A 51,042-nucleotide genomic window follows, 5' to 3' on the forward strand; every position below is an offset into this window, starting at 1 on the left:
AATGATTTTGCCTTGAGTCACAACAGAATGCTTTTATCTTTTGCCCCAAAACATGCAAGGATATTTTCCTCAGATTCCACACACACAGTTTTTAAAAAGCCTAATAAGCTGTGGCAATCTTCCAAACTGGGGAAAAGTGGGTGAACGTGGGTCTAGGATTTCAGTGGTGGAGCTGATGGTGGAAAATAGGGAAGAAGCAGGTGGGCAGCAGCCCTAGATACCACTGAAATGAGTATGCATGCCACTGTACTGCATATGTACGTTTTAACTGTTGAGACGTAGAACCTAACTCAGCGTGCGCGCTCGTCAGCCTCCCGGCAGTCACCGTGAGAAATAGAGGACTGCCACTTTCTAACCACACCGGAGCTAGACACTCTTCTTCCCGCATTTCGGAAGACGAGAGCCCGCCCCGCCCTTAAGAGGCCGCAGTCTCCCGCAGGCCGAGCCGGCCCGAGCCACCCATGCCGCTGGCGACCTGCTCCGCTCCGGCGGCGCCATCCCCGCGGCCCCGCTGACCCGGAAGCGCTCTGCCCGCCTGGCGCGGCGCGGCGCGGCACGGTTGCGGAAGATGGCCGAGTCGCCGGAGGAGGTGGCGGTGTTGGTGCAGCGGGTGGTGAAGGACATCCGCAACGCCTTCAAACGGAACCCCCACATGTGAGCGGGGCGGGCGGGGCAGAGGGGCTTGGGGCCGCGCGTCTGGGCCAAGGTCAGCGAGCGCGGGGAGCTCGCAGCCCCGCGGTGCCCGGCGTGTCGCTGTGCGGGAGCGGAGCCGCTCCCGCTGGCTCAGGTGCCGCGGCGGCGAAGTCCAGCGATGTGCTAGTGTAAGCACCACCTGCTAAGCGAGCTCCGCGCGAATCCGGGCTTAGGCGCTGCATCGTGCGGCCGACGTGTGGTGATGCGGGAACGGAGCCCGCGCGTGTTCGTAGCGCGGTGTGAGACCAGCACTGGGCCGGTCCTTCACGTTGGAAGGCGACAAACGCGATGGCTGTGTAGTACACGCACGGTTACTGCTGTCTTCCGAGAGCCAGGTTTGTCGGTGCACTTCAGAAGGTCCACGTTTCGTTTCCAGCCCTGTCCCTTGTCCTGTTTGCTTACGCACCGCTCCCGTTTCTGTTTTCTGTCCTTTGTTGTTTTAAGATGTTTAGGGAAGCAACTTGGTATCGATCCGGACTCCATATTAGTTGCAACTGGGGCAGCGGATAATGGGTAAGAACTTTGAAACATAAGTGCAGTGCTTCTGTGTCAGGTAGAAGAGCTGCGGTCTCCAAGGCAGTGGCCTATTAATCTGTTACAGAAAACAGCATGTTAAGCAGTTATTCAGGAAAACTGTATGTACCGTTTAATTTGTCATTTTCCTTGAAGGAGAGGATTAGAACAAGCGCCCTCATGTTTCCTTAAATCTAGCTAACTGCTTGGGTAGGTGGCCAGGTTTTAAAATGCAGCGTATGCGTGCTTTCTAAAAAAGAACAGCGTTTTGCCACTAAGTTTCAATTTTAGGCTCTGAGGCATAATGTGCTGTAGACAGACAGTATTTGTGAATGAATCTGCTGAGTCCTTTTGGTTCCTACTCGTCCTCCAAAACTGTTCCCCGATAGCAAACTTGGAGCCTGTGTTTTTGAAGAATGTGTGGCTGGTGTAGTTTTCTTTCATTCAGTCTGGGCGATGAAAGTAGATTGCAAGTCAGGTGCCCTGAAACTGTTGCACTATATCATGCTTAGTATGAGAAACCATGACCTGCTGGCTTAGCTCCTGAGGTAGACAAGATGGGAATTCTGCCTGCTGCATTTCTGAACACCATGGCTAGGATAGGCTGTAGGCCACTGGCTACCATGCCTGTCTGCATCTGGAGCAGCAGGCTGCAGCCCTTACAGCCCGGTGTTCTGGTCGATCTGAGGTATCTAGTCTTTTTGTTGTTGACCAAGACAGCTGTGGTCAGTTGCAGTCCCTGACAAATGCTGTCCTCTTCAATTGTGTGGCCTACTTGTGTATCCAGTTTTGAATTCTTTTATATGACGTTTGACTTCACTGAAAATACGGGGTTTACCCAGTGCTGAATGTTCATTTAAAAATCTCATATGTCTGTTCTCTCTTCTAATGGCTCTTCTGCATTTGTTGTCCCACATCTTTGACTCTTCGTTCACTTGCTCCTATTGCATCTGTTAGAGTGGATGCTTTGTTCTGGCAAGTTTCCAGCTTTTTAGGGTTTAAAAGGGATACTGTCTCCAGTCAACACTACAAACCATGTAAAAATACAGTTTTAGGCTAGCTGGGATGTTGGATCATTCTTTCTTGCTTTGGTTTTATTGGGTGGTTTTTTTTGTTTGGTTGTTGTTGTTTTGTTTTTTTTTTAATTCTATTTATTTATTTATTTTCTTCAAATTAGGTTTGGAGCAAGATTGTGCATGTTTTTAAGGCAAGCTCACTTCTAATTAAATGCACAACGCAAATTTAATTTTACCTCATCTGTCGGATTGCTCCATTTTCTTCCACAGGATAACTGTGTCAACTTGCTTGTTTTCAATTTTTCTAAGGCTGTGCAATTTATTGGTACTTTTGCCCAGTCCTGCCAATGCAGATCTGATTAAAGCATTTGCATGAGCTATCTCACTGGCATTGAATGGATTGTAAACGCAGGATACATCAGTGCACGCATTCTTTTTGAACTTTGTTTTTCTTTTGCTTATGAGGTCAATGAGAATAAAAGACTCACTTGTCAAAAAAGTGCATTAATTTAATGGGCATAATTGGAAAGGGTAACCCAGCGTTCGTGAATGAAATCTGAGGATACTTTTTCTGGTGTACCAGCATCACCTTAGGAGGCCACAGTCTCCCTCAGGCCGAGCTGGCCCGAGCCCACGCCGCCCTTCTTCCTTTGCTCACAATTCACAGCGTTCTTAATGTGTTAAAAAACATACTTCATTTTGTTACATAAGTTGCTCTGAAAGTAATGCCTCCTATTTATTTCCATGGAAACTACAACAGATATGAAAAACACAATAACATGATTTAGTAAAGCACATTCTTAGCTACAAAACACTATTTTTAATCATAGTCAACCACCATGAGCTCTGCATTTTCACCAGCAATGAACAAGAGGCTGCATGCTGTTCTCATAAAAATCTGTGCCAGCAGAGGTGATCCACTGCCACCACTATAGAAACAAATTACCCACCGTCTCACTGTGCTCACATCCACTGTTTGGTCCCCATAAATGATCAGCATGCACAGATAAATATCAGTGGGTTCAGTTTTTTCCACATGGTGTAGTTCAGTGACACATCATTTTTTCATATGCACTTTCACGTCAGGTGCCATTGTGTCAGACTGCCTCTCTGCTGCCATCTGTAACACAGCAACAACGTGTAATCATAGAATCATACATTCATAGAATGGTTTGGGTTGGAAGGGACCTTTAAGATCATCTACTTCCAACCCCTCTGCTATGTCTATAGTCAACTCCCTCTAGACCTGATTGCTTAAAGCCCCATCCAACCTGGCCTTGAGTGCATCAACAACCTTACTGGGTAACCTGTTCCAGTGTCTCACCACCCTCATACTGAGAATTTATTCCTAATATGTACTGTAAATCTACCTACCCTCTTCCAGTTTAAAACCATTTCCCTTGTCCTGTCGCTATACACCCTTATAAAAAGTCCCTTCCCAGCTTTCCTGTAGGACCTCTTCAAGTACTGTAAGGCCTCTATAAAGTCCCCTCAAGGCATTCTCTTCTCCTGGCTGAAAAGTCCCAGATCTCTCATCGTGTCCTCGTAGGGGAGTTGCTCCAGCCCTCTTGATTGTCTTCATGTCTCTCCTCTGGACCCGCTGCTGCAATTCCATGTCCTTCTTGTGCTGGGCCTCCAGAACTGGATGCAGGAATGCAGGTAGGGTCTCAAGAGCACAGTAGAGGGGCAGAATCACCTCCCTCAACCTGCTGGTCACGCTTCCCTTAATGTAACCCAGGATATGGTCATCCTTATAGCCTGCAAGTGCACGTTGCTGGCTCGTGCTGAGTCTTTCATCAACTGACACTTCCAAATCCTTCTCCTCAGGGCTGCTCTCAAGCCATTCGCCACCCAAACTGTACCTGTGCTTGGAATTCCTCTGACCCAAGTGCAGGACCCTGCACTTGGCCTTGTTGAACTTAATGAGGTTTGCATGAGCCAACATCTCCAGCCTATCCAGATTCTTCTAGATGGCATCCCTTCCCTCTAGTGTTCCCAAGCGGCACCACTCAGCTTGGTGTCATCTTCAAACTTGCTGAGAGTGCACTCAATCCCACTGTCCATGTTGCTTACAATGATGTTAAATAGCTCCGGTCCCAACATTGATCTCTCATGAATGCCGCTCATCACCAATCTCCACCTGGACGCTGAGCCAATGACCACAACTCTCTGAGTGCCAGTTATTTATATAGCGAGTGATTTGTCCATAAAAACCATTTTTTTCCAATTTGGTGACCAGAATGTTGTGCAGGACAGTGTTAAACACTTCGCACAAGTCCAGGTAGATTATGTCAGTTGCTTTTCCTTTATCCACTGGTGCTGTAATTCCATCATAAAAGGCCTGCAAGTTTGTCAGGGATGACTTACCCCTTGGTGAAGCCATGTTGGTTACTACTAATCACCTCATCTTTATTTTACACATGCCTTTGTAGGGCCTTCAGGAGGATTGGCTTCATGATCACGCCAGGTACGGAGGTGAAACTGACTTGCCTATAGTTTCTTGGATCTTCTATTTTTCCTTTCTTGGGAACAGGGGTTATGTTTCCCCTTTTCCAATCAGTAGGAACTCCACTGCTGTAACCTTTCAAATATGATGGATATTGGCTTGGCAACTTCATTTCCCCTTTTTCCTCTGAATCTCATTGTGTCCCATGACTTGTGCACTTTCAAATTCTTCGATCTTGAACCTGATCTTCATTTACAGCAGGCAGATCTCCTTCAAGTTCTTAACTTTGCTTTCTGCAGCTTGGGAGGTGTGGCTAGGGCCCTTGCCGGTGAAGACTGAGGTAAAGAAGTCACTGAAGCCACAGCTTTCTCCATATCCCTCAAGAGCAGGTCTCCAGTTTCCTTCTGGAGAGGGCCCACATCTTCTCTAGACTTCCTTTTAACAGTGATGTACTTGCAGACATTCTTGTTCCCTTTTATGCCCCTGGCGAATTTTAATTCTATCTGGGTTTTAGTTTTCCTCCCCAGGTCTCTGGCTGCTTCTGAAGAGTTAACTGGGAGGATTAACTTCTTTGTAGTCCTCCCACTTAACTTGTTCATGCTTCCACTCCCTATAGACTTTCTTTTTGTGCTTGGGTAAGTCCAGGAGCTCCTTGTTGATCCACAGTGGCCTCCTGGCATGAAATATTGGTGGGGAGATTCAGCCTTAACTGCCGTACTACCACATCTGCCTCTGAAGTCATGGAACAACATAATAAAATAGAAAGCATTACTTCCTGAGTAGCTCTTCTAGATCTGAAGCTCAGTCAAGATTTCTTTTGGTGTGATCGCAAATTTCTCCTCTGGGAACCCAAACTATAACACACTTCAGTAAGTCATTCCTTTAGCTAAATATGAAGTTTGTTTTTCCAATATTTTTCCCTTTAAATTGTTAAATTTAAATTTTAAACTTGTTTAAAATAACTTGTTCATCATTGATACTTATGGATTAGCCATCTGTAGTAAATATAATTTGATTGCAGTGAGAAGGGTAATCAGTGCAGAACTTTGAAGTGAAGATTAATGTGAGAACAAGCAAAAGGAAACTCGTAGATAATGTTAGTCAAATATTTATAGCTTCTTTAGAAACAAACGTTGACTAGAAATACTTTGGATATCAGCGGTATCTTACTATTCTTCGATTGATTATATATTCTTCAATTGATTACATATTCATTGATTAAAGATTTTGGTTGCACCAATAAGTTAATGGCTAATTAACTACTAATTAATGGTATTGATTTATTATTGAAAGAGAATCATATGTATATGGTGCACACATGACAATGCAAGAAAATTTTTCATTTTTTGTATTTGAAGTCCCTTTTCTTCACTTCTCAAAGGTTCTAAGTCAATTAGTCATGTAGTCATTTCATTAGATTTGGTTTAAACTAAAAAATACACAAATCCCAATTGTCCGTGCTGTGAAATGATATCCAGTATTAAAAGCTTTTTATAATTGCATAAATACATTGAAGTTATAATGTTCTGGGCTACTTTGTTCCAGACTTTGTTTTAACTGTAGTTGAACAGTATCCTTTGATTGTGCATCATTCTAATTTCCAAACCGTTAATACCCTTTGTCTAATTCTTTGTGGGAGAGGTTGGGTTATTTGAAACACAATATTCTAAAAGAAAACAGAAGTAGATTCTGCAACTGCCTGTCAGTGTTGCAACTGCATGTCAGTGTTGCTCTCAGCCAGGGCTGAGATTTTGACTGTACACAGAATGTGTATGGTGAAGCTGTATGCTCCATAGGGTCTTATTCTTACACAGCTTCTTTAATCTCAGAACAAGATGAAGAAGCTTTGGTGATAACCTAGATGATGTCATCTGCTAAGTTCTGGCAGCTTCTGTGTTGTATTTCATGACTGAATTACTGTGATAGGTTGATCTGTCAGTCGGGAGATAATTCATGCAGTTTTTGATTCTTGTTTTTTTCTACAATAGTGGAATCTAGGGAGTGAAATTAAATATTAGTATAACAGTAGGTAGTGCTTCTGCAAATGGGAGATACTGAAGAAAAGCAGCTTTGAGTTGCCATTACCTTCGGTACTGTGAGCAACCTGTACCTAAATGTGTGCACCCTACATCCTGCAATTGGCTTGCACAGCCCTGTTCTGGATTTCTGGGCTGTGGAGAGTTACATGACACACAACAGCCGTTAAGTGCCAGATCCTTCCTTTGGGTCATATCAAGCTACTGCAGTGATACAGGTTTGAGGAAGAGTGGCTGGAAAGTTGCCTGGCAGGAAAGGGCCTCAAAGTGCTGGTTAACAGACAGCAGTATGCCCAGATAGCCAGGAAGGCCAGTGACAGCCTGGCCTGTATCAGAAATAGTGTGGCCAGCAGGAGCAGCGAAGTGATGACTGTTCCCTTGTATGTGGCTCTGGTGAGACTACATTTCAAACGTATGCTCAGTTTGCAGCCTCTCACTAAAAGAAGAATTGTGCTCAAAGTTGCTCAGGTGTGTGCAGAGAAGAGCAAAAAAGCTGGTGTAGAGGCTGAGAGAAAAGTTACAAAGGGCGAGGCTGTTTAATCTGAAGAAGTGGCTGACTGGAGAGCTCATTTCTGCAGCTACGGGAAAAGAGACTGCAGGAAAGGAGGGTGTAGATTTATTTTCTTCAGTGACAAGTAATAGATAGATACAGAGAAACTGGTTCAAGTTGCACCAGGGGAGGTTTAGATTGGATGTTTGGAAGAATTTCTTGACAGAGGGGATGGTCAAGCATTGGGTTGGGTTGCCCAGTGACATGGTGGAGTTCCCATCTTCTAGAGGTACTTTAGATACATGTGGACATGGCACTGAGGGCCAGCAGGACATGGGACTCAGTCAAGTGGGTGGTTGGACTTGACAGTCTTTTTTAACCTAGATGACTATATGACCAGAGGCTGTTAGCACAAGATTTAGGGTACTAAAGTAATTTAATTTTATAAGGACTAATAGAGTGATTGGTGGTGCCTGCATATGAGTCCTGCTGTGGAAACTTTTGGGATGTGATGATGCAGAGAACACTTTTCCTGCTTGAGAGTGTTTTCAAGCAGGATCTACTGGGCTGACAATGAAAGACCTACCCCATTACTTGCTCCTTCTGTGGACGCAAGAGGCCTTCAGAGCAATGGTGGTTTTCATGAATTGTTTAGAACATAAGATAGGCACCCTTCTCTTCTAGTGTTTTGAATCATAAATGCTGTTCCTTCGCAGATACTAAATGCCACGTAAGGTTTATGAGCCACCCAAGACATCAGAATGTGTATCAAAACCAAAGTGTTGTAGAGAGTGTTTCTACCACATGACAAGTGCTGATTTGCATCTTGGGGAAGATGAGCGCATTTACCAAATAAACCTTTTTGTGCTGTAGTTTATTTTCATGATTCTCATTAGTGGTATAGCTCTCTGCCTCTTATGGCTTGCTGAGCAAGTCCTAGGGTTGGGGTGTTTGACTTGTCTGCTCTGTGCAAACCCTATCTATCCGTCATCATGGTGTGTTTAGGGCTGCATTGTGAAATTTCGCTCTCCCAAGTCAAGTTTCTTTTATTTGGTAAGAAATGAAGGTGTGGGTGTAGGATTTTTTTATTTGCTTTCCCTTGCTGTTTACCTTTGCTGTATTGTCTGTAAGCATCAGCTGGTAAATTTTTGTGGTAAATCACAGAATTAATTAGCAAAGCTGTATGCTCATTGCCTCTGAGGCCCTATGTGTCGCAGCATGCAAGGGGAAACAAAAGTTTGGACATGGACTAGGTTTAGCATTTGTGAAGGAAATGAAGACATCAGGGAGCACAAACTTCAGGCTGTAGGGCACCATGTTGAAAGCATCAGAGCATCAGTCTGGACTGTCACTATAAGTCTAACCTGAATGTCTCTGTACAAGTTTATTTTATTATTTTATTAATATTACCATTTTTTGAGTGGAGCAGCTGGGGTGGAAATCACCTACTGCTTGTGGTTTGGTGGGTAGTAAAATTGAGAGTTTCCCTCTTTTTTTCTTTTTTCTCAGATTAGAGATGAAGAGAGATGGGTAAAGGACCTGGGTGTGTGTTTAGAGACTGAGCCAAGTAATTTGCAAGTATCTTAGCTTAGGTTATTTGTGCTTCTCTGCAGTCTGACATATTAAATCAGTTTTCTGAATAAGCAGATATACTCGTTCTTAAACAAACACATGGTATCATTTTCAATTGCTTTAGTAATAACCTACTGAAGACACTGAACTGAATCAGTACACTCAGAATATCCAGTAGCAAAATTAATGTGTGGTAATTGGGTTGAGATTATGAGGTTGACACTTGGAAGGTATCTATAGATCTTGTATTGAAAAAAACAAGATTTGTTATCGTTCTGATTTTTTTTCCATTTAACAGTATCTGATGGTGAAGTCATCCATGGTAGAAAATATAGAATTGAACTGCTTTTTGTCCAAGTGAGCATGAATATTGACAATCTGTGTTTGTTTCTAAGAAGATGTCAAAGCCACTCTTTCACCATTCATATATGCTAAAAGATAAGGAAAAAAATAATATGGCCCCTTGAAACTAAAAAGTTGAGACACTTCTGCTTTGTTAGCTGGTATGATTTTTTTGTGGCTATCTTTTATTTCTAGATGCTTCATTAAAGGTGTACTATAATAAATACATAAAAAGGACCTTCCCTGTTCAAGATTTTTGGGGAAAGATAATAAAACTTTTCTGAGTAAGTTGAGAAAAGTGCATTTCTTTCTGTTATTTTTTTAAGAGATGAAATTGGATTAATACCCTGTCCTGAAGCAAGATACAACCGGAGCCCAATAGTCCTGGTAGAAAACAAACTTGGTGTGGAGAGCTGGTGTGTCAAGTTTCTTTTGCCATATGTCCACAACAAACTCCTACTCTACAGACAGAGAAAGCAATGGCTGAACAAAGATGGTAAGTTACCCATTTGGAAAACAGTAACTGATTCTTAGCACACGTTCTGTATTTACCTTTTTTTTTTTTTTTTTTTTTTTGACATTATTTGGCCTTTCTTAAACACAGTTTAACCTATCCTGAAAGAATTTAGTGAAACGCAAGGCAAAGCTGGCTTTGTGTTGAGCATTGCATGGGATAGTTGTATTGTTTCTTGGTAGGAAATGCAAACAGATCCCTTCTCTTGCCCAGGCTGGAAGAGTTGGAGGGAGATGACTTACTCCTGTGAGTGATTTAGGAAAGTAGTGTTACCATTTGCAGAATAAATTATGTCCTGTGACAGAAAGGCAGCAGTGGTAATGTGGATCTGAAATAAGAAAGAAGTGCAGTGGTTTGGTTTTTGTTTTTTTTTTTTGGACTTAGGGGCACCAGAAATCATTTTTTGAAACAATTTGTTAATTGTGAAACTGTATTCTATTTTTTATTATTCTGTTGTTTTGTTTTTTTTTTTTACTTGAATGAAAAATACTTCAGTAAGGTCTTTTGAATGCATTTTTTTATTTTAAGAATTATATGCAAGCCTGGTCCTGGAGATACTTGTTTCCAAAGTACCAGTTAAAACTGAGAATGAAAAAGGGCAACTGTAGTTTAATAAACTAATTTTTTTGCTCATGGCTTCAGGTATCTTCTCAATGGCAGTCAGCTTAGAGATTTTTCTTATTGTAGTCTTCTCATTTGGAATCTAATTTGATGACATGCTGACCCTTTTAGGCAGGTTTGTGTGTTCTTTCTTGGTAGCGCTGTCCGTCACATTCCTGTCTTTTCAGCAGGAATGTCAAGGGTGTTACGGCTGTTTGGAAGGTTTTTCTGCTTCCCTCCCAGATGAAGCATTTCAGATCCTTCCTTCTGAAAACACAGGTCATAAAACTGTGTCAGGAAATAACTGGAGTGGTGTGAAGCTCAGATAGCTGCCTATTTGTTGACTAAATCTCACTTGATTTTCTTCCTTTGGAGAGAAACTGTCTTCTCCTTTGTCTCTTTAATTATTGAAAGCCAGTGTAATGTGCTTGAGAAAAGATGACCTACAGTATTTCCAGGTCTATTTTGTTTAACTACTGTAAAACATGATTAGGACCCCACCGTATTAGGAGCATGTTTGGAAGCGCTGTGCAGCTTACAACCTTATTATGCTTTACCATTAAATTGCTGCAGAAACTGAGCAGCAGTGGAGGAGGGAATGAAGAGAGAATTTCCAGATTGACCTACAGAATTGCTTTTAATGTAGTTTAAGCTCTATACATTTTAAATATAATATCCTCAGGTATTTTTCTTTGAATCATTTTTTTTTTTAGATAAAACTTCATACTAAGTGTTTAGTGAGGTGGTTTTCTTCTGAAAGTAATGAAAGTACAGATTTATAGCTGCTGCAAAACTCAACTGCACGTTCTGTTGATACTTGTTAATAAACAGTGATCACAAACACAGTCTCCTGTTACTTTGTATTGTTTGAATTACTAGAAGCCACTTCAGTTCAAACACAAAAGAAGAACAGGGTCCTGATTAAGATGTTGTGATTTAATCTGATATTTCAGCAAGATCTGGAAAAAGTGATTCTTTACAGTCAGCTATTGGCAGTGTATTTGAGCAGATGCTTAATTATTTAATGGTTTCTTTGGGAAGTTTGAATGTTTCTTGGAATCCAGAATCATGACTTTTGCTGTTGTTCTAGTTAAGAATTTTTTCTCCTTTCTTCAGATAATTTATGCGTGCAAACTATCTGTAATATCACAAGATAGTTGTCTGAAATAGCTACAAATGTCTTCTCTTTGTATGCATAATATTGTTCTGCAGAGTCTCAGAAAATCATTACTTACTTGAAACCTGTAGTTCCACATTTAAAACAGCCTTCTGAAAAGTGTGATAACAAATAAAAAAATAAAAATTTGGATACAGTATCTTTGGGGATAAAAAAATAGAAAGAAGAAACCTGGTCATACTTGCCCTCCTCCATCTGAAGAGATTTCTTGTGTTCAAAAAGATACTTACATTGTAAGTTTCTAGGATGCTCTATTTTGCTTAAAATCCAGCAGGAAGTGCTTTTGAAATTTAAATGAAGTACATGTTGAGATTTATTATTGATGAAGAACTCTCTGGCAACTGCTAGCATTATGTGCTGGATCTGTCATACGACTTTCTATGGAAAAAGACTTCGAGCGTCTCTGGCTCGGAAATTCAAGCTTAGTGAAATCTACATCTGCTGTTATGTTATACAAAACAACAAAGAAAACTGAACTAAGGGAGCTAGGTATTTCTTTGAAGTTTTCCTCTTGTCTGCTTTTTTCCTTTGATAATATTCATGGTACAGGATTTTATTTTTTATTTATTCATTGTTTGATAAGCTTCTGCTTAGATTGGGCATGATTCTGTGCTGTTCCAAACCTTTAGCATTACCAGAATAGTCGTCAATGGACAATCATGAGTTTGTAGGACTAACTACATTCTTCTATATGGAGTCCTATAGTTTGTGAAAACTTTCTGAAAAGTGTTTGAAAGGCTGAACTGGGCTGTGATATAAGCTTTTGCTATAATGTATCCTGTCTGCCCTAGATTATGCAGTCATGCTACCTAATGATTACTGACACCGTTATTAAAATCAAACAGTAGGTCTTAATTCAGAACCTCTGTGCTATCTGTCATGGTATTCTTTTGTCACAGCACTTTGTTGTTTCTTTCTTATCCAGCATTTTGCAGTTTACCTTTAATTAATGTAGGAAATGTGAGTATAACAACATGAGTATATTGACTTCTTATAATACCATAACGTAGTCCTCATGGGCAGGAATGTCACAAGAAACACACCATTATTTTGTCAGGCATAAATGAACAACCAAGCGTGCAGTAATATACAAAGGTGTTCTACTTTTTCACACAGTAAAGTACAAACATTACTGTCAGAGAAATTTCTTGGTTAAAAGATAAGTGAAATCAAGCTCCTGTGCTTTCTGAAGTAATATGTACCTTTATTGTTAAATGTCATGGGTAGTTTTTTTAAATACTATTTTGCAGCCTGAGAACCAGGCAGAGATTATTGACTTCCACATGACCATCTGTTTCCCTTTTTCCTTTCTCTGAGAAGTGTGTCATTTGCTGGAAATCACCTGGAGTATAATTTATTTAGTATCTTAAATACAGAGTGATGAGGAAAGAATGTAGCCAAACTTTCTTGGCAGTAAAAGCCTCTATAGTTGTGGCTACAGTGACCGGTTAACTGATCTGAAGCCTTCTCCTGAGAGTAGAGGTTAAGGGAAAACAATGCAGTGGAAGCCCTTAGCATCTCAGGGTTAGGTGGAGCTGCCTTTAGGATCCCCACTGTTAACCCTGGTGGAATGCAAACTGCTTGATAGTTGTGGTTTAAGCCAGCAGGCAGCTGAGCCCCACACAGCTGCTTGCTCCTTCTTCCATGAAAGCAGGGCTCATGGTGCATAACAGCTTTTTGGGAAGACAAACACCATCACTCTGAATGTACCCTCTTACCTCCTTTTTTTTTTTTATCTTTTATTGCTGAGAATGACTTTATATGGTATGCAATATCCATAATACCCAAGCCTGAAGCAAGACTGTCAGTTTAGAATGAACTCAGAACTGTATTCTGTTACATATATGTGCAGATGGATAACTAAGTAATGTTGTGATCCTAAATCTTTTTTCTAGGTTTTCCTAGATATAATTTGCTACTGTATATGGGTTTGTTTGTTTGTTTTGTAACTGCACATTACATGGTATAGAAGTAGCATATATCTGCAGCTCAGGGCTGTACTGAAATAATAAGAGCATACTTCTAATGTTACTATATAATTTCAAAATTGTTGGATTTTCAAAATTTGTTTTGGATTTTCTCTTTAATTACATACAGTATATCTGCAGTTTAAATCGTATGCTCAAGGATTCAATGTAGTCACTGTCCATCTCTGAGGGTATTGTCACGCTCCAATATACAGTACATGTGACTCTATCTAACTCAATAGATGTATGTCTGTATAGATGCATCTATCTATACATGTAGATAGACATGCTTGTAGGGATATCTGGATGGATAATTGGGCGTACAGGCAGTGTCTGAAATTCCAAGCTGCAGACTTCTTACTGAGTTGTTAGCAAGATAGAACTCTTCCAAAATGAGATATAGCAGTGTCCTGTAGAGATACATGTTGCAACCAGGCACTAATAGACTTTAATGAGGGAAGGTACTAAGGGGGTACAGAGAGCTGCTAGGACATGTGAACCATTGCTAATCTTTGTATGTTTTTGTTCACTCATTTTAGAACTAATAGATACCACATGTACGCTGCTACTACTGAATCCAGACTTCACCACCGCTTGGAATGTGAGGTGAGCTGCAGTCAGTAAATGACATCAGAAAGAGCTGGGCCTTAATGTGCTAGTCAGCCATAAGCTCTGCGCTAAGTGCTAACTAATGACACAGCAGCAGCTTCTAAGCTACAGAGCAACGAAGGAATGTCAAACACCTCTTCTATCTTCTGTAGCATATGTACTACAGATAATTTTAAACTGTTTTTTTGTTTGTGTTTTTGTTTGTAGTACAGGCTAAAGCTTACATTACTGCATGTGAATGCATGTTAGGTCCTTACTTTGTTTTGGAGGAAGTGTCACTTTCTTTGCCTCTGTCTGCTGAGGCAGACCATTTATAACCTTCAGGTGGGTGTATTGTTTCAGTATCCAGATAATGCCCACTCTGTTTTCACTGTTCTTATTTTATCCCTCATTGAATGTTCTGTATGAATCTTTTTGAGATAACTGATCAATTTAGTGCTGTTATCAGTACATGAATAGCAACCAGTAGATACAGTGCAAAATGAAGATGAAGAAGCTGTATTTACAGGGTTGTAAACCAGATAATTTTTGTGTAGATCTGTCAGGTGGGGGAGTATTCTGCTTCCAAGGTAAGATGTGAGACAGTCCTAAAGGAGTAGTAGGGGGTTAAAAGTCCTACCGAAACTGCTTAATATCTAGGAGGACTCATGTAAAAAAAGAATTTAAGGCTTTTTGAAGTTAAGGTTCATTATTTCTTTAGGGAAAATGAATGAAATGGGCTAGAAAGATGATGGCTGTGGATAGATGTCAGCCAAGACTGCAAATTCAGTTTTTTCTCTTTCATTGCTGATATAATGCTGAAGGCTTCTGCCAGGTTTTGTACCTTCCAGTGTCTTGCACCTAAGAGAGGCAGGTGAAAGTGGTAGCAAAGGGTTTACTATCTTGAAAACATATACCCCTGAGTAGCTTTCAAGTAATAGAAAGGAATTAGCATGAATGAACACTAGAGCTCCTAGAGTAAAATAATCCTGTGGTACCTAAAACTGAATTCAGTTGTTTTTTGTTTGTATAAACATAAACGCATCCATGCTTAACAGTCTGTGCTTTTTTTTTGTGCCAAACAACTGAAAGAGCTTGCTTATTGCTTGTTCTTTCACATGCAGTTTATGTATGCAGTTTACATTGCAAATTGAATTAAAATGTTGAGAAATATAGATGAAGATTGTCTTTTGTGATTTGGCAGTGTGCAAATGACTACAGAGAATGGCTGTGTCCCCTAGTTCTTGACAAGGCGGATTGGCTGATAATGTGTCTTTGTAGCATTCAGGGTGAAGGTGATGCCATTAAGAAGTTGGGGGACTTATCCCTGTGTTTTACTTAAGCTGAGGAACTGATGTGCTGAACGTAGATGTGCTGATTTAGGCTGCTGCTGGGTGGTGGCTATTTCAGAGAGTGGATAGGTACTTAATGGCACAGCTTACTCTAAAGAGCCACACTTCAGCCTCCCTTAAGTACACTGCAGGTCAAGGTAGCCAAACAGGGATGGTGTGTAGAGACACAGCACAGAGGGGAAGCTATGTTCAGCACGTTATCTATTGGGAAGAAATTTGTTCTGTAAGTTACTCTAAGCTGGGAACTAATTCTGTGCAACTGGCACTCTGCTTGCAGAACATGATGGATCAGTCGTGGGATGATTGTTTTCATCTTGCGTAGAGGATGTTTGTTGTGCCAGATTCATCTTATGTTCTTGGCACTTAAATTCCCTGTTTTATTTGCAAGGGAAAAAATTAGCATAGATTTTTAGCCTAAAAATAAAAAGATTAATAGTTATTTACTGAACAGCCCTTCTAATAGAGTGCTTCCTATAATCTAATAACTGCATCATTTTAGGTTGAGGTAATCCATGATTCCTGTGTTGAATTCTCTGCTGAGAGCGTTGCAGGTAGTGATTGATCCAACAGTATTGAACCTGGATAGTCAGGAAGAGAGTTTGAAAGTAGGAAGAGGAAAGCTCTTCCTTGGAGAGGAGACAGAACTTGGCAGAGCATGAGTGGAGTGGTGATGTGGAAGGCTAATGAGCATTTGAGCTGAACTGACCATCGTAGAAAGTTGTGTGTGGTTAGTGAAGAACAGGAGAATGTAAAACTTGAAATGCGTTACTGTCTAGGAGCCAATAATCTGTCTTCCCTTTGGAGCTATTCTAAATACTGTAATATGCCCACAGAGGTAGGTGCTTATTTATTTTAATTGGAAGGAGCTGGGAAGCTGCAGAAGGGCAGAAGCTAAGCTGGGAGAACTGAGCAAGAGCTAATTGTGTGGAGTAGGAAAGCATGCTAAGAAATAGGAGACATACAACTGTTGTTTCTTGAACTGAGATAGAAATTCATGTTATACAGAATGTGCAACAAGATGTTTGCGGTCACTGGTCATAATTTAAGTTATCACAGAATCACAGAATGGCCTAGGTTGGAAGGGACCTCAAGGATCATGAATCTCCAACCGCCCTGCCACAGGCAGGGCCACCAACCTCACCATTTAATACTAGACCAGGCTGCTCAGGACCCCATTCAATCTAACCTTGAACACCTCCAGGGATGGGGCATCCACAACCTCTCTGGGCAGCCCATTCCAGCACCTCACCACTCTCATAGTAAAGAACTTCTCCTGACATCCAACCTAAATCTTCTTTATGTCAACTTAAAACCATTTCTCCTTGTCCTGCTGTTATCTATCCTTTCAAAGAGTTGACTCCCCTCCTATTTATAGGCTCCCTTTAGGTACTGAAAGGCTGCAATTAGGTCACCCCGCTGCCTTCTTTTCTCCAGCCTGAACATGCCCAGCTCCCTCAGCCTGTCTTTGTAGAGGAGGTACTCCAGACCCATGATCATCTTTGTGGCTCTCCTCTGGAACCTCTCCAATAGCTCTCTTTCTTTCTTGTACTGGGGCTCCAGACCTGGACGCAGTACTCCAGATGGGGCCTCACAAGAGCAGAGTAAAGAGGGACAATTGCCTCCCTGTCCCTGCTGGCCACCCCTCTCCTGATGGAGCCCAGAATACCATTTGCTTTTCAAGCTGCAAGAGCACACTACTCGTTCATGATAAGTTTTTCATCCATCAGGACCCCCAGGTGCTTCTCTGCAGGGCTACTCTCAAGGTCTGCCCCTTCCAGTCTGTATAAATGCCTGGGATTCCTCCAGCTCAAGTGCAAAACCTTGCACTTTGCTGTGTTGAACCTCATTAGGTTCACCTGGGCCCACCTTTCAAGTCTGTTGAGGTCCCTCTGAATGGCATCCCTTCCTTCCACCATGTCAACCGCACCACTCAGCTTGGTGTCATCAGCAAACTTGCTGAAACTCAATTCCGTTGTAGATGTCACTGATAAAGAGGTTAAAGAGCACCAGTCCCAAGACAGACCCCTGCGGGACACCACTCATTACCAGCCTCCACCTGGACATAGAATCACCACCCCTCTCTCTGTGGCCTTTCAGCCAGTTTCTAATCCATCAAGTGGTCCACCCCTCACATCCACATCCCTCCAATTTGGAGATAAGGATGTGGTGGGGGACTACGTCAAAGGTCTTGCTCAAGTCCAGGTGAATGACATCGGTTGCCTTCCCTTTGTCCACCAGTGCCCTTTGTCCAACAGTGCCTGATATCACTCCATCATAGAAGGCCACAAGACTGGTTAAGCATGACCTTCCTTGGTGAAGCCGTGGTGGCTGTTTCTAGCTATCATCTGCTTTTAAAAGTTGAAAAATTTTTTAATCTAAAAATGACCAAAACATGTCTGTAAATGATTGTGAAGCAAATTTTCATAGATATTACTGTTCTTGTTGAATTGATTTCTGACATCTATAATTGATTGAAAGTCAAAAGGCATCAGATAACAAGAGGCTTTGAAAATTCAAATACTTTCTGTGAGTTATCAATGACTTTAAAGGTGTCGGTAAAAGCAAGAAGCATGTGAAAAGCATTTCAGATTATCTTCTACAGGAAATAGCAGGTAAAGTGTTTTTTCATAGCAATTTCCTTTCCATACCACCACTTTCCCCCTTTCCTGAAAAGAAAATGGGTGAAATACCCCTCAGAGTATTGTGCACCTCTCGCTTATCCTGTTGCTATGGATATCATTATGATGGTGCCATGGATGTTCTTATGATGAAAACTATGTTATTTAGAAACAAAAATAAAAATGGTAACATTGCTACTGTTTTATACATACTGAGTTTTTGATTCTAACTACTGAAGGTTCTGAGAAAGGCACTTTTCCCATAATCACACGGTAACTTTGGAATTTGCTGTATCTTCAGAGTGTCTCTAAAGTAGATCAGGGTATAGGATGTGGAGCAGAGTATTCTTGTAATAACCACTGACAGGGTGACTGTTTTCAAATACCCTTGGGAGGGGCAGGAAGATTTCTAAATCCAGAAGAACAAATGAGATGTGAAGCATAGAACTCTGTGTAAAGAAGGAAAAAAAAGGATAAAATACAAACTTTCACTCTGCTGTGTCTGTGTAGGAGGTGCTATGGGAAAGCGTATGTTGAATGGGCATTAAATTATCACAAAATCACAGACTCACAGACCTGTAGGGGTTGGAAGGGACCTCCAGAGATCATGGAGTCCACCCCCCTGCCAAAGCAGCTCCCTAGCCCAGGTTGCACAGGTAGGGTGCAGGTGGGTCTGGAACATCTCCAGAGAAGGAGAGTCCACCACCTCTCTGTGCAGCTGTGCCACTGCTCCGTCACTGCACTGGGAAGAAGTTCCCATGCACATTTGTGCAGAACTTCTAAGTTTAATCTAAAATTAAATTCCTTTTTTAATTGTTAAACAAGAAGGTGTTTTAGGAATGAGTAAATTTTGTGATTTCTGCCTCTCTGGTAACTTTGAAAAATATTCTGCGCACAGAATATTTCTTCCTTCTAAATTTAGGAATCCTTGGTACTAAATCTTGAGCCATACTTAAAAATTGTGTGTGAAAAAGTTAATTGTGTGGGGAGGGAATGTCTGGAGGAGTAAATGAATTTTCAAATATGAGGAGTGTTCTGAAAGCTGTATTTCAGGAAGGATGTTTAAATATGGATGTAATTCTTAGGTGTCTTTGTGTCAATGAAAAGAGAAGGAATTTGTGTTACTAAGATTTTTCTAAAGTGTTCCGGTAAAAACAACGTTATTGTTAGCAGGCATAATATGTAGCGCAAAATCTCTGGCTTTTTTGTTAGTAATGGAAAATGTGATAGAGAGCCACACTCAAAATACTGATAATAAAACCGACTTAGTGATTTTTCATTGTTGTTAGATTTGAGTAACAACAGATTGAATGTATAAGATAAAGTTATGTAATTGGGATTTATTTTGCTGAGCCTAGTTCAGTAGCAGTGCCTGCATACAGCTGGGTGCAACAGATTAATCCACCAAATTCTATTATATTGAAAAATGTGGGATTTGTGGTTTGTTTTCAGATTATATCCTTTATTCATACAAATTTATTTTATCTTTTGTAGGAAAGAGTTAATACTTTCTGGCACTTTAAGTCCACTTAAAGATTTGCACCTTGGAAAACTGGCGTTAACCAAGTTTCCAAAGAGTCCAGAAACATGGATTCATAGGTTTGTTTCCCTTGCCTTACTTTGCTTCCCCAAAGTTAAACATTCTTCCTAGTGTTTTTTGGTTTTATGTTTTTTGTATTTTTCCCTGTGTTTGAATTAAGGAGAATGCTAGATAGAAGAGGACACCTAGAAATACAGCAGGTTGGTTGAGCCAGTCACTAATAAATTCAGTCCTTTGGCTTTTGAAGATGCCTTTCTGTGTTCTTCACTTAGAATTAAAATTATATGCACCTCTTTGTGAAATCTTTTTTTTTTTTTTCAATAAACTTTGCACGTGGGATAAATTTTCCTAAGGATTTATCATATCTTGCACCACTTAAAGTTCTCATCCTGAGATTTCTGATTTCATCAGTAGCAAGTATTAGAGCAGTGTGCTCTCTGCTCTTCTCCCCCCACCCCCCAACTTACTGCTGTATTATTTGTTTATAGACATTTCAGAAAGACAAGAATCTGTAGAAGGTAATTTTTATAACCTGAATTGACGTTTATTTCTTTTCCATTTCTTTGCTTATCTTTTTGGTTTGGTAATATTTTTTATCATTTCTAACTTGCTCAGCTATTAAATTACCAATACTAAATATTAAGACAATACTTAAAAAAAAACAAACTCCAAAATTACTCAAACACACACAGCTAACTATCTTAGTCATGACTTGAGTGCATGTAAACAGGCCTGTACCACAGCTGAGTGAAGCATAGATATATTGTTCAATTTTGTGACAAAATTTCGTAGTATGTGCATGACTATTCATACTATGTTTTTATTTTATTATTCATCATTTTACAGACAACCTTCAAAATATTTGAATGGAGCACATTAGAAGGCAGTTCACAATGTTTGCATCTCACACATCCAGTATTGAGACAACCATAAAGCTGATATCCTGTTAGGGGATACATTTTCTATCATAAGTAAAGTTTCCATCTTGTCAATAACACATGAATTTTTGGACAAAGGAGAATAAACTCTTCTTTTTGAATGAATGGGCTTAATATTCTTGCAGTTTACATAAAATGCAATAAATGAAATACTGCTAGATGTTACCTACCTTAAAGATCATTATTACTTTTGTTTACATTAATTTCCATCTTGGTAGTATTGATTCAGCAACAACATTAGAGTGTAGCAATTAAAAAATGTGTCTAACATATCCAACTTCTTACACATGGCAAATGTACTCACTAAAGACATCAAACTATCTGCCATATGTTATGCCACTTTTTGAGGAGTTTCAGATTGATCTTGTGGATATAAATTTAGTGTACCTGTTAATTGCACAGTTATCACTAAATAGTACTGCATTCATTTTTTTGTAATTCTGGGAACTGGAGTAGTGATAGTAACAGGACATGAGCCAATAAACCAGATTTATTTTGACCAGATTTATTAGAGAATTTATGTAACTTCTGTGAGCTTCCACGATATTCAGCAGGTATCAAACACGTATTTTAAAACTTTTCTGAGGTTGTGCTTATCTTCTTTCCTTCCATGAATAAAAGTCAAGAAAATAGCTCAGATTTCATTTTAACTTTTTTTTTTTAGCCACAGAGACTGTGAAGTCATTTTTCTGAATTCATTATTTTATAGTCTTCATTTTAAGAATCAGAAAAAATAAGGATATTAATATGACTTGTCCTTTGTTTTTCATAAGAGCTCATAAGAAATCTCATTTTTATCAGCCCTCTCAGTATTTTTTGGTAAATCTTCAGCAGAGGTAAGGGACAAATAGCAGAGACTGAGTCTGTAAAGCTCTTATTGTTAAGTTTTGTGGGCCAGCTACTGCTGGCAACTGGATGTTTCCTGTTAATTTTTACCTGAGAAATTTAAAAATATATATATCTGTATCATGCAAAAAATGCATTGTTTTCATAAATTTGCTTTTTTTTCTTCTAGTATGATGTAAGTAGCCATGACTACTAATAGTGTGCAATAAAGAAATACAGCAGAAGTTATTTTTATATGTGATAATAAAGTCATAGTTTTCAGTGTGGGAACAATCCAGATGCTTATTTTTCCAATTTATTCAGCCTCTAGTAACAGCATAGTTCAGATAAAGGAAAACTAAGAAAAGCTTGATTTTTTTTAAACACAATTAAAAAACAGTATTTTTCTCTAAAAATTGGTCACTCTGCATTGTTTAACCAGACGATGGGTGCTGCAGCAGCTAATTCAGGAAAACTCCTTGCCCACTCTTGCAAATAAAGGAAATGTGGGAGCAGCACCTGTGGAGAGAATTCACCAACTAGTGCAGGAGGAAATGAACGTCTGCTCTGAAGCTGCTGGGAGATACCCAAGCAACTACAATGCCTGGTCCCATCGCATCTGGGTTTTACAGCATGTGGGAAAGCTGACTGTCAAGGTAAAATACCTTAATGAAAAATGTCTTCCATTTTCCTTGTCTTAAAAAAGAAAAAATAAAGAAGAAAAAAGTACGAAAAAAAAAAGCCAGTCTGATTTGCCAAGCAGATTCTCTGACACAGGTGGATTACTGTTAATCTGTCTTATTAGGTGAGTTCAGGCAGCTAAAGTATGCTTTTTAAAAATGACAAAATATTGTAATGTATATGTGTATATTGGTTTGTTTTTTTTCCTAAGTATAGATAGGTTTTACTCTTCAGGAAGGAAAGAAATCTTTCTTGTCCGTGTACAGTAAAACTCTGTTCATCTAGCAGTACATAGTGGTGGAGAACAGATAAAACTATGTGAGCTAAAACAAAGAAGGAATAAAAAACTGTATTTCATAACAATAATTTTGAATTTACTAATAAAAGGATAAAACATGACAGGCGTTTTGATACTGTAACGTGATATCTTGTTTTCCTACCCTTATTCTGCTTTTCCATCATGTCAGGATATTAAAGTATTAAGACTGCAGGAATTACAGAGAAAGCATAGTCGTGCTGATAAACAGTTTCTTCAACTCCAGCAGCATCTTTGATCAGACTACTGCTGCCAATGCAATTTAGCTCTAGGTGTCTTGGATAGTATGTGAATATTACATATATAATGTTTAATGTATATAAAAGTTACATGAAATGGAATTTTTCATAGCACATGGTAGTATCTAAAACAAGATTGTGAAAAATTGAATAAATTTGCTGAGATGATCTAAATTTATATGGACAGTTTAATATTGTGGTTTCTAAGCTGATGGGTGAATTCATTGTGAATATTAAGTTGATAAAATGACACATCTCTGGCATTTTTATTGGTCCAGACAGTATTTTGTGGTAAATCTTCAGCAGAGGTAAGGGACAAATAGAAGAGACTGAGTCTGTAAAGCTCTTATTGTTAAGTTTTGTGAGCCAGCTACTGCTGGCAACTGGATGTTTCCTGTTAATTGTTACCTGAGAAATTTAAATATCTGTATCATGCTGATAATAAGTAGGAATTATGTTCCAGTCTCGTTGAGTGAGACAACCCAGCATTCAGATTATCTGCTGATACAAAAACATAGTTATGGAAAACTTAGTGTTATGGGATTAGGATAGCTTGGAGGGCAGAATTTAGAGATCTACAAATAAGAAAAAGAGATATTTACATAAATATTTGATAAGTTTATTAAAAATGTGAGGGAGAAGAGGGCAAAAAATTCTGGAACTTTTAATTAAGACTCAGTAGTTTTATGCTCAAGTTGACAGTAGCTGGAAGTTTGTGATAATACCATGATTGTTTTCTGTATTTGCTGTTCCTTAATAATTAAAGTAAACAAATAGTTGTATCTTGGTAGGAATAACTTCTCAAAGTTGGAATTTATCTGGTGGTTTAATTAATTGGCACTTGCCTATGCTTGTCAAGTCAAAAACTTATCTGTGGAGAAATGTCTGGAATTTGTTATATCATTCCCAACTCTGCCTGTCTTGGTGGCTGCCACATATTTCCTGTTGTCTTTATCTTCGTTTCCGTGAAGGAACCAAGTTGCTCTGATGTTGTCCATCTGGCTTCCATATTGATTCTAGAATTCTAAAATATCCGTACTGATTTTAGATTTTTTTTTTCATGACATCACTGATGCACCTATTCAAATGGCTTTGCATTAGTTGTTTTAGATGTCAGAAAATTAGGAAAATAAGGAACACGAAAGATATAATGGGGCTATTATATATATAATTTGGGGATAGAATGTTTACCTAAGTAACTTTAAAGTCAGAGTTAGAAAGTGTTGTGTTTTTTTTTTTTTTTTTTTGCAAGAGAAATGTGCTTTTCTACAACAGGTTTTCTGAATCAGATAAGGAATAATACTGTGAATCATTCTGTTTACTTTGCTTTATGCAGGGAGTAAAAATATCCAATTATGTTCCCCTGTAAGTTTGTAGCTTACAAGCCTGTCACTTAAATGAATCAGATTATCCAGAGATCTAAGTTGGAAATAATGTGCGTAGTACCAGTTCCTGCTGATTAAAGGATGGTCTGATTTTTCTGATGTCACTCTTAAGCCTTATGTTATTTTTAATAGGATCTTAAAATTTTAATGTTCAGAAATCTAAAATAGTAAATTAAATTCTCCTGAGAACAGAGAAATAGCAGAACTGGGAATGAGGTATTTTAGCACCGGTTAAGAATGCTGCATGTGAAATCACAGGCTGTCCCAAGTTGGAAGGGACACACAGGAATCATCACATCCAACTCATGGCTTCACACAGGACCACCCAAAAGTCAAACACTGTGACCAAGAGCGTTGGCCAAATGCTCCTTGAACTCTGGCATCTTGGTATTGTGACCCCTGCCCTGAGCAGCCTGTTCCAGTGCCTCACCACCCTAAAGTGAAAACCTTTCCCTGGCCCCCAGCCTGACCTCCCTTGACAGCTCCATGCTGTTCCCTTGTATCCTATCAGTGCCACAGAGAGCAGAGCTCTCAGCACTGCCCCTCTGCTTCCTGTGAGGAGCTGCAGTGGCCATGAGGCCTCCTCCCCTCAGCTCCTCTGCTCTGTGCTGAGCACATTGAGGGAACAGTTTGTACTTACATCCAGGATTGCTGTCCCAGATAAAAGAATCTAGCACTTGTTCTTCCTAAATTTCAAGCAGCTGATGATTGCCTAGCCATCCAGTTTGTCAGGATCCCTCTGCAAGGCCTCCCTACCCTGGAGAAAGTCAGTGTAGAATCATAGTCAACACAGAGTCATAGAACAGCTCCCCTTAATTCAGTAACACCTGTACTCTTAGTTAGCATGCACTGAAGTCCTGTAATGAGATAATTTATAAAAACACTTAAGAAAATGGAGCCACCAGGAATCACAAGTGTCTGGCTGCATCCTGCTCAACCAGCAAATTGTACGCCAGTTTGAGGTTGGCTGGGAATTTATCCATTACAGCAGTCGCAGTCCTCCAGCTTGGGACTGGTGTCCAACTTGGCCCATGATTGGTGTTGAAGACACAGGCAACAATGGTATGAAACCTCTTATTTTCCTACCTTCCTGTTTATTAAGTGACCAACTTCATCTCCTCTTGTGGAAGACAGCCTGTGAAAGTTGCTTTGCATCACTCAGTCCTGTTAAGTGATGGAGGTAGCTTTAAGCATCTTTAAAGATGTTAAAGCAAGAATATACTAATATGGTTATATACAGTCTTTAAAAGTAAGTGAAAAAGATACAGCTTTAAACTTTCTGAGAGTTTAAATTCCACAGAATGAGCAATGCAATGTAAGTGTATAACTATTACTTCTAATGCAAGAAACTAGAGCAAAAGGTTTGTCCATTACTGAAACTCCCCTTCCTGACTATAAATGAAGGTTCAAAAATGTTTACAGTTTAGATAAAATACTTAGGTGCCAGCTTGTCATGGTTTTATGATTTTTGGTACTGGTATTCCACATCATAACATCATGTAGTGCATTTGGAGTTAAGGAGTTAATGTCCCAGCTCCGTGGACCATCGATAGTTCCAGGTATGCCTGTCTCAGAAGAGAAGAAGAACTCCATTCCCCAGAGGACTTTGCGATGCTTTGCGTTCTTACGTGTTTACGCTCAGAGGGAAAGATAAAAACTGTCTGCAGTCACGGGACTCTCTCTTCCCTTCGGGACCGAGCTCGGCAGTGGGTGTTTGTTGCAGCCGTCCGCCTTCAGCGTTAGCGTAAGGCCTTCGGTTTATCGGACACTCTCTCTCTTGCTCATTTTATTTGATTCATTTGCCTCAATTCCAATTATATTATATTATATTGTGTTATTTTCCTTTCTGATATCTTATTTAGTAAATTAGCTTTCCTCCTCAGATCGTTGCCACTGTTTTGTTCCTGGGCCCATCTCCCTTCTCCTTTTTCCCTTTCCCCTTCCCCTTCCCCGGGGTGTGGGCCCGTGGGTCCCCTGCCTCAATTGTCACGGTACCGGGTCGAACTGTCCCGCAAACCGGTGACAATTTTGGCGCCCAACGTGGGGCTCGACTAGCTACCTTAGCCGGGCAGAGACATATTTTTAGAGTGAATCTCTGTCTTTTGTTCGGAAGCTTATCTGTACTGCAGGTCCTGTACGGCAAAACACGACCTTGAAGTCCAGGCGTACTGCCAGTTCTCCTGGAATATTTGTAAACTTTTCGGGTGCTGCCAGCTTGTTTGAGTAAAAGAAAAAAAAATGTTTTTACTGTTTCTGTTAAAACTGCCCTTACAGGGATTGTATTTCATTGCTTTTTCCCTTTTAATGCTCAAAACGTACTGGAACTTGGTTAAGCTTGCCAGTCTGATCTATGGAGCCTGGTCCCTATATGACAAACTAAAAGCAGTGATGGAGGCACCTGCCAAATACCTGGGCACCCCGGCTAATGTAACAAACGATACCGTGTTAACAAACCAAACAACATTTGAATGGGTGTCCAGATTCTCCTCTCAGTTCCTTATGAATTTTCAAGATTACAGCTTAGGGACTATGTTAACGATTGGGATATCGGTCCTCCTGAATGTATCCCTTATAATGGCACTTTACACCATGTGGAGGAAGCTTTTCCCAGAAACAGAGAATGCTGAATGGCAGGGAAAGTGGAGAGTTTTAGGAAAGAAATTAGAAGCATGGGGTCCCCCGGTGCCATGGGATTTTACTCCTGAACACTTGCAGGATCCTGAGGAGCTAGGCCTGTATCTGAGTAATGGGTGTTGTGGCTCAGAAAGATCTGAGGTGGAACAGCTTATCTGGGGCTTGGCTTATGCTTACCGAGGCATATATACTGTTCGGGAGAGAGAGAGAGAGAGTGTCCAAACTGAGGCTCAGGCCAAAGAGGAAAACCTCCCAGGCACATCTGACCAGCCAAAGGAAGCACCAGTATCAAAGTCAGTTGCCCCGGTAGAAGGCCAGAAATGGAAACGTGTGTCCTCACGCCTAGAACGCAAAGAAGAGGTGGCGAAAGAAGAGGAAGATCCAGGCGAGGGGGGGTCCTCAACACCACCACCACCAAGAAAGGCAACAAAGAAAAGTGAGAGGCATGGACATAGTGATGATGAGGATGATGAGAGAGTCAAAGTTACCACGTTTCGTCGACCCATGAAAATGTCTGAGATTCAAGGCTCAAGAAAAGAGTTTATTCGACGTCCGGATGAGAGTATTGTCACTTGGTTGCTTCGGTGTTGGGACAACGGGGCCAACAGTGTGTCCCTCGACAGTAATGAAGCTCGCCAACTAGGAAACATTGCCCGTGACCCAGCTGTCGACAGAGGGATCAGCCGGTATATGGATGGAATCGCCAGTCTCTGGCAACGAATGTTAGTAGCTGTGAGGGAAAGATATCCCTACAAGAGTGACCTGGCACCTAAAGTGAAAAGATGGAAAACTATTGAGGAAGGCATCCAGTATTTGAGAGAAACAGCTGTGGCAGAAATGCTGTATGATCCCACGTTTGATCCTGAAGATCGGGACCATGATCCAGAGAAAGTAAGGAGTACACCCGAAATATGTCAGAAGCTTTCAAAAACAGCACCAGAAAGGTACGCCGGTACACTAGTGACAACGTTCAACAGATATGAGGACCAAGACAGAAAACCCCCAGTTTTTGAACTGATTCTTACACTTCAAAACTTTGAACAAAAATTTCCACCATCACACGCTTCCATTTCAGCCATATCAAGGTTAGAAGTACAGATGGAAGACGTGTTAGAGAAAGTATCCCGACTGATTGATAGGGTTGAAAAGATTGCAGCTTTCAGAAGCAAATGCCGTCCTGCTCGAGCAAATGACAGCACTAGCTTCATGTCACGCGCGGCTCTGTGGAGTTACTTACGTGAAAATGGAGAAGATATGAAGGAATGGCATCAAAAACCCACCCCTGCACTGCGAGCACGGGTGAGAGAATTACAACACAGACCAACGACCAGTGAAGTTGTTCCTGTCACTACAGGTAACCAATAGAGGGGCCCTGCCCTCAGCCAGAGGAGGGAGAGGGATAATAGAGTGTATTGGACTGTGTGGATTCGGTGGCCTGGCACATCAGAACCACAAAAATATGAGGCACTGGTGGATACTGGTGCACAGTGTACTCTAATGCCTTCAAGTTATAAAGGGGCAGAACTGATTTATATCTCTGGAGTGACTGGGGGCTCTCAGGAATTGTCTGTGTTGGAGGCAGAAATAAGCCTCACTGGTAAAGACTGGCAGAAGCATCCTATAGTGACCGGACAGGGGGCTCCATGCATACTTGGTATAGACTATCTCAGAAGGGGGCACTTTAAGGATCCCGAGGGGTACCGATGGGCTTTTGGAATAGCTGCTGTGGACACAGACAACATTAAGCAGCTATCTGTTTTACCTGGCCTATCAGAAGATCCGTCTGTTGTGGGGTTGCTACAAGTGGAGGAGCAACAGGTACCAATTGCTACAAAAACAGTCCACAGACGGCAGTACCGCACCAACAGGGATTCCTTGCTCCCCATTCATAACCTGATCCGTCAGCTAGAGAGACAGGGAGTGATCAGCAAAACTCACTCACCTTTTAACAGCCCCATATGGCCGGTGCGTAAAGCCAGTGGAGAATGGAGGCTGACGGTAGATTACCGTGGCCTGAATGAAGTCACACCCCCACTGAGTGCTGCTGTACCGGACATGTTACAACTCCAGTATGAACTGGAGTCAAAAGCAGCCAAGTGGTACGCCACCATTGACATTGCTAATGCCTTCTTTTCAATTCCTCTGGCCACAGAATGCAGGCCACAGTTTGCCTTCACCTGGAGGGGTGTTCAGTACACCTGGAACCGTTTGCCCCAGGGGTGGAAGCACAGTCCAACCATTTGCCATGGGTTGATCCAAACTGCATTGGAGCAGGGTGGTGCTCCGGAGCATCTGCAATACATTGATGACATTGTTGTATGGGGCAATACAGCAGAGGAAGTCTTTGAGAAAGGAGAGCAGATTATCCAAATTCTCCTACGAGCTGGCTTTGCTATCAAGCGAAGCAAAGTGAAAGGGCCTGCACAGGAAATTCAGTTCCTAGGTATAAAGTGGCAAGATGGACGTCGTCACATCCCTACAGATGTGATTGACAAAATTACTGCCATGTCTCCACCCACCAGTAAGACAGAAACCCAAGCTTTTCTGGGTGTAGTGGGCTTTTGGAGAATGCATGTTCCAAACTACAGTCTCATTGTGAGCCCTCTCTATCGGGTGACGCGGAAGAAGAATGATTTTGTGTGGGGCCCTGAGCAGCAGCAGGCTTTTGAACAAATTAAGCAGGAGATAGCCCGCGCCGTGGCCCTGGGGCCAGTGCGGACGGGACAGGGTGTAAAGAACATCCTCTACACTGCTGCTGGAAAGGAAGGTCCCACTTGGAGTTTGTGGCAAAGAGCTCCTGGAGAGACCCGAGGCCGACCCCTTGGATTCTGGAGTCGGGCGTACAGGGGGTCTGAGGAGCGCTACACTCCAACTGAGAAGGAGATCTTAGCCGCGTACGAGGGGGTTCGAGCTGCTTCCGAAGTAATCGGTACTGAAACACAGCTCCTCCTGGCACCTCGACTGCCAGTGCTGAGCTGGATGTTCAAAGGAACAGCTCCCTCTACCCATCATGCTACTGATGCCACTTGGAGTAAGTGGACTGCACTGATTACACAGCGAGCTCGGATGGGGAACCTCAACCGTCCAGGAATCCTGGAGGTGATCATGGACTGGCCTGAAGGTAAAACGTTTGGAACAACGCCAGCTGAGGAGGTGTCACGTGCTAAAGAAGCCCCACCATATAATGAACTACCAGACAATGAAAAGAGATACGCCTTGTTCACAGATGGATCGTGTCGCATTGTGGGTAAGCACCGCAGATGGAAATCTGCTGTGTGGAGCCCCACACGACGAGTTGCAGAGGCCACTGAAGGAGAAGGAGAATCAAGTCAATTTGCAGAGGTAAAGGCTGTCCAGCTGGCCTTAAATATTGCTGAACGAGAGAGGTGGCCAGTGCTTTATCTTTACACTGACTCATGGATGGTGGCAAATGCTTTATGGGGGTGGTTACAACAGTGGGAACAAAATGGTTGGCAACGGAGAGGTAAACCTATTTGGGCTGCTGAACTGTGAAAAAACATTGCTGCCCGAATAAAGAATATGGTTGTAAAGGTGCGCCATGTAGATGCTCATGTTCCTAAGAGCCGGGCAACTGAAGAGCAGCAAAATAACCATCAGGTAGATCGAGCTGCCAAAGTTAAGGTGGCTCAAGTAGACTTGGACTGGCAACACAAAAGTGAATTATTTCTAGCTCGGTGGGCCCATGAGACCTCAGGCCATCAAGGAAGAGATGCAACATATAAGTGGGCTAGAGACCGAGGGGTGGACTTAACTATGGATGTTATTACACAGGTTATCCATGACTGTGACACATGCGCCACAATTAAACAGGCCAAGAGGATGAAACCTCTTTGGGAGGAAGGGCGATGGCAAAAGTATAAATATGGAGAGGCGTGGCAGGTTGATTATATCACCTTACCAAGATCTCGCAGTGGTAAGCATTATGTGCTCACCATGGTAGAGGCAACTACTGGGTGGCTTGAAACATACGCAGTACCCCATGCTACCGCCCGGAACACCATCTTAGGGCTCGAGAAACAAGTCCTATGGCGACATGGCACTCCAGAGAGAATTGAGTCTGATAATGGAACTCATTTCAAAAATTCTCTTGTAAATACTTGGGCCAAAGATCATGGCATCGAGTGGATTTATCATATCCCCTATCATGCACCAGCTTCTGGTAAAATTGAAAGGTACAATGGGTTGTTAAAAACAATGTTGAAAGCAATGGGTGGTGGAACATTTAAGCATTGGGAGAAGAATTTGTCAGAAGCCACCTGGTTGGTCAACACCAGAGGATCCATCAATCGCGATGGTCCTGCCCAATCCAGCTCTCTACCCACTGTAGAAGGAGATAAGGTTCCTGTAGTACATGTGAAGAACATGTTGGGAAAAGCGGTTTGGGTTCTTCCAGCTTCTGGAGAAGGCAAACCTCTCCGTGGGACTGTTTTTGCTCAGGGACCTGGGTCTACCTGGTGGGTGATGCAGAAGAATGGGGATGTTCAGTGTGTACCACAAGGGAATTTGATGTGGGGAGAGCGCCCTCAGTAATTCTATTACTATGTATATATGTATATATGTATGTTGTATGTGTTTGTATTTAATGCTTGTTAATCATTGTTTATGTATATATATATATTAAGCATGATGTAATGATGTTGAATAAGGGGTGGAATGTCATGGTTTTATGATTTTTGGTACTGGTATTCCACATCATAACATCATGTAGTGCATTTGGAGTTAAGGAGTTAATGTCCCAGCTCCGTGGACCATCGATAGTTCCAGGTATGCCTGTCTCAGAAGAGAAGAAGAACTCCATTCCCCAGAGGACTTTGCGATGCTTTGCGTTCTTACGTGTTTACGCTCAGAGGGAAAGATAAAAACTGTCTGCAGTCACGGGACTCTCTCTTCCCTTCGGGACCGAGCTCGGCAGTGGGTGTTTGTTGCAGCCGTCCGCCTTCAGCGTTAGCGTAAGGCCTTCGGTTTATCAGACACTCTCTCTCTTGCTCATTTTATTTGATTCATTTGCCTCAATTCCAATTATATTATATTATATTGTGTTATTTTCCTTTCTGATATCTTATTTAGTAAATTAGCTTTCCTCCTCAGATCGTTGCCACTGTTTTGTTCCTGGGCCCATCTCCCTTCTCCTTTTTCCCTTTCCCCTTCCCCTTCCCCGGGGTGTGGGCCCGTGGGTCCCCTGCCTCAATTGTCACGGTACCGGGTCGAACTGTCCCGCAAACCGGTGACACAGCTATGTTATAAATACATCTGCAGTCAGTAATAGAAGTATTTATCATGCTTCTTTGATAACATTTCTGGGAGTTCACCAATTATCTATTTTGAGTGGAGCATCTTAATTATAGACAAACACTCTTGTATTCCACAGTCCGTAGGACTTAGAATGAGTTATGGTCAGCATTCTATCCTGGAAATGAAAGCATGAATTACTGTAAATCTTTTTTCCTTTTTCAATCTCCTAATGTGTCATGCTCTAGACAAAAATTAAAGTACTTGTAATTAATAACATCCATGGAGTTTGGTTTGCTTTCTACCTCTCACTCCTCTAGTCTTCATACCGAGCCATTCTGAGGTTTTGACCGTTTGTTTTCTTGCTTCTGTGACACCTACCTTTTCAAACTGTGGAATACATACTGTTTCTTTAGTTCATGGATGCCAAGATACCTGCCATTACACAGTGGAAAATGTGCAGTGTTTCTTTCATTTTGCTTTGTTTCTTCCTAAATGCTAACTGTAAGCTTTGAAAACCCCAGAGGAGAGGTGACCCCCAAAAAAACAAAACAAAACAAAAAAATGGTGATAGAGATCTCCTTTACTCTGGTTGATAACTGTTGCTGCTTTTTATTTCAGGTTCTCCTTGATGAACTTTCTTCCACTAAATACTGGGTTTCCATGCATGTCTCAGACCACAGTGGATTTCATTACCGCCAGTTCTTACTCAAGTCCTTGATAGGCAGAACTGTGAATGATGATAATACACTGGTACAAAATCAAATGGAAAATGAACAAAACTCTAGCCTTCAAACGGAGGGGGAATGTGAAGGAGCAGAAGCTGCTTGTGTGAAGGAGCAGAGTGTGGATATCCCCCGATATTTAGAGGAGGAGTTGGATTTTTGCACTGATCTGATCAACACTTACCCAGGGCATGAAACTTTGTGGTGTCATAGGTAAGAGGACTTTGTCAGAAGAGCATCTTTCTAGTTCTAGGATTATTCTTTGCCCGGTGTTTCCAAATTAGTTATTTTTCTGATCTTAAAAGGTAACACTCAGTTCAATTTCTAAGCAACTGTTGGAAAACATTTCAAGAACAGTCAGAGCTTCTGAATAGAAAACTTGATTTGGTTAAGTATCTTGTTGGCGTCAGCTCCATTTGTCCCTATGGTTTGTGCAAGTGTCTTCTCACTCTTAAGATATTTAAAGGGAAAAAGATATAGCAAGAGACACGAAGGAGAAGGATCAGCTGTAGAAAAATTCTGCTTTGCCAGCTGTGTATATATACCTGATGAGATAATAGTGAAGGTTGCCAAAGTCAGTGAGAATTTTTTTTCTTTTGCTACTAAAACATATGAATATATATATATATATATATATATATGATTTTGGCTGTGATCTACTCTGTGTTGGCTAGCAGGCTTGGCTCACTTAGAAAGCACAGGGGCAAAGCTGAACAGGACGGATGTGTGCTGTTAAAGTAGTCAGAACTAAAACATGTGTTTCATGAGGTGCAGCACTTCTTCCAGTAACAAAATCTGTCCTTTTTCTTAAAATCCAAGACTATTTGGTTACAGGATTGCATTCCTACTGTTTTTGTAGTTGCAGAAGATATCTGCAGGGATTGCAGGGGTGCAGCTTTTATAAGCCTGCAAGCATATACATGCAAAAGTTGCTTTCTGTAATTAAATTTTTGCTGTCTTCTTTAACAAGTCTTGTCTAGGCTGAACGGAGGGGCTTGTTTTGTGAAGTGTGAACTGTGATAGTAGATTTTGCGCAGTGATACTTGTTTGCTAGTGAAAGAGGTGAAGTTTACATTTTATTTAACAGTGTATAAGGAATAATTTGCTGGATGGTATTGCAAATTTTATTACTGAGATCAGTGCATTTGTGCAATCAGTACAATGGTTTTTTTCCAGTTGTTCATCTTGAGGTTATCACATTCACTCCGTCTGCATTCAGTTAAATGTTTTGCTGCGTACTGAGTGTGCGGTGGCAAATTGTGCTTTTCAGCAGCAACAGCAGATTATTATCAGCTCATGGTTTGTTTTTTTTTTTCTTCCTTTCCCTCTGAAGGAGGCGTGTGTTTTACCTTCAGCACCACTTAATCAACAGACTTCCTCTTGTGAGTGTGGTGGTTGCATCTGTGGACAGCAGTGATGAAACTTTGCATAACTCACACCCCAGTGCTGCGACAAGCCACATGGCACAAGCTATGGATGTTGATGGTGTGAATGAATCCAGCAGCAAACAAGGTTACACCCAAGAAACAAAACGCCTGAAGCGTACTCCTATGCAGGACTCTTTTGGCCCTGAAATGGAATACAGGTTCATAGATAAAGTTTTGTCAACCTGTAGAGATGTGGACCAAACCAGGTTTGCTACTGCTTACAGGAAATGGTTAGTTACCTTTTTAAGTCAGTGAAGGAAGAATTTAAGGCCTCGAGAGTTCTTCTTTTAGTGCAATATTCTTTTTTCAGACACAAGCGCATGTCTTGGTTGCAAGTGTTAGCTAACTACGTGTTTCTCACTCTTCTACTGGTCAGTCCTAAAACTTATACTCAAGTCTGTCACTTTATTTATTAAAGAACTGGCATATCTTTCTGTTAAGCAAATGCCATGCATTGTTCTTTCATCTTTTTAAGCAGACATTGGTTTTCTACCTGCTCCAGATTTCTACCATGCCATTGTCTTACTTTTTAACTTCTTCATTGAGGTTGACACTTCTGAATGGTGTGGCTGTTAAGAGAAAGAAGGGAGAAAAAAAAAGTTGTCTGCTTTTGAAACAGTGTCTGGAAAAAGAATAAGAGGATCTGTCGGTACTGGCTTAGCCTGGTTACAGGTAGTTCCTGTTTACTGTACTAGACCTTGCTCATACCTTAATGGATTCATACTGCTGACTGACAGTGGGTGACTACTATTACTTTTGTATTAGCTGGTAGAACATCAGGCTGCAGAGTTTCTTCCTTAAAAAAAGTAACAGCGTTGGAGACTTGCCTTTTATTATCATAACTAGGTTTTTGTTTCCTTATTAGTTGTTAAGTGAGTTTGATATGAAAGTCTCTGAAGCTGAAATTCTGAAAAGGAGATGCAGGAAAATGAAGTATTTTCTGTCACAAACACACAAACACAGTCAGAGCTATATTTAGAAATATTTTTCATAGGGCTGACTTCTTTAATTTCTTAATTTGTATTTATTTATTTATTTATTTTACCTCAACAATTCAGAATTAATGACACTTTGATACACATTTCTGAATGTATTATGAGCACTATGGAATCTCACCCTGCTGTGTCACACGCATTGGTAACATAAGCTTAACCAAGGCTGTACAGACCCAATAGACAGTTAAAAAATAATTCTGCTGACTGGTTGTTGAGACTGTACAGCTCAAAAAAAAAGACAGCAGCAGGACGGGGCTCTCTTTGCTTTTATTCTTCTGCAGGGCTTCTGTGACTCCTTCCTTCATTGCACTTCTCCAACCGTAGGACCTCTCTTTATGTAACTATAACGTTTAAGGGGATTTGATACACATTTCTATTCCAGTGAAAATAAATGGTAATGGTTTGTTTTGTCATTTCCTTAGGAGCTGTCTTTATAAGGAACTTTTAAGGGAGGAAATGTTATATACAACTGTAGAGGTTTCTACAATGGCAACCATTACCTCTGTTCCTAACACAGAATATTAACTAAGGGGATTAGATTTTCATGCTAGAATCTTCACCAAAATTGCTATTTCTTTCTCCTGCCCAAAGTGCCTCCTTACTACAATGAGTTTCAAGCATCTGGGTTGGGCGGAGAGTGAGAACAAGTAAGTGGAATTACAAGACTCACAGCCTGCTCATAAACTTACCACTTGAAAAGAAGAAAGGCACGTGAGATGTGTGGAATTCCAACAGTGCTGAATAATTTGGTGGATAAAGATTACTCTGCATTTCAAAATGAAAATTGACCATCTCTTGTCTTAGAGAAGTAAATTCATTTTAGCCACAGAGTAGCAAACAGACATTTCTAAATATATGCTCTTGTGTTTATAATACCTAGATAAGACAGATTTAGGCTGAAGGATCTTCCTGGCAAGGCTTTGACTTCATGAGCAACTACAGCTGCCTCTCTAGCAATGTATGTATCACTTGGCTTCTTGACTTGCATCTTAAGGCTGCAGGTTTTGATTGCAGAAGAGTGCAACTGATGGGTGAAACAGGTGTGGGAGTGGCTTAAAATAATTATTATGCCATAAAGTGTTTTCTGTGTGATCACTGAAAAATGAGTAGGTTCGGGTGCAAGCTGGACTCTAAACTCAGCAGCAAAAAACAAAAATGTACACCCATCCCAGAGGATGCAGTGTGTTTTGTTCATTAAAGAAATGTTAAGGCATGTGCAGTAGCCTGGGTTAGCTTGATTACAGACACCTCATTAATGACTAGTACGAACCGGAAAGCATGACATCAGGTGGCAGTCCAGTAAGGGCCATGTTCATGGTCACTGAGTAATTAGACAGTAACTTAATTGTGCTTTGTTTGTCTACCTTTGCAAAAATTACCTCTTGTTAAGAAAAACAGAAGCAGGCAGCTGAAGACTGGGATGTGGGAGCAGATATGAAATACTTCTTCAACTGTGGAAGAAATGCTCTCTTACTGTACTGGTCTAACTGATATTTTTTAAAGGAACTTGCAAGATTTATGCTAGAGTCCATCTTAAAACCCATTATATAGTTCTTCCAGACTGTAATCTGGAGGCTTCATTGGCTTTTTTAGAGCTATGTCATGGAAATATTGTGCTACTGAATTTGACAATCTTTCTGACATAAACACTTAAGATCTAACAGGTGCCCTCAGCATGCATGTGTGCAGTTCCTGCTTTTGCCAGCAGCAACAGAGTTTGGTCCTACATAAACAAACAGGGTTTCGTTGTGCATTCATACTTGGAAAATGTTCTGCAAATGCTGACTGTAGTGTTGCTGGTATTTTTATTGCTCAAAAAACACCAGTGGATATAGTATAAGTCAACAGTTATAAAACCTATACCTGATGAAATGCTCTGAGTTTTCTTTTAATCCAGTGAATTGGTGCTTTTAGAGGTGTTTTCAGACCAGACCTTACTGCACAAAGAACTAGATTATAAAAATGAATTTGATTGAAACAACTCATATTTTCCACTGTGAAAAGCATGCAGTGAGCTGACAAAAGAAGGCTTTATTTTTCATTTTTTAATGTAAGTTATATTGAAGAAAATAGATGACTAAAATATTTCATGCTGACAGTGTCCTGAAACCTCTTACATGAGATGATTGAAAATATACTTTTAGCAATTTGTATTACACTCAGAATTGTAGGATGTGCCAGAACTGTGATGTTTGGAACTCCTTGGACATGACTCAAAAGAAAGAAGAGTGGTTCAGGACATTGGTAGTTAACATACACAGATGTTGTTTGGTACAGATACTTTGAGTAATGTATTTTATTCACTTTGTACTTCAGAGGTTAGAGTATTTTCATGTAGTCAGTGAACATTGTCATGGAGAAAATGTCCAACAGAAGCTGCATTATGTAAGGCTTTAGCTGTTTGTAAGTTCCTTCAGAAATGTGTACAGTCTGTAAGCATCTTCTTAAAAGTTCAACATCTTTACTGATTTTTTTCCCACTGTTATATGTGCTTTGCATTGACTGAAATTCTTTCTGTTCACTGGATTAACTCTTGTAGAATCCATTTCTGCTAGAAAAAAAAAAAAGGTTTTGAGGAACAAATGTAATTTGAAACTACAGAAATTAGAATGGATGTAGTAATGGATTGAATTCTTTGCTGCTACTACATGAGATATTATTTCACTGGCATTTGTTATCTCCTGTGTTACAGTCACTGGAACAACATATGCAGCATTAGATACAATTTCAGTAAAGCTGTATGAAGTCAGTGCTAGAACACCTCACCATAGCTGCTCAGATAAGTGTTTGTTAATCTCCTCCCACCAGGTTATTAGTGTTTTGTTGACTTATTGTGCATTCTTGATACAAATTCTTGTGACATTTAAATATGGAGAAAAGTACATTGTTAATTTATACCGTTTAATTAACTTGTTTTAAGGCAAATAAGCAATGAGCTAACACAGTAAAGAAGCTTAGAATCTGTTTTACAATCAGTTTCAGCATTTCCAGTTTTATGCTAGTCCTACTTTATTAGAATTACGTAGCTAGGAGTGGACTTTTTACTAAGTAAGTAGCTAATTAATTTTTAGAAAGTATTGTATAATACAGATGAGAGATAGAGAGCTTGTCTGCATAGGCAGACTCAGCAAGCATATTTTTTCAGAATTACAAATCCTACAATGAAGAAGATGTGACTACCACAGAATAATTTAAGCAGTGAGTCTTCAGAGATGTGATGATTGAGTTTTTGTACAAGATTTTATGTTTTTTTTTCTCTGTCTTGCCTTCTGTGAGGGAATAATGTTCTTTAGGGTTTTTTTAATTTTATTTTTTTGTATTTGTGGGAAGTGAATTGTTGCACTGTTGCATGGGGATGAAAAAAAACCAACTTTGGCAGTTTTGGAAAACAAGCAGTGAAGGGGATTGTAGATGTGATTTTTTATGTTTGTCTTGTTCATCTGGGGATAAGAGTTCTTCACAGTCAGAACTTGTTTTTTTTTAATGTCGTACAAAAGAAAGAGGATAAATCATCTGTTCTAAAATGCTCTTAACATTCAGGTTAGCTTCAAAGGAAGGTCAGTGTCCTGGCTTAGATGATTTTTCTTCTTTTTTTCCCATGTGTTCAGAATGTGTTTCCTTCAGAACTTACTGTCTGTTTTCCAACCAGCAAAAGAAGAATGTAGCAAAGGAGTACTGAGGTGGCCTCATTTCATGTTTAGATAACTCTGACTACCTCCTGAAAAGTTCTCCTGTTACTGTCCTCACAAGGAGTTTGTCACACTCAGCTGTTTTTGAAGCCTCATGCTAGGCCTAGATCCTCGTTGACAGCTGAAAAGCAAGAGCTTTACCTACAAAGCCATCTGGTTTCCTAGAAGAGTTTGAAGCAGGGCAGGGGATTGTTAAAGAAATGAAAAGGCAAAAAAAGCAAAGGCAAAGGCAAAAAAAAAGCTTCAAGCTGTAGTTAAAAGTTGGGAAAACTAGAATTACCATAAACTTTTGTTAATCTTTTCCTCTGAAAAAGCAATGTATTGCTACAAAATGGGGGAAATGTGTGCTTCCAAAAAATCCCCTGTAGACAATTTATGTTTTTGAAGTATAAACCTAACCATTTTAGTGGCTTTTTCTTAGCATTGAGTAACATTAACCTTACTTCTCAGGGCATAGTCAATCATAGTGAATTAGAGTACAATTTTACAGTTTATAATTATTGATTAAAAATAAAACGTAATCGGTAAATGTGTAATAACTGACTTTTGACATATTTTGTCTATCATAGTGTTTTATATGTACCAACACTCTAATACTGTTTCTTAGCATGTCATCTGCATTATGTTTTTATTCTGTATCTTAAGTTACTGTTGCAGTCTTGTGGGCAGCTCCTGGCAGTTGCTGGGTTTCGTCTCTATGCCTCCCAGTACAATTCAGTAAGCTACTCAGTATCTCGCAGGGACATAATTGAAATAACAGGGATGCTTTTTTTACTCTTATCTGTGCTGGTACGCAATGTGGCTCTGATTTTTATTTATTTATTTATTAACTTTTGTTAGGAGTTCGTACTAGAATTAACAAAGCTTTTAGTTATTGACAGCATATGCTTTTGCGTGGTGTAACTGTTCTGAAGAGCGCAACTCCTGCCTGAGGTTTGTTAAGCATCTTTATCTGCACCATCTCAAACCTGCTGCTAATCCTACCATAGGTGGAGGTGGGAATGAGCCCACAGCAAACAGGTCGGTGCCTTTATCTGTTCACAGGACATTTTCTGATTAGAACATAATGGCGGTGAAACAAAGAGACTTCCCTGGATGAGGTATCCCTACGCGTTCCTTTTGAAACTGGCACATCACTACTTCAGTAAGATCCCCTGAATGGCTGTGTGGAATGAATATATTTTTGAATTAAAAGCAAAAAACAACAGAGTATAGATTATGCTTTTACATATAGAAGAGTCACATAAATTATACAAGGTACCGAAACTTGGTTTTATGAGACAAAAAAGGTTTATATCTAACGTGCTTGTTTCCTCTTGTTCCGGTTTTTCTTTTTTTGAAATGTCTATGTTTAAAACCGGGTAGTCATCTTGTAAAATGTGATTGGGAATGTCATCTTCATGTCACAAAAATAATGGATGTCTTAAATGGTTTTAGATAGAGATAGCACTATAGTATTTAAGTACGCTATAAAACACTAATTTTGTAGCACTCTTATGTACATCAAAATACTATTCTATGTAGGGCAAATTGTTTATTTTATAAAGATATGTGAACAAATATTTAATTCTCATAGCTTTCATATTAGGAAAAAAACAGTTTTAAAACAATATTTTTGCAATATCTTTTTCTATGGAATATTCTCAGATACACGGTTGTGACCGTTGTAAAATTTATGGAGATTTCCAAAGTTGGTAAATTAGATGAATACACAGTTTTGTAGCAGAAAGGATAAGAGAACAGTAAAACACTGGGGAATAATGTGATAATAGACTGGTGTTGTACAGGATAGTGACTTTAAAGCATTAAGTTCATGTTTCAGTGGTCTTATTTTGGCATTGTTTTGTTTTCTTTTGTTTTCTGTCATCAGTAAAGATAAATTGTCTATATTTATTTTCGCACAGTGAGTGTGTGTATGCACAGGTGGGTAAGTGGAGGAACTGTGTTCATGTTATGCTTGGGTGGGAATGCAGAATGTTCCACATACTGCTATTTTTGTGTAACACTGGTGATCTGTGAACAGAACTCTTCAGTGGAGGATCTGTCACAAGTCTCTGAATCGGGAAAGATCATTGCCAATATCAAAGTTTACTGAAAGCAGCTTCCCTTCTGTGGCAGTTTGCCTTCCTTTCACAATTGTTGGGCAAATGTGTGCATATACGGACCAAATGATTTATGGTGGTGTTTTTTCCAACTGCTTGTAGGTGATTTTTGAGACAGTGAAAGAGCTGGGCATGTCCAGCAAGCTGGGAGAAATGGGCAGTGTTCGTTCAATTGATGTCTTACTTGCCAGATAACTTTAATGAGTCTCCCAGGAAGGAGCAGAGATGGGCACAATTTTGATGAATTAAATCAGCCTCAGAGAAGACTAGAAAGACATGTAGGACACAGGCCAGAAACCAATATTTGAATCTAAACATCAAATAGTTCTCTTGGTATGCTATTTTTAGTATTTTCACGTTATTCTTTTCATAAAAATAAATTATCATTTTTTTGTTGAAGGCATTCATCCTTTTTAATGCTTTTGTGTTTTGATTTACTAAACTTGGGGGGTTAATTAGATAGGCTTAGTATGAGCAAATAATAAACCTTAGACTCCTTTCACAGAAACAGTTTGCAGGATCTGGATTTTAGTTTGTTACTGGTTTGAGCGCTTGATTTTAGAACAAAATGAAATATTTCAGTTGGAAAGGATCTTCAGAGATCATGTAGTCCAACTGCCTGACTATATTAGGAGTAACCAGAAGTTAGAGCATGTTGTTGAGGGCACTGCCTGAATGCCTCTTGAGCTCTAGCAAGCCTGTTCCAGTCTTTGTCCACCCTCACAGTAAAGAAATCTTTCTGAATGTCCATTCTGAGCCTCCCCTTCGTGCTGTTCCCATACATCCTGTCATCAGTTACCAGAGAAAAGTGGTTGTTTTAAGTTCTGTTGAAATGAGCGACTAAATTCCTGCTGACACTTCTGACAAAGGATCAGACCTTACTGAAGGAAGGATATCAGTAACTGTACGGCAGCTCTGAAATATTTACTGTGATGGATTGTAAGTGACTTCTGTGTCTCAGGCATATGGTCAACTTCATGAAAAAAAGCAGATAGGATGACGTGTATTTATTAACACTGTGGTTGAAAAACTGTTAAGGTTCTGGAGCATGACAAGTTTAAAAGAGCAGCTGGAGCCAAACTTGGGTACTATGCAGGTATCAAGAGCTAAGAAAGCTTTTTGGTTTTTGCTTTGTTTGGAAAAACAATGAGTTTGGGAGGTATTACATACAAGGACTTGTGTGTAGGTCAGTGACTGAGTTTCACACAAGATACTTAGGGAGGAATGGTAAGCTTTAAGGTGCTGTGTGAAAACTGGTCTAACACTGAAGGAAGAAAGTCGTAAGTATTGAATGGCTTAAGTTTTACTGTCTCAAAGCGTGCTGTATACATTTATGGTGCAACAGTAACTGCACGTTTGTCACTCTGTCATCTCGCAAGTGTTTATAACTAGACAACACCTAATTTACTTTTTAAAATGCATCTACTTAATGTTGATTTGAGATGTTCTAGAGTTGTTTATTGTTTCTGTTTCCTCCACTCTTGAATCCTGTAGTGGAACCCAGTTGTAAACTTAACTTGACTGTAAAGGGACGTTCAAACCTTGCCATATAAGATGTTCAGTTCTCTGATGTCTAGTTAAAAACATAGGAGGGCATCCTAACAGTGCTTTCCATTTGTGCACACTGAGTTTTACCTTGCTTATCTCAAATATTTTGTATTGCATGTTGATTATATTTTTACATATTATAGTAGTAAAAAATATATTTAAAAAAATAAAATAAAATAAAATAAGAATACCCTTAAGAGTCCTAACCATTCTATGCAGATGTCTTCCAAAATTTACAGGTACAATTTTAGTGGTGGTGGTTAGTGATTTTTTTTCCACTTATTTATCAGCAGACTGTTTTTATATGTATTAGTGATAAGTATACTAAGCACAGCTGTAAGTTATTGTATTTCTGTAGAAAATGGAAAATAGTGTAAAATGTTTTTTCGTTAAATGTTGGCAGTTTTTAAATAAACTTTACATCTCCTAAGAACTGTTTTCTGTGGCAGTGTATGTACCCTGGAGTCAAATTTCATTGTTAACTGATATCCTTCCTAATTGTTCCTTATCTCTTTTTGTTGGTCAGCTTCTTTTAACAACAACTGTGGCATTTCATATGAATTTAGGAGATGTCAGCAGATATGTTAATGCACATGCGAGATGAGGAGGTGATCCAAGACAACCAGCATGGCTTCAGTGAGAGCACACTGTGCCTGAGCAACCTGATGTGGCTGCCTGCGATCAAGCGATAACATCAGTGGGCAAAGGAAGAGCACTGCTGTAGTCGAGACTGACTTCTGAAAGGCCTCTGACCCACAAAAATAGTCCCACACCACATCTTAAGAAGAAGAGATATGGATTTGAAGAGCAGGCTATTCAGTGGGTAAGGAATTGGATGGGTAGTCATGGCTGGAGGGTTGTGGTCACCAGCTCTATGTCCTGGTGGAGGTCAGTGATGAGTGGTATGCCCCAGAGGTCTGTCTTGGTACCAGTACTCTAACATCTTTATCAGTGACCAGGTGCGTCCAACCCATGGCCCATAGGTCACATGCAGCCCTGAACAGCTAATAATGTGTCCTTCTCCCCCCAAGATCGTACACTTTTAACATTATCAAGTGGGGGTTTTTTTGCAGTATTTTTCATGAGTCGATTGCACATAGCTTGAGCACAGACTTGAGGTGACAACTGAATGCTGTGGAGGGGAAGACACAGTGCAGTGCCTCTCATGCCTACCACATACAATGTCAAACTGATATCCACATGTATTACATCTGCTTGTGCTACTTGGCAAGTGAAAGGCAGTGATTACCAATAGTAACATTTCAACATACCTAGATGTGTGCCTGTGAAGACGTGCATTTTTTGTTATTAACAGACATGTAAGACTTGTCCTTGTGTTATTTCATAAAATAATAAGTTAACACATTCACTGCAGAAGAAATACACTTGTTTGGTGCTGACAAACTGGAACATCTGAAAGAGCTCACAGAAAGTATAAGTAACTTGTGATATGGTTTTTGATGGATTTTACTGCTCATTTAAATGGTTTAAGTGTGTGTCTTCCATGTGCAAATCAACAGATCATGGCTATGTTTCAAACCGTTACAGCACTTGAAATGAAACTTATAGCAAGCTCAGGTGATGACAAATAATTTTAGGAACTGTGATAAATTGGCTGAGCACAGTCCTGTGAACAGTGAAGAATATCCAGCGTTGCTTTCTGTTGTGATACAGGAATTCTGGAATAGGTTTCAAGATTTCCCAAAGTATCATCTTTTTATTCAGTGTATCTGCAACTCTATTTTCAGTTGACATAAATAAATTGCCTGCAAATTTTCAAATGTAAAATGTATAGAGTTGCAATCAGATACTGAACTCAAGGAAGAATCTAATCATTCTTCTGTAAGCTGTATGTTAATAGAAAAAGTCCCGCGCTTCACAGTCGCACCTTATTCCTGTCATCACTTATTGGCAGCATGTACATTTGTGAACAACTTTTTTCAAGGTTGAAGCATGGGAGGAGTAAAATAAGATTATCTCTTAATTCAGAGAAGATTAAAATCTTGCTTTGGTGTAGTTTATTGCATCCTATGGCAGCTTTATTCTTCATACTCTGCAAGCTTCTTAGTTTGAGTGGAAACATTAAAGCTTTCAGAAAGCCACCAAAAGATTGCATGGCTTTTACAGTCCTGGCAGTTTAGCAGTGCTTCACTTGAATGCTGAAATTAAAAATGCTTCCAGCTGCTTCATCTGCGATTGCACCATCTTAAACAGATACTGTAACTACAGCTATAATTGATAAATCAGTGAAGACGGTGGATATTAAGATGTCAGAAGTGGTTTCTCAGGGGCTGGAATGGGGCAAGGAGCTGAAAAATATGAAGTATAAATAATTTAATACTCTTTCTGTCTTAATAGACTGGGTTTTCTCAGTCAGCAGTTGGTCTTCAGTTGTAATAGTCCAAATTATCTCTTCTCTGAAGAGAAAGAAAGTGAACATTATTCCATTAATAAAGTAGATGCTACTTGGCTAAAAAAAACCAAAACAAAACAAAAAAAAAGATACAGAGTTTAAATGCTAATTTCTACTCTGGTCATAAAGGAGAGATAAATGAAGCAGTTTATTATAGAATGGCATGGGTTGGAAAGGACATTAAAGGTGATCTAGTTTCAACTCCACTGCTATGGACAGGATTACCACTAGATTGGGCTGCCCAGAGCCCCATCCATCCTGGCCTTCAATACCTTCTGCTATGGGGAAGCCACAACTTCTCCTAGCAGCCTGTGCCAGTGCCTCACCATGCTCTTGAGTAAAGAATTTCCTCCTAATATCTAACCTAAATCTCCACTCTTTTAGTTTAAAACCATTGCCCCTTGTCTTGTCACCATCTTCCCTTGTAAAAAGTCTGTCACCATCTTATTGATGAGATCTCCTCAAAGTCTTCTCCAGGATGGACAAGCCCAGCTCTCTCTACCTTTCTTCACAGGAGAGGTTCTCCATCCCTATGACCATTTTTGTAACCCTCCCCTGGACTTGTTTCATTAGCTCCACATCTTCCTTGTGTTGGAGACACCAGACCTGGACACAGTACTCCAGATGGTGCCTTACAAGGCCAGAGCAGAGAGGGACAATCACTTCCCTGTCCCTGCTGGCCACCCCTCTTCTGATGGAGCCCAGGATGCAGTTGGTTTTCTGGCTGCAAACACACACTGCTGGTATATGCCCAGCAGAAACACCACGTCCTTCTCTGCAGGGCTTCTTTCAAGGAGTTCCTCACCCAATTATGTATCTCTGGGACTACTCTGGCCCTGGTGCAGCACCTTGCTGAATCTCATTAGGTTATCATGGGCCGCCTTCTCCAGCTTGTCCAGGTCCCTCTGGATGACATCCATTCCTTCTATCAACGGTACCACTCAGCTCAGTGGTGCTTGCACATTCAATCCCACTGTCTGTGTCATTAATAAAGATGCTGAAGTGCACTGGTCCCAAGACAGACCACTGGGGGACACCAGTCATCAACACACCCTAGCTGGACATAGAGCTATTGACCACAAATCCCTGTCTGTCACTACTGAACCAATTCCTCATCCACCGAATATTCCATCCTTCAAATCTGCCTCTCCAATTTAGAGATAATTATGCGATGTGGGGCCATGTCAGAGTTCAGGTAGATGACAGCAGTTGCACTTTGTCTACTGATGCCATTGCTCCACCATGGAAGGCCACCACCAGGTTGGTGAGGTACAGTCTGCCCTTGGTGAAGCCATGCTTGGGTGTTTCAGACCACCCGCTTGTCCCTCATGTACCTTGCCATCTCTTCCAAAAGGATATGTTCCATGATCTTCTCAGGCAGAGACATGAGTGTCACCGGCTTGTAATTCCCCTCATCTTCCTTTCTCCCTTACCTAGATTGGGAGTGATGTTTCCCTTTTTCCAGTCACAGGGGACCTCACCTTACATCCATGACTTTTCAAATATGTTTTGTCAATTGCATCAGGCAGCTCCTTCAAAGCCCTAAAATGCATGTCATCAGGCCCCACAGTCTTGTACGTGTTCAGTCTCATCAGCATCTCCATCCCTCTTCTAGTCAGAAGTTTCCATAAAGGAAGCAGAAATACAAGTTTATTTTTTCCTTAAACCTGGAGGGCAAATGAGGAGATGAGAAACCTACTGGATTTTTTAGGTTTTCTATGTCACACCAAATGTAAGATAGTTTCACAGCTTCAAAGAAGAGCAGTCATGCAGCATGAGAAACCTGCATGATCACTGTCCTTAAGTTGGGAGGGGAGTCAAAGGACCTCAAAAGATCTCAAGCTCATTTAGTCCCACTGGTGAACAGTGAAAGCTAATTTGAGCATTGTGCTTTGTTGGAGTGTGGTGGTGTCAGTAAAAGGACTTGCCTTTTTGGGTCTTCCACAGGATCAGACAAGCATTAAAAGCCTGATGTCACTAGAATAAAGCAGCAGAAGTTGAGCCTTCTTTACACCTTCCTGTGTGACAGTGTAGCCTATAAGACAAGGGGCATTTTTTCATTGTATTATTTTTTAGGTCTGCCGTCTAATGTTCCAGAAGGCACAGCTGTTCTCCTCTATTATACTCTGAAGAGTTTTCTCCTTGCAAGCTGTCTCTTTAAAGTCCTCTTCATTAGATGCTACTGCATTCGTTTTAATTTAAATTAATTAAATATTTACACATATGGCCCCTCAGGCGAAATGAATGCTTCAAAGCATAACTCGTGCTGTACTGGTTCTTCGGTGTGTTCAAATATTAGAAAAGGGACAACCTGTTCCAGCAGGTTATAGGTGGTCAGGCTAAAATAACTGCAGTCCAATAGAAGCCCATCTTTCTTTTCTGACATGTGCAATGCCTGCTCCAATGGGATGGTGGGCACCATCAGAAGACAAGATCTTTAGAAATTTCCATTGAGCTTTTTGAGGGCAAACTGAGAATCTTTAAGTGGAACCAAATCCCAGTTAATGCACAGGATCTTTTGGTAAGTTATAACATAAAAGAAGAGGGGGAAGAAGGGCTTAGAGAACAAAATCTCTGATGTCTTTCAGGACCACCTTAGATTACACCTACACAAGTGACACAAAAAGTGTCAGACACCCCTCCTTGTGCCATTGTCTGACATAAAGGGTTTCTTAAAGATGTTAGTGTTAAGAATTTATGAAGGAAAATGCCCATGGAACCAGAATGTTCCAGTTCTGCAGATTAATGACAAGTTTGATATAGACACAACTGGGTAAAATGTTACCTGCATGTTATAAAGGAATTTATAATAAATGATGACACTGGTAAATCCCAGCCTTGAACACAACTCTGAACTCCTGATAGCCATTTTAGAACAAAGAGGAGTGGATGTGCAGAAGATTTTATTAATAAAATTTGTCTTCTCATTAACTGGACCTGGATATTGCAGAGGGGGAGGAGTTACTCTGATGGTTTCTCTTTCCAGGAGAAAGTAAAAATAAAAATGGCAATCACTGTTCCAATGTCAGAATTTGGAAATGAAATTTCCAGTTCTGAAAGCCATTTACTTTAACATCAGGAGCACCTCTGAGACAGCCTCTGCTGTTCTAGCAGCAGATACTCTACAGATACTCTTTGGAGATTAATGCTTTTTGACATATGAAAGCTGCAACTCCAAGCTTTCAGATGGTAAAAAGCACTCATTTATGTCCCCAGCGGATCTTGAGCTATCTGACCTTAAAACTATGTCAAGTTTCCACCGGTCTTTTCAGTCTGGGAGAGCTGTTTTGTCTTTGGCCCAAGGCTGAAAGTACCAAGCCACAGACCTCTGAGCAGTACAATGTCCAGATCCTGAAAATACATTCAGGCTGAGTAGATTACTAGAGCAATGTAGCAAAAAATCTCTGAGCTATCACAGCCAAGGGTTTTATCTAGGCCAATGGATATATATGTATCCAGACGTAGAGTGTAAACATGCTGAATCCAATTAATGCACCTTACAGAGTGCAGTTTTGTTTCTGAAAAGAGAAGCACTCAGCATGACTTCCTCTCTTTGAAGTATCCAGGACCAGTTAATGAGATGTGTGTGTGAAAGCTGGGCCAGGTTCTTCCCCGTGAAATAGATGCTTTGCTGGCACTCACACAGAGGCTTGTATCTAATGAGTCTTAAAAGCCATTGACACGCAGGATGATGTTAAGTGTTTGACTCTAAATTAAAATACAAGGGGTGTGTGGGGGGGGGGAGGGGGTAAGTGCTTACAATGAAAGATTTCAGCATAAATAGCACTACTTACACCACAAGAGTGTCTGAATATTTCTAAATCTGCCTGCTTTGCTTTTGTGACAGATTACCACTGTGACTTAGTAAATATAACCTAATGAAAATGCAGACATCACAAATTGGACGTTAAGTTATAATGTTATGAGTTTTCTGTGTTTAAATGCAGTCTGGATGGTTCTAAAAGGGCAGTTTACATTTGACCAGGAGATTAATTCCATGTAAGGGTGGTTTTACAAAACCCAACAAGTGTTCCTACATTTTCAAAAAGAGCAAAACTGTGTTGCATAAATCAAAGCCTCACCTCTAAAATAAACAGATCACAACTTCCAGCATTTTAACTGAAAAAATAAAAAGAAGAAAATATTGACATACTTAATGACTATCAGATCGATAACATGTAGGAGGTAGAAGGCCAGTGCTAATGCAAGCACACTAATAGCATCTTTTCAAGTTCACGGGTAACTTGTGCCCACAAACACCTGCCACTGGTGACAGTGAGACAAATGGGAGAAAAAATAAACTTAACAGATTTATAAAATAGATCTATTTTTTTTCTTGAGCATAACTGAATAGTGATTAGTCTTTAATAGTTGTAAGACTTCAATGGAGTCACCTAGGTTGGGAGGGAGCTGTATGGGTCATTTGTCCAAAGTGACCTCTTCCAGGAGGGCAAATTTAGATCACAATTCTTAGTGCTTGATTACTGTGAGGGAGGGCAGGAAGACAGAAGTCAACCTCAAGCGAAGTGCTTCATGTAATGCAATGATTCAGGAATGAACAGCTCTGAAAGCCCCTCAAATCTACACCTGCTAAATTGTAACCTGGGGCTGTAGCAGGGCCATACACCAGGGCCATAAAATAAAGGAGCACAGAGCAGAAATCTCCTTCTGGCTTTGTTATTTTCACGTCAAAAACCATCAGGCAGAGAGATGTCTCCAGGATATGAAAGAAATCAGTAAATACAGACTATCATCAAAGGAGAAAAAATGAGGTGTTGCAGTTAAATGAAAATAGAGGAAAGGGCAGCAGTCATATAAACAGCAGCAGTCACGATTTTTTTCCCTTCTTTAGCAATATATTTTTGTACTCTTATTTTCAGAGTGTGCACTGGTGGAGTACTGAAGTATTTTGAGTAAGATACAAAAGAATGTTCATGTTTACAGGTGGCCAAACATATCACAGGCCCTGCAATAGCAAAAAAAACCTGGAAGCCTCTTCTGGGTATGTTTTTAGAAGGCAATGAACATTCCAAATGAAAACAGTTATCATAGTAACTAATTGCAAGCCCACATATAGTGTCATTAAGGTTGGAGAAGACCTCTACGATCAATCATCTAGTCCAACCACCCACCCATCAACACCATACCCGCTAAACCGTGTCCTTAAGTATCACAACCCCACATTTCTTGAACACGTCCAGGGACAGTGACTCCACCACTTCCTGTTCATATCCTTGGCTACTCAATTAGAGAATAAATTCTTCCTCATACCCAATCTGAACTCTGCTATCTGCATTTACTTAAGACAGTTTCTGCGCTGGAGTATACCTAAGCACTTCACAGACCACATTTTCTGAAGAGACAAATTTGCAATGCTGTCAAAATGTACCAATTTAGGACAAAACCACTATTCGTTTGCATTAGATACTATGCATCTTAAAACATCTAGGTGTTTTTTTTTCCTTTTTTAATGGAAATCTTTCATCAGGTAGCAGCCTGGCCATGAATAAAAATGCATATTCCTTTGAATAATTTCATAGAACCACAGAATAGTTGGAAGGGACCTTTAAAGATCACCTGTTCCACCTCTTGTGCAATGAACAGGAACACAAACAGCTCAATCAGATAGCTCAGAGCGCCGTCCAGCCTGACCCTGAATGTCTCCAGGGAATGGAGAATCAATCACCTTACTGGGTAACCTGTTCCTATGCCTCACCACTCCTATTGTAAAAACCTTCTTTGTTATATCCATATCTCCTCCCAGTTTGAAACTGTCATCTCCCCTTTTCCTGTCCCCACAGACCCTGCTAGAAGTCTGTCCCTTTCCTTCCTACAGCTGCTAACAGGTCTCCCTGGAGCCTCCTCTTCTCCAGGATAAACAGCACCAGCTCCCTCAGCCTGTCCCCCTAGGGGAATTTATTTTAGTCATTACTATCTGGCCATATTGCTTTAAATACCACACATGTAAGACATTACCTCAAGGACTTCAGTGTTCTCTCTGTGTTAAGTGCGGTCACTGCTAAGCATGGGAGCAGTGACTTGGGGAAGCAGTTACAACCGCTGTTTACAGCCTGCACTACAGATGTGGTGTCTGGCTCTGTCCTTGACTCCATCAAGGGTGTAGTGACCTTGCAGAGATCTAGACAAAATAGAGAGCTGTGTAGCCATGAACTGCCTGAACTCTAACAAGTGCAAGTACCGTATTTGCACCTGGGAATATGTACAGACTGATAGATGAGACACTGGTTGGTGGTCCTGGTTGACTGCAAGTTGAATGTGAGCCAGCAGTGTGCAGAGGCAGCTAGGAAGGCCAACTGCATCCTGGGGTGCATCAAGATGGATCTCACCACCAGACATTTGAGGGAAGGGACTGTTCTCCTCCGTTCTGCGCTGGCTGCAGCCTCATCTTGA

The 51,042-nt window shown here is 40.5% G+C and overlaps 1 protein-coding gene across 2 annotated transcripts; it reads left to right on the top strand.

Moving 5' to 3' along the window:
* Positions 1-550: 550 nt before the first annotated feature.
* On the top strand, positions 551-36,208 carry PTAR1 (protein prenyltransferase alpha subunit repeat containing 1). Of its 2 annotated transcripts, XM_065740610.1 has the most exons (8): positions 551-654; positions 9,435-9,604; positions 13,906-13,972; positions 19,419-19,523; positions 21,670-21,883; positions 32,354-32,670; positions 33,791-34,114; positions 35,471-36,208. In XM_065740610.1, exons 1-8 carry the CDS (start codon positions 569-571, stop codon positions 35,487-35,489), a joined length of 1,302 nt encoding a protein of 433 aa, XP_065596682.1. In that variant the 5' UTR covers positions 551-568; the 3' UTR covers positions 35,490-36,208. The 2 variants fall into 2 exon arrangements, with proteins under 2 accessions (XP_065596682.1, XP_065596681.1); XM_065740609.1 differs by having other exon boundaries at positions 33,791-36,208.
* Positions 36,209-51,042: the final 14,834 nt, after the last annotated feature.

The sequence above is a fragment of the Cyrtonyx montezumae genome, unplaced genomic scaffold (assembly GCF_038088225.1).
Source record: "Cyrtonyx montezumae isolate F1298 unplaced genomic scaffold, pur_monq_1.0 scaffold_29, whole genome shotgun sequence".
Taxonomy (NCBI): domain Eukaryota; kingdom Metazoa; phylum Chordata; class Aves; order Galliformes; family Odontophoridae; genus Cyrtonyx; species Cyrtonyx montezumae.

Excerpts from the sequence above, each read along its gene's own strand:
- PTAR1 (XM_065740609.1), top strand. The coding sequence starts at position 569 with ATGGCCGAGTCGCCGGAGGAGGTGGCGGTGTTGGTGCAGCGGGTGGTG. Across the intron at positions 655-9,434 it reads TTCAAACGGAACCCCCACAT|AGATGAAATTGGATTAATAC; the intron begins GTGAGCGGGGCG and ends TATTTTTTTAAG. Across the intron at positions 19,524-21,669 it reads CCAGAAACATGGATTCATAG|ACGATGGGTGCTGCAGCAGC; the intron begins GTTTGTTTCCCT and ends TTGTTTAACCAG.